The 72,089-nt window shown below is 32.8% G+C and overlaps 3 protein-coding genes across 4 annotated transcripts in view; 2 read left to right on the top strand and 1 right to left on the bottom strand.

Moving 5' to 3' along the window:
* Window positions 1-16,252, top strand: part of LOC134699998 (protein Mpv17-like) — a 29,127-nt gene extending 12,875 nt beyond the window's left edge. Inside the window, exons 2-7 of the mRNA XM_063561399.1 lie at window positions 3,261-3,370; window positions 4,250-4,339; window positions 7,126-7,221; window positions 7,549-7,581; window positions 10,286-10,338; window positions 13,085-16,252. Coding sequence (XP_063417469.1) covers window positions 3,261-3,370; window positions 4,250-4,339; window positions 7,126-7,221; window positions 7,549-7,581; window positions 10,286-10,338; window positions 13,085-13,277 — 575 coding nt within the window. The 3' untranslated portion in view covers window positions 13,278-16,252. The remainder of the gene's footprint in view (window positions 1-3,260; window positions 3,371-4,249; window positions 4,340-7,125; window positions 7,222-7,548; window positions 7,582-10,285; window positions 10,339-13,084) is intronic.
* A 20,169-nt stretch (window positions 16,253-36,421) lies between these two features.
* LOC134699977 (elongation factor 1-alpha) lies at window positions 36,422-68,133 on the bottom strand. Of its 2 annotated transcripts, XM_063561381.1 has the most exons (7): window positions 41,526-41,701; window positions 40,548-40,728; window positions 39,790-39,958; window positions 39,230-39,408; window positions 38,719-38,998; window positions 37,949-38,205; window positions 36,422-37,012 (listed from the first exon to the last, which is right to left on the bottom strand). In XM_063561381.1, exons 2-7 carry the CDS (start codon window positions 40,689-40,691, stop codon window positions 36,653-36,655), a joined length of 1,389 nt encoding a protein of 462 aa, XP_063417451.1. In that variant the 5' UTR covers window positions 40,692-40,728; window positions 41,526-41,701; the 3' UTR covers window positions 36,422-36,652. The 2 variants fall into 2 exon arrangements, with proteins under 2 accessions (XP_063417451.1, XP_063417450.1); XM_063561380.1 differs by lacking the exons at window positions 40,548-40,728; window positions 41,526-41,701 and adding an exon at window positions 67,970-68,133.
* Window positions 41,766-50,791, top strand: LOC134699978 (small ribosomal subunit protein uS14m-like). Its single transcript, XM_063561382.1, has 3 exons — window positions 41,766-41,992; window positions 48,274-48,528; window positions 50,356-50,791. The coding sequence occupies exons 1-3, from the start codon at window positions 41,921-41,923 to the stop codon at window positions 50,536-50,538; spliced, it is 510 nt and encodes a 169-aa protein (XP_063417452.1). The 5' UTR covers window positions 41,766-41,920; the 3' UTR covers window positions 50,539-50,791.
* Window positions 68,134-72,089: the final 3,956 nt, after the last annotated feature.

The following is a 72,089-nucleotide window of genomic DNA, read 5'->3' as shown; positions in this document are numbered from 1 at the left end:
TCCATTAAACTAAACGCTTTAACATGTTTAAATGTCTTTGTTTAACTAATCCATTTTACTCTCAATATCATATATAATTGATACATGTAGCATTTTTGTAGCACTGAATATTATTTATTTCATTAAATAGTTCTGGAGTGGATCCAGGGTTTTTGAAAGTGGGGGCGTACGGTAGAATACTTTTTATGCCTGTATTATATACTATACATGGTATATGGTACTTAAATTTATTTTCTTTTAAGATTAAATTTCTAATTAATTTTCTAATCCTAACAGTCCTGACAGTGTAAATTGATATCATAACTATGATACAAATTGAACCTGTTTGCATGGTTGAATATATAGGTTTCTTAAATTGAAACTATATAAAATTATTGATTCAAAGCTAGGTATTAAATATAAAAGATGTACTTTAAGTTATAAGGCTGAGTACACCTGAGTCAGCAATAGTTGTTGGCTTTGTGATATTGCCATGATATTTTCCTAAGTGTTATTACACATTTTATTGATTTGGTTAGACATCCAAAACTTGTATGCTGATGCATGAATTATACAATTCACCAGTAGAGCTTACGTAACCTGATATATAATGTCAATGAGTGTATAAAGTACAAAGCAATATGCATTTTAGATTAAGATGTCAGACAAACATGATCAAGGGACACCATGAATTCATCTCTTCAATGATCATACATGTACATGTATACATGTCATGCCAACAATTTAATAGATGAGTTTGCATTCTTAATACTTTTCCTAATTAGGTCTGTAATCTCTAGAATTACCAGTTCCCACATTTGATATTTAGTCCAGGCCCCAGGGGCGGATCCAGTCATTTTAAAAAGGAGGAGTTCCTAACCCGGGACAAAAGCAGGGGGGTTCCAACTACATGTCCCCATTCAAATGCATTGATCGGCCAAAAAAAGGGGGGGTCCAACCCCCGAACCCTCAACCTGGATCCGCGCCTGCATTCACATGTCAATGGAAACGTAATTTTATAAATATTGAAAATAAAACTTTGGATTCTATAACCACTGTAATATTTAAAATTATTATATATATATATATCCTCTTATATATTCAATGGATATATATATATATATGCAGTCATAGGTTTGAACGTAGTTTTCAATTTAGACTCGTATATATATATATATATATATAATTATTTTCTGTGACTGTATCTTACATTAATTTGTAGGATCCTTTACTATAGATAATTTAGCTGATCTGTAACAATAACATCTTCATGCCTTATATATCATGTACTGTAGTACGCCGCTAGATTAAAACTGACGTGGAAAGGTAACATATGGCCACCGAAAGCTCTTTTTTTTTAGAGCCCAGGTGGTCGTGTGGTCTAGCGGGACGGCTGCAGTGCAGGCGATTTGGTGTCACGATATCACAGTAGCATGGGTTCGAATCCCGGCGAGGGAAGAACCAAAAATTTGCGAAAGCAAATTTACAGATCTAACATTGTTGGGTTGATGTTTAGACGAGTTGTATATATAACCCTCGCTGGGATTCGAACATATATATATATACAACTCGTCTAAACATCAACCCAACAATGTTAGATCTGTAAATTTGCTTTCGCAAATTTTTGGTTCTTCCCTCGCCGGGATTGGAACATTTGCGAAAGCAAATTTACAGATCTAACATTGTTGGGTTGAGTTGTATATATATATATGTTCGAATCCCAGCGAGGGTTATATATACAACTCGTCTAAACATCAACCCAACAATGTTAGATCTGTAAATTTGCTTTCGCAAATTTTTGGTTCTTCCCTCGCCGGGATTCGAACCCATGCTACTGTGATATCGTGACACCAAATCGCCTGCACTGCAGCCGTCCCGCTAGACCACACGACCACCTGGGCTCTCAAAATATATATATATATATATATAATATTTTTTGACAAAAGAAAATAAATTGAATATAAATGCATTATTACGCATAGATGCCAACCATTACGATTTTCCCGTATTTTTCCCGATTTTGCGATCAACACTACGCTTTTACGGTCAAAGTCGAATAGTTACGGATTTCCAATCTTCGCTGTTCAATTGTGTAAAACATGGAACTTTATCATTGCTTTCCCGTCTTGGTCCAGTATTTAATAAACGCCAATGTAAGGCTTCCGATTTCTCAGGAGTTATGGACCTATTGTTGGGTAACTAACTGACTTTCAAAGAGGCAAACTTGCATTTTTTTAGTAACTTTCCCCCTTCCTCTACTTCTCCTTGACAAAATGAAAATGTACGAGTCGAGAACATCTGAACAATTAATGAATAGAATACATACTACAGATAACATGTTTAATGAAACATGTTAATTATTAAATGCACATCACTTTGCAATCACTTGTCAGTATTTTTTATTGGTAAATGCACGTTTTTGAGTGATTACTGAAAACATTTCAAAAATACGGAAAATTTGATGGTTTGTTACTGAATGGGTCAAAAGGGGGTTGGCATCTATGTATTACGTACACCTTCTGAAAACAATATTTTTATGGTAATTATCTTTTACAACTTTATATTAAACTTAATCTAGCTATAAGTAGAAAAACAATGACAATTTCTTCTGAAATCTTTGTGCACATTTATAAATAAAATTGTTCAACAATGGAATTCCTTAAATAGATATAAGAAGATGTGGTATGAGTGCCAATGAGACAACTCTCCATCCAAGTCACAATTTATAAAATGAAACTATTTTAATTCAAGGTACGGTCTTCAACATGGAGCCTAGGCTCACACCGAACAGTAAGCTTTAAAGGGACCTCAAATTACTAGTGTAAAACCATTCAACCCTCAGAAAACCAATGTCTATACTCTATATAAAAAACGAGAAACACTTACAAACCACATAAACAGACAACAACCACTGAACATCAGATTGCTGACTTAGGACAGGCGCAAACAATTGCAGCGGGATTAAACGTTTTAATGGTACCAAATCTTCTCCCATGCAAGACATGAAATGATAATTTATTGCAATTTCAGAAAAAGCGGCATAGAAATAACTTAATATTGCTATCAAATTTTAAGGTGATATGTACATGATGTATAAAATTATAAATTTTCACATTGCAATTTTTGCAATAAAAGCGAAAATTACAGATTTCACAGTACATAATAGCAATTGAACTACAAGATAACACCAGCAAGTAATCAGGGCTAAAGTCTGCCTCTAATTTGATTGTAATTCATGGTATTATGATATTATTGTAGAATGTTTTTATTTGTATTTTCAGGAACGTTAATGGCCACAGGTGATTGTATATGTCAGTTAGTTATAGAAAGGACACGTAATTATGATTTCCATCGAACAGGCAGATTTCTAGGATTTGGTCTATTTATAGGTGTAAGTATAACTAACATACTGACATATGGTAAATATAAAAAAGGAAGATGTGGTACATGTATGATATCCAATGAGACAACTTTCCACAAAACACCAAATGACACAGAAATTAACAGTTATAGGCCACAGCAGGATATTTATATTTTAAACAATGAGGCTTAATTAATGCAGTGAGACTCCACAAGGCATAAAATTTCTTGAAAAAAACACTGAAGCTTTTTTTCTACCCATGTGAATGTTAAATAACTGACTGCCAGTTGTGTTCAAAGGGAGATAATTATTGAACAAAATTAAAAAAAAATGCATAATAAATACAAGATTAAAGATATGTTCAAATGAGAATTGTAGGACATTTTAGTTAAAACAGTTCTGTTTTACCCATAGACACTCATTTTACATTTTAGACTAGATTTCTAGTATGTGAGATATTTAAAAATCAGGATGATTATAGACTAATTGGATGTCTGAAAATTACACACATATCAAAAAAGACAAATGTTTAAACACACCATGTTCATTAAGGAGACAGCAGTTCAACAATGATAAAAAATCAGAAACTATTCAAGGTCAACATACAATTTTTACCTATAGCCACGATAGTGAAAGGTCTATACAATATGTTCAGCTCTGGATAGACTTGATTGTAAAATGTTTGTGAATAAATTTATCAAAAATAGCTATCATAGATTTATCACTAAATTGCATACAAAACTGAAAGTTTCCCTAAAAAAGAGTCCAGAAAGACAACTTACTTTGTGATTTTTTTCCCAAATAAGTTGACTATTGCTATTTAGATTTTACTTGTGATGCTTTTATCAATTAAAAATTGTCATTATTTTTTTTCAGATTTAATGCAAATTGTATTTTTTCATTTTTCAGGGTCCAATTTTTAGAGTATGGTATAAAACTTTAGATAAAGTATTTAGAGGTACAAAATATGCTCCAGTGAAAATGGTTATTGCTGATCAGGTAAAGATATACACAATTCATGAACATTATTTAATAAAAGCACATATATACCTGTACTTATTGGATTACCTCCCCTGATAAATCAGATTATGTTTTATACAAAAATGCTATTAAAATTTACATTTTTGCAAACCTGCACTTTTTCCTTAATTTGAATTAAGAAATAATTGTTTCATACTGTGGATTCATTGTTAACATTGTGAAGAAAAATTATATCAATGGATGCCATTTTGATATTTTTGTCATTTGTATTGTATAAGGCACCCTCTTCTGTCAACATAAGACAAAAATAAAAAAATAAATTATATTTTATTTTATTTTCTATTTTGAACTTATTTTCTTTTGTTTTCCCTGAAGTAAGAAAAATAGCCTGGCAGAAGTCTATGATGGATGTGAATGTTTAAAATTTCTGTGATTTAGTATGTTTTGATGAACTGTTTCTCATCTATTAAACAGCATACTTATTTCAAAGGGAGATCATTTATATTATAAAAATTGAGTTTAGAAAAACTTCTTTGGAACTGATATTACATAATTTCTATAGAATGCCAAGAATTTTTGTTTGAAAAATACAAGAACCATGATTTTAAAGACTAATTTAGAATTGTTTAGATGTATTTGAATAATGATTACAATTGAAATTCTGATAGCAGTAAATGTTGTATGGGATTCAAACCACCTTTATCACTTTAAATCAATTTAATTTTATTAGTAGATACTTTTTATCACTTACCCATTACTCGCACCAATTTATTTTTCATAATATTACAACTTTGTTGACGTCTCTAGTATTCGAGAATCAAAGTTTGACATATATATTTATTCACTAGAACTTTTCTAGTTAACATGGTTAACAGTGAAAATCCATGATTTTAATAATTTTCCTTGGTTGTTTTTTTTAACCATTCTTCTGTTTATTTATAATGGGTTCAATATTTTAATCAGTTGATATTCATAATCAATCAATTTTAGCCCCTCTTACTATAATTTTAAGAGTTTTATTGATTTTTTTTTATTTTTAAGAATTATGAATAGTTTTATTGTGATATGAACATTTATGACACAGAAACCCAATAAAAAAATAAAATCTAATAAATTCAAAAGGTTAAAGGTTACCTAAAGTGTGGGTTTAAATTTACTGATAGAAATATACCAGGTTTCAAAATAAAAACACCACCACTGCTTATTTTCCAGCCATGCCATTCCAAGAGCATTTTCAGGCTACAATTTGGTTAGAGACGAGAGCTCTGTTATAATTCCAGGTATTGGTTGTGTTGAACATTCACCATTAGTAATTGTACATGTACATACAAATCATAGTCATGATAGTTTTGGGTTTTCGTTCATATCAGTCGCAATATATATGAGAAATAAGATAGAACTTTTCTGGTGAAATAAACAGATTACAAAATTGCAAAGTTAATAAATTTCAATATTTTTTGTCTTACGTTTGATTTTTTTGGAGCCTGCGACTTTTGTTGCAGAAATCTCAACATAGGGAGAGTGATCTGGCACGGGGAGGGGGTGGCTGTTAAAGTAAAGCTTTATATTTACGACTATCAACATAATATTAATGATTAGTATAAAAGGAGAGACATTTCAGCATGTGCACTCTTGTTTTTAAAATTTTCTAAGAACTTTGCTCAATTTACAATATCTCTTAAAATCACTAAAAATTTTAATTTTACCTTGGGAAATTAATGTGTAAACTCCCTTTAACTAAAGATTAACAATGTTTAGATCATTTTCCTGTTATATGAGGGTACTATTAGTACACATAAATCTAATGGATACATCTGACTTGTTTTCATTCATCAATGTTCATGATTAACTACTTTTGTATCTTCTTTTCAGCGATTTAAAAACATAATCTCTGATATGCAAATGCATGAAAAATGTCATTTACTTTTACCTTTTTGAATAGTTTCTAAACTTGCTTTGTTAGAATTTATTTATTTTCAAGGGAACAAAATTTTGGTGTCTTAAAGAAAAACTTGCATTTTTAATGAATATTTGATTTGCCAAAGTCTAAATTCAAGATTTGAGAAATTGAGAAAATGTTTGCCTCCTTGAACGGTTAACTTCCTAAAGCTATATCCAGGCAAACTATGAAAATTGGTATCTAATGAATTAGAATGAATTCACAGCTTGACATTTTCATCAAGATTTGCCACTACCTGTTTTATCAGAGCATGATCTTTCAAAGTATTTGTTTTTCATGTATTTACAACATGTACAACAATATGATAAAAAAAATTGTGAAAATCATGAAAAATCCTAACTGATCATTTACTTTATGTAAAAGTTTAGTCTGTGAAAAATTATTATGATATTACTAGGCAAAAATTCAATCCTTAGGCCAAAATAAAGTATGTGTGTTTACTGTACCTCTACCTACCCTAAAGTTTGTTTTTTTGTCATTTTTGATTAAGCACTGTTAAAGTAACAATGTTGCTCCCATAGACTCAATGTAAAAAAAAATATCTGCCTACCTACCCTGTTTTTTTCCAGCATGTGACAGTAAACATGCATACTGTTTTGTTTTGCCTTATCAAAAACAGATATTGGCAAAATATTTGGCAAGAGAAAAAAAAACTTTTACAGTTACATATTGGTGACTAACAAATTAAGCTCCGCCTATTTTTATATTTTTTTTATATACCATGACCATCATTGACCATAATGACATGCTTTTTTCTCATGCAAATATTTTAGGTTTTCTATAAAGATTTATCTTTTGTTAAGTTTTTGCAGTAAAATATTTAATTCTTTATTAATACTTACAGGGGTTGTTCGCTCCAGTGTTCTTGCCATTTTTTCTTGGAACTATGGGATTTTTGAGAGGGGAAACAGTGGATGAGTTCAAAAATCAAGTTAAAAAGGTAACAAATATTATTTATACTGTAATCTGCTTTGTAAAGTCTGCAATGGTGTTTTGTTCACACTGCATTTTTGCCACCAGTAAAACCTTTTTTTATATTATTGAAATGTTTAATTTAAAGCGTGCAATATTTTCAAGGAAAATTACCATCATCAAAAATTAGGAGTTGAAAATGCTTGTTTTCCATCTTTTCCTTTCTAATATTTGAGATCAGAAACCAGTTCCAACTGTTTCTATCTTTTGAATACTTTGAACATATAATCATAGTAAGAGTTTGAAATATTGTGCTTTTATTTTTGTAATCATTTCACCATTTTGTTTATTTCAGGATTTTATACCAGTAATGAAAGCAAATTATAAGGTGAGTTAATATTGTAAATACTTGATTTTAAGGTGGTACCCAACACATTCACTGAAATTTATTTGGCTCGTTTAATTTTCATAAAATTTTGACAAATGATTTACTTTGACCCTTTGACAAAAATATAAAAATTTCCATAAATTTGAACCAACCAATTTATCAGAAAAATTACACTGGTTTGACAAACACTAATTTGATCATTGAGAAGCTTAATATTCCTCCAACAATACAACATAATTAAAACGTTACGCTGATTTTACAGAGTTATCTCCCTGTAGTGTTATGTACCACCTTAAGGTTATATCAATGTCAATTAAAACAATAGTTGTAACCCATGATGTAGTGTGTTATCCATGTTTTTTAGTTTGTGATCCATGAATTACGGTAAACCAACTTATTTTTCCAGAAACTGTATTATCGCATTTGGGGCATTCAAGCCCACTTCACAGCGATAAAATTTCATAATTTGCAAAATTACTTGATTTCGTTAAATAAGAAAGAACAAATTTAACATATTTGTGTGCAAAAATTAGTTGGTTTACATTAGTGTGTGATCCATGATTTAGAATTTTTTTAATTAGGGCCCCGCCTAAGGCGGGTCGCCCTATAGTGATCAGTCTGTCCGTCCGTCTGTCCGTCCGTAACACTTGAGTGTCCGCTCTATATCTTGAGAACCGTTATGATTTCAAAGTTTATACTTGACATCCATTTTAACCAACACCAGAGGGTGTGTCATGATGTATGTACAACTTCCTAGGTCAAAGGTCAAGGTCAAAAACTTTGGTTTCAGTTGACAACCCTGTGTCCTGTGGTGAAGATCGTGTCCGCTCCATATCTAGATAACTGTTATGATTTCAAAGTTCATACTTGACATCCATTTTAACCACCACCAGAGGGTGTGTCATGATGTATGTACAACTTCCTAGGTCAAAGGTCAACATAAAAAAAACTTTGGTTTCAGTTGACAACCCCGTGTCCTGTTGTGAAGATTGTGTCCGCTCTATATCTTGAGAACCGTTATGATTTTAAATATTATACTCAGTGATATTGTTTGCCTTAAATAAGTGGAGAATAAAGGCTTTTTCCCCTGGAGAAGAATCCCAATTTGAAAAAAAAAAATGGCTTAAAATTATTCCCAAAAAGACAACTTTTTTCCCAAACAGTGCAGTCTCAGTAGTAATTGTGCATGAATACAAACTGAAAAACACTCATTTAAAAAAATTTCATACCCAAAATGACTATAAGTGCAGATTTGAGGGTCTATTTATGTATAATCACTTACAAAAAGGGTCTTATTTCAAAGCAGGGGTTGACTCTTGAAAGGGGGTCTGTAAATTGAAGTTTCAGTCAAATTTGTGGTTTATTTTAAATTTCCTAATTTGATAAAAATGACACATATTTTCCCAATAAAAAAGGGTAGAGGTAGTTTTGAAAAAAGCCAACAATATCACTGTATACTTGACCTCCATTTTAACCAACACCAGAGGGTGTGTCATGATGTATGTACCACTTCCTAGGTCAAAGGTCTGTCTGTCTGTTGGTCTGTCCATCGCTAACAAATTTGATCCACACTATATTTTGAGAGGACAGCTGTTATTATTTCATACTTTATACCGGACAAACATTTTCAACTTAACATATATATTAACCAACACCAGAGAATGTGTCATAATGTATGCATCCTAGGTCAAAGGTCAGTCTGTCGGTCTGTCCATCCGTTCGTTGTTCTTAACAAATTGTGTCCGCTCTACCTCTCGAGAACCGTAAATATTTCATACTTTATACTTGGTGGGTCATAATATATTGAAGGCATAATTCTAAAAATATGTGACAAATATCATTTGAGCAGCACCTTTAAACATTTTGTTCAAATATCAATCCATATATCCAGAAGTCACCTTAGAGTAGTCAACAATGAGTTCACATCATGCAGTCATATCACTATTATACTATGAAAGTAAGTTGAGAATATTTATCAGTTTTAACTTAAAATCTTAGATTAAAATCACACGTGAGACTATGTAATAACTTCAAATAATGCTTCATATCAGATTATCCATACAACTTATTTACCCCACGTTATCGACAGCCGGGCCCACAGAGATGGCTCCCATCTCAATGATATCTAGTTTCTCCTAAGTACATGAATAACATCCTTAACACTTAAGAAAAAGATAACATAAATTTAAGTTTATAGCTGACACAAACCAGGTGATATAAACAAATGAGTGGTAACATTTTAATTTCAATTACTGTAAATTATACTGTTTTACGTCAAATCAAATGAAAAAAATAAAATAAACTGTGAATATGTAATTCAGTTATGTCCCTTTGACCAACTTTTTTTCAGAAATGAGGTAACTATCCATCAAAGTTAAAACAAAGTGGATGTAAGCAATTATACCAATTTAAAAGAAAAAACATTTGTATAGTTGGCTATAATAAATAAAAAGGCCCCAACATGAAAATTAAGAAAAAATCAATTGAGAAAACTAATGGCCTTCAATTTATAAAAAAAAAACAATTAATGGAAACAAATATGACAGGCAGACATGAATGAAGGACAACCACTAAACTACAGGCTACTGACTTGGGACAGGCACACATAGAATGTGGCAGATTTAGACATTTGTTCCTTTGACCTATTGTTATATTTTTCAGATATAAAAGTTATGTCCCTTTGACCAATTGTTCTATTTTTCAGGTGTGGCCAGCAGTCCAGATTTGTAACTTTATGTTTGTGCCTTTACAACACAGGTAAGCATATGAAGGCCATAACAATTTAATTGTAAGGTTATTGTCCTCTTACATTTAAAATATTGGGCAGGTACAACCATTTTATTATTCTATTTACACTATTAATAGAAATAAGAGGATCTGTTATGAGTGCCAATGAGACAGAAGCCTTGGATCCACTGAACAGTAACCTTTAAAGGCCCCATAATGACTAGCATGAACAATTTAAACATAAAAACAGTCTAATCTATATAAAAAAAACTGAGAAACACTTATGAACCACAGCAACAAACGACAACCACTGAACCACAGGCTCTCGACTAAGGACAGATGCATACAAATGCAGAGGGTTTAAACGTTATAAAACTTCCCAAGGATTTTTAAAAAGATTAAAAAAAATTGAAATATAAATTAAATTGTAGATGTTAATCTAGTAAGACTACATATTACTGTTGCAAAAAAATCGCTTGTTTTGAGATATGTAATTGTTTGGCAGGAAATAAATTCTAAGGATTTCTCAAACAGAATTTATGGTGTGATTAAAAATTCTAATGTAAAATTCAAAAAATGTTTTCGGTTCAGATGGAATAACATGAATTACAAAAAAGAAAGTGAAAACCTGACTGATGTATAAGAATTACAAAAAAAAATAACCAAATTACAAAATTTACAAAATAAAAGTAGACTAAATTACAAAATTTACAAAATAAAAGTAGACTAAATTACAACCAGATGCTCCGCAGGGCGTAGCTTTATACGACCGCAGAGGTTGAACCCTGAACGGTTGGGGCAAGTATGGACACAACATTCAAGCTGGATTCAGCTCTAAATTTGGATTGTGATTTAATAGTTGACACAGCATAGGTTTCTGACACAGAATGAATGTGTTCTAATGAACTTAAAATTTTTGTTTTCTCTTAGAGCAATTCACTATGCTGTTGAATATTAATCCTCTCAAAAAAATGTTTGAAGAAAATATCTTTTTATTTATGAAATTTCAAATGAGAAAAATTGAACCCAATTTTTTAATCACATCCCCCTTTCCCTTATTCCAAAACTAATCTCAATTAAAATATTCTTATGGAGATTGCAACAATAACTACTCACTTAAATACATCATGAAATATTAAGATGTAAAAAAACTGCTTGTTATCACTGAATGGTAAAGATTATTTAAATTTATCAGTTGGTAGTAAAAAGTGAATATACATTGTATATTGTATATAACAAAGATTTAAGTTGATTCTGAACTAAGAAAGATAACTCCAATTAAAAAAAAATCTTGCAATAAGATATTTCTTGCTTACTATTCTGGACAAAGAAAGATAACTCTAATTAAAAAAAAAATGGCTATTTCACAATATTGTGAAATTAGATATTTCTTGCCATTGCACAATACTGTGCAATTGAAAAGACTTGCTATTGCACAATACTTAATATAATAATTTTAGATCCTGATTTGGACCAACTTGAAAACTGGGCCAATAATCAAAAATCTAAGTACATGTTTAGATTCAGCATATCAATGAGGCCCAAGAATTTAATTTTTGTTAAAATCAAACTTAGTTTAATTTTGGACCCTTTGGACCTTAATGTAGGCCAATTTGAAAACGGGACCAAAGATGAAGAATCTACATACACAGTTAGATTTGGCATATCAAAGAACCCCATTTATTCAATTTTTGATGAAATCAAATAAAGTTTAATTTTGGACCCAGATTTGGACCAACTTGAAAACTGGGCCAATAATCAAGAATCTAAGTACATTTTTAGATTCAACATATCAAAGAACCCAACCGATTCATTTTTTGTCAAAATCAAACTAAGTTTAATTTTGGACCCTTTGGACCTTAATGTAGACCAATTTGAAAACATGACCAAAAGTTAAGAATCTACATACACAGTTAGATTCGGCATATCAAAGAACCCCAATTATTCAATTTTGATGAAATCAAACAAAGTTTAATTTTGGACCCTTTGGGCCCCTTTTTCCTAAACTGTTGGGACCAAAACTCCCAAAATCAATACCAACCTTCCTTTTATGGTCATAAACCTTGTGTTTAAATTTCATAGATTTCTATTTACTTATACTAACGTTATGGTGTGAAAACCAAGAAAAATGCTTATTTGGGTCCCTTTTTGGCCCCTTATTCCTAAACTGTTGGGACCGACACTCCCAAAATCAATACCAATCTTCCTTTTGTGGTCATAAACATTGTGTTTAAATTTCATTGATTTCTATTTACTTAAACTAAAGTTATTGTGCAAAAACCAAGAATAATGCTTATTTCGGCCCTTTTTTGGCCCCTAATTCCTAAACTGTTGAAACCAAAACTCCCAAAATCAATCCCAACCTTTCTTTTGTGGTCATAAACCTTGTGTCAAAATTTCATAGATTTCTATTTACTTAAACTAAAGTTATAGTGCGAAAACCAAGAAAATGCTTATTTGGGCCCTTTTTGGCCCCTAATTCCTAAAATGTTGGGACCAAAACTCCCAAAATCAATACCAACCTTCATTTTGTGGTCATAAACCTTGTGTTTAAATTTCAAAGATTTCTATTCACTTTTACTAAAGTTAGAGTGCGAAAACTAAAAGTATTCGGACGACGACGACACCAACGTGATAGCAATATATGACGAAAAATTTTTCAAAATTTGCGGTCGTATAAAAATTACTAAAATTTCGATTGTTTGGAATAATGGTTGTTGACTTTAGTGTTTATTTGTTTTGTACAGCTTATAATTTCCCCATTATTTTATTTCAGAGTTTTAGCAGTGAATTTAGTATCAATATTTTGGAATACTTATTTAGCATGGTTTGCAGAAACCAAAAATAAAGACAATTTAAATTTGATTGAACAAGAACTTATACTACACGAAGCAGTTCACGAATCACATGACACACCAACAAGCAAGTCCACGTCGCCAACAACTGTAACTAAAAGTGTTGTAAGCTGAAACTCGAAGGATTTTTGCCAGTCCCCGTCCTCTTCAATAACTGTAACTGAAAGTGTTGTAAGCTGAAACTGGAAGGATTTTTGGAAGTTACCGTCATCTTGAAAAACTGTTAATGAAAGTTGTTAGCTGAAACTAGAAGCAATTCTTAAATTTTGTTAACTAAAAGAATAAGCCAGTCTACTTCAATAACTATGAATGAAAGTGTTGTTAGTTGAAAGAATTGGCCAGTCTGTAAAAATAAGAAAACACTAAATACCATAAGAAAAGGTCCACATCTATACTCTGACAGTGATTTCGTGATTTATGTTCAGTTTTGGATGGTGCATAAACTTAAGTGCAATTTATTGTTTTAAAGTCTAAGAGTATTATAAAACTTCTTTGATTCATGAATTATTTTGTTTGTGTAAAATAGGTGTCATTAATTTTTATTGTTGAATGTGACCATTTGTTGCATAAGCAAGACATAGCAACCTACATTCTATTGCCTGTGTCATCATCAGTTAGGCTCATAGTGAAAATGTATTTTTTTAATCAAAAACTTTATCAAACCTTCATGGAAATTTATAAAGTTTGGACGACAGCCCTCTTATGACCATAAATAAGATATTTAAAATACTTTTTATTTTTCCTTATAATTATTTAACAGGCATTTTTTTTTTTGTAATTATTTTTAGAAACAGTGTTGGGTTAAAGTTGTTTTTATAGAAACTTTGTCAAATCTTCAGAGACTTGACACATGGTGATTAACATGACGTACTTGTTTGGCTTTATAAATATTTTGATATGAGCGTCACTGATGAGTCTTATGCAGACGAAATGTGCGTCTGGCGTACTAAATTATAATCCTGGTACCTTTGATAAAGTTCTACTTAATCAAAATTTTGATTTTTTTCTTTTATCTTTTACAGTATTTTTAATTATGAATGAAGGACTTAGTTTTTGTGCAGGGAACATTGACATGCATCTGAGTAAACAGCTTAATTTTATTTATCCATATTGGATAAAAAGACTTAATCCTAGGTATCTAAAGGCCTCAAGGCTCTGATGAATGACAAAGTCTAACTCTCAAGCACATTTTTTGCTGTTGAAATTTTTTTTTTATAAATTTGCCAAATACTTTTATTTGAGGTCAACAAATGCTAAGAGAGGATCAGACTGAGACGGTTGTTGTTTTTAAGACGCACTGATTGTTTATAACTTGCCATATTTATCTGATTGTTGATTTAAATTGTTTGTGTCAAATATATTTTTAAGAAATCCATTAGACCCAAATAGTTATGTTACAGAAATCCAGGCCTATGCCATAAGGATTGTTATCAGTTTAAAACTTTTTTTTTTACAAAAAAACATGCTGCCGCTAGGGTTTTGTCTAAGAAAATCCAACTTCTAGCCACCATTTGTAGTATAGAAGAATTTGTACATTTTACCTGGTCCTTCTGTAAAGTCAGAAATTACTGCAATGTTTTTATAATTTTGAAAAATGCAAAAAAAATTATATGAATCAAATAGGATTTTCTGAAAATTGCAAAAAATTAAAATTGCATTTTAGTCTAAAATGACAAAATCGCAATACTAAATGCATGCAATAATTTCTGAATTTACATTATTCATTTAAGGGTTTTATAGCTGAATGAAAAAGAAAAAATATTGCCGATGTGTTATATGTTACAGACAAACTTTTTATGAAGTGTCATATTATTATTTTGTAGGTTTTAACTAATTTGATTGGATCGGAAAGTGTCTCATGTTCAACTGTTTTTTTTCAAATATAGACTTAAAATGGCAGATAGAAAAATGATATTTTGCTCAGTTCTTTTTGAATATTTAAATATAGAAATCTCAAAGGTCAGGCATTCATAACAGCCATGAAAATGAGTTTCTGCTCTATTTCTGGCAGATTGACAATTATAATATAACAATTGTAGCCTATGTGTCACATGGATATGATTGATGAAGATATACCGACCTTTAGAAGTATATCTACCTCATACTTGATCCACATGTACAGTAGATATATTTCTTTCAGGTTGATATACCCTTTTCTCTAATTCTATCGAAATTTATCCCTTTCCGAACCCATTGTATAAAAAATTTTAATCAACGTGTGGTTGCTGGTGATCTCAAAAGATCATTGGATGATTTAAAGGGTCATGAACTTTTTAGCTAACTGGATGAATCAAAATTTGATAGCAGGTGTTAATGAAATTGACAACTTCGTGCAATTTGAAAGGCACTCGAAGGGGATTTTTGGTTAACAAAAAAAGAAAATGTTTTTTTAATCATTAGAGAAACAGATTCTTACATAATTACTTGTGGATTATCGGATTTATCCAATCTCGATAGTTAAATTATAAATTTTAAAGTCCTCGCCACGCGGCTCGGACTTTAAAATTGATAATTTAACTATCTCGATTGGATAAATCCGATAATCCACTGGTATCAATGTAAGAATCTATATGTATCAACCTCATACACAGGCTATAAATGTTTTAAAATATTTATTTAAAAATGACTTGTAAAATTTTGCAGCAATTAACCAAAAATATATATATATTGATATGGAAAGAACTCCCAGTTTTATTAGGGAAGTATTTATTGCATGCATTTATTATTGCGATTTTGTCATTTTAGACTAAAACGTGATTTTAATTTTTGTAATATTGAGAGAGAAAAAAAATCTGTCACATTTTTCGCAATTATAAAAACATCGCAATAATTTTACAGTACATGGAATGTTACATTTAATTATAATGTTGTTGTTTTCAATAAAACAGGAGATATTTATCATGGGAGATAACTCTAATATTTTTATCATGGGAGATAACTCTTAATATTTTTATCATGGGAGATAACTCTATATGTCTTCAACCTTGGTATCAGTGATATTAATTTTGTTGCTCATATTTTACATGTTCTTGTTGTTATGAAGATAGACCAATATTTGGCCTTTATTTCAATAAAACTACTTACTTGTATTAACTGTATCATTTTATCACAATACTACAAACAATTATGACATTATATTCAATATACAAATTTTAAGCGGCTTTCATACAAGTGAGAGGTTTAGCTAGCTTTACAACCAAGTTTGATCAACAATTTTCTACATAATGAAATGCCTGTACCACTTCAGGAATATAATGACAGTTGTTATCCATTCTTTTAATGTATAGAGCTTTTGATTTTGCCAATGTTTAAGGGACTTGTCGTTTTGATTTTGTCTTGGAGTTCTGTATTTTTGCTATTTTACTTTTCATTCATGTTAGTTAACCCAGTTTGTCTCACAAAAAGGATGTGGCTAGATCATCTGATTTAATCCTTGTTGGTTTCATATGTTCTCAGGAGGACAACATTTAATATGGAGTAAACCCTTGTTTTTCAATAATTGTCTTATACATTGTTAAGTATTCACTTAGTAAAAAAATAAGAAGAATTGTTATATTGGCCAATGAGACAACTCACCACCAGAGACCATATGGTGTAGAAGTTAACCAAGAGAGTTCATTGTACGACCTTCAACAATGAATCAAACCCATACTGTATAGTTATGAGTTTAACATTTTAGAAAAGGTCAATCTTCCTAAACCTAGAACATACTATTATAGTCAATAAAAAAAGAGTTAAATTAAGAATGTACTTAGGTGAGGTTTTGGAATTTGTGTCAGATATTCTAACTTCTCTGTGTTTTTCCATACGATATAAGGTAAAATATTTTGCCCCATAACACCCATTTATCTTTTCATATAAGACTTTATAGCTCATGAAAGGTCATTTACCAAAATTTTAAAAGATTCTTGATTTTCTTTCTTTTGAATTCACTCGGAGACCCAAATAATACCAATGGAAATATAAGGTAAAAGTCTTGAGTCAGCCTTTACCCGCCATATTTTAAATATCAAATATCTCAAAAAGGAGCTCCATGACCTATCAATATCTTTAGCTTATTTTTATCCTTAACCAATGCTCTACCGGCTTATATATATAGTATCAATTTTAGATTCTTGATTTATTTAATTTCATCTAAGAGGCCCCTCATGGGGGGGGGGGGTCCTAGTAATCACATAATCACCATTTTTTTGCCAATATAATCACATAATCATTAAATATTTGCTTATCTTTAGTAATCAAATAATCATAAACTAAAAATACAGTCTTAGGTAATCAAATAATCATGAAATATTTGGCTTAATAATCAAATAATCATTAAAAAAACGGCCAAGTAATCACATAATCAAAAACCCCATGAGGGCCCTCATCTAAGCAATGATTTTTTTGGTAAGATATAATACTTACTTAGTTTGTGTCATCATAGTTTCTATATGTTGTTACTCTGTTATTTATGGATGTGATGTCTGGATGGGGTTTACAGAACCGAAACAGAGAAAATTATAATGGGGCAATAGTACAGAAAAATGTATCATAAAAAAGAAGAAAAAAAAGGTAAAAGATTGAACAGAATAATGAATTGAAAAAAATGAGCAAAATTTATCAAGAATAGAGAAAAAAGGCAGAAAAACATTAAGAATACAGAAATGAAGAACACACAAAAAAAGATCTGATAAAAGCATGTTAAACCCACCACATGTTCAAGTCTAGACCTTCTCATTGAAGGTCTTATACAATATACACATGTTCAAGTCTGCACTTTTTCATTGATTGTCTGATGCAATATCCATATGTTCAAATCTTGACCTTTTCATTGGTTGTCTTATACAATATCCACATGTTCAAGTCTGGGTCTTTTCATTGGTTGTCTTATATAATATCCACATGTTCAAGTCTGGACCTTCTCATTGGTTGTCTGATGCAATATCCACATGTTCAAGTCTGAACCTTTTCATAACAATATCCACATGTTTAAGTCTGGGTCTTTTCATTGGTTGTCTTATACAATATCCACATGTTCAAGTCTGGACCTTCTCATTGGTTGTCTGATGCAATATCCACATGTTCAAGTCTGGATCTTTTCGTTGGTTGTCTGATGCAATATCCACATGTTCAAGTCTGAACCTTTTCATAACAATATCCACATGTTTAAGTCTGGGTCTTTTCATTGGTTGTCTTATACAATATACACATGTTCAAGTCTGGACCTTTTCGTTGGTTGTCTGATGCAATATCCACATGTTCAAGTCTGGATCTTTCAATGGTTGTCAAATTCAATATCCACATATTCAAGTATGGACCTTTTCGTTGGTTGTCTAGCTGATGCAATATCCACATGTTCAGGTGTGGACCTTTTCATTAGTTGTCTGATGTTATATCCACATGTTCAAGTCTGGATCTTTCAATGGTTGTCTAATTCAATATCCACATATTCAAGACTGGAAATTTTCATTGGTTGTCTAGCTGATGCAATATCCACATGTTCAAGTCTGGACCTTTTCATTGATTGTCTGTTCGTAAGCCACATGTTCAAGCCTAGACTTGTTCATTGATTGTCTGATGCAATATCCACATGTTCAAGTCTGGACCTTTTCATTGGTTGTCTGATGCAATATCCACATGTTCAAGTCTGCACTTTTTTATTGATTGTCTTATACTATATCCACATGCTCAAGTCAACACTTTTTCATTGATTGTCTTATACAATATCCACATGTTCAAGTCTGGACCTTTTCATTGGTTGTTAATACAATATCCACATGTTCAAGTCTGGACCTTTCCATTGATTGTCTGATGCGATATCCACATGTTTAAGTCTGCAATTTTTCATTTATTGTCTTATACAATATCCACATGCTCAAGTCTACACTTTTGCATTGGTTGTCTTATACAATATCCACATGCTCAAGTCTAGATCTTTTCATTGGTTGTCTGATGCAATATCCACATGTTAAAGTATGCACCTTTCCATTTGTTGTCTTATACAATATCCACATGTTCAAGTATGGACCTTTCAATTGGCTGTCTGATGTAATATCCACATGTTCAAGTCTGGATCTTTTTATTGGTTGTCTGATGCAATATCCACATGTTCAAGTCTGGACTTTTTCATTGGTTGTCTGATGCAATATCCACATGTTCAAGTCTGGACATTTTCATTGGTGTTTTTATGTTATATCCACATGTTCAAGTCTGTATTTTTTCATTGACTGTCTGATGCAATATTCACATGTTCAAATCTGGATCTTTTAATGATTGTCTAATTCAATACCCATATGTTCAAGTCTGGATCTTTTTATTGGTTGTCTGATGCAATATCCACATGTTCAAGTCTGGACATTTTCATTGGTGTTTTTATGTTATATCCCCATGTTCAAGTCTGTATTTTTTCATTGACTGTCTGATGCAATATCCACATGTTCAAGTCTGGATCTTTTAATGATTGTCTGATGCAATATCTACATGTTCAAGTCTGGACCTTCTCATTGGTTGTCTGATACAATATCCACATGTTCAAGTCTGGACCTTCTCATTGGTTGTCTGATGCAATATCCAGATGACCAAGTCTGGAAGATTTTAGCGAAAGAAATATAAGTATTCCTGAAAAATTATAACACCAGGGTTTTCAATATCACAAACTTAACATGTTCCAAATGGTGAAGTTGAAATCATCCCTTTGTAAATTTTACGGACGCGATCACGAGTTGGTTGACCGTTATTGAATAACCGTTTCACAGATGATATCGAATATGTTCCTTACAATCACATTCCCTTTTCATGAATGTGACCTACCGAGTTAGACTATTTACCGGGTTTGTTATAACCAGCGGAACACGACGTGTGCCACATGTGGACCAGGATCTGCTAACCTTTCCGGAGCACCTGAGATCACCCCCAGTTTTTGGTGGTGTTCGTATCCACATGTTCAAATCTGGACCTTTTTAATATCTTTATCATTAACGGAAAGTGTATGTAACAACGTATAAGATTTTAGCGAAAGAAATATAAGTATTCCTGAAAAATTATAACACCAGGGTTTTCAATATCACAAACTTAACATGTTCCAAATGGTGAAGTTGAAATCATCCCTTTGTAAATTTTACGGACGCGATCACGAGTTGGTTGACCGTTATTGAATAACCGTTTCACAGATGATATCAAATATGTTCCTTACAATCACATTCCCTTTTCATGAATGTGACCTACCGAGTTAGACTATTTACCGGGTTTGTTATAACCAGCGGAACACGACGTGTGCCACATGTGGACCAGGATCTGCTAACCCTTCCGGAGCACCTGAGATCACCCCCAGTTTTTGGTGGTGTTCGTATCCACATGTTCAAATCTGGACCTTTTTAATATCTTTATCATTAACGGAAAGTGTATGTAACAACGTATAAGATTTTAGCGAAAGAAATATAAGTATTCCTGAAAAATTATAACACCAGGGTTTTCAATATCACAAACTTAACATGTTCCAAATGGTGAAGTTGAAATCATCCCTTTGTAAATTTTACGGACGCGATCACGAGTTGGTTGACCGTTATTGAATAACCGTTTCACAGATGATATCGAATATGTTCCTTACAATCACATTCCCTTTTCATGAATGTGACCTACCGAATTATACTATTTACCGGGTTTGTTATAACCAGCGGAACACGACGGGTGCCACATGTGGACCAGGATCTGCTAACCCTTCCGGAGCACCTGAGATCATCCCCAGTTTTTGGTGGTTTTCGTGTTGCTTAGTCTTTGGTTTTCTATGTTGTGTATTGTGTACTATTATTTATCTGTCTTTATTTTTCATTTCGAGCCATGGCATTGTCAGTTTATTTTCGATCTATGAGTTTGACTCTACCTCTGGCATCTTTGGCCCTTTTTTTTACTAAATTTTATAATCGGTACAAGGACATCATTCGTAAATACAAATCCACAAGCAGACATCTTATACGTTACAGTATTGCACATTCAATCTTTTATAGTAGTATTCTTTACAAAGCACAAAAATGTCGGCGTTCACATCAAAAGCTAAGAATTTAAAACCTTCAATCAGAATTATTAAGAAGGGATATAGTAACGATAATCTTGTCAGGTCATTTAAGATGGCATATTTTGCTTTAATATTGATTCACTTATATGGTCTTTGCATCGGAAATAACACAAGTTTATTCTAAAACCGGTTGTTGACATGATGCGGGTTATATTCTTCGCGTAAATTTTATGATGGTATGATACTTAACCCCTAACGAAAGGGATTGTGCATGATTGTCATATGATGATGAAGAAATAATCCTGCAACCAGTTTTGTGAACTTTTATTGAGGTGTCAGTAACTGTTAATAGTCCTTCGTTAATGTATGTATCATTGTTATTTTGTTTAGTTGTAACAAAGGTGCTTTTGTTACCTTGTCTGACATCGGACTCGAAACTTCTTTTAGATTGAGTTTTACTGTGTGTATTGATGTGTGCTTTATTTTTCTACATTGAAAGGGGAGGGTTGAGATCTCAAAAATCATGTTTAACCCCGACGCATTTTATCGCATGTCCGAAGTCAGGAGCCTCTGGCCTTTGTAAGACCAAATCTTAAATGATTTTTGATTTAAGTTCATTTTATATACATCGGAGTTTAGTTTTACATCATTTATCACGGAACTAGTACACATATTTGTTTAGGGGTCATCTTACGTTTCCGGTGCGGGATTGTCTCGCTGTATTGAAGACCCATTGGTGGATTTCAGCTGTTTTCTACTTTTTGGTCGGGTTGTTGTCTCTTTGACACATTCCCCATTTAGGCGAGTGATATGAGAGCCCAATTTACATTTTTAATGCACCTACCTAACACACGGCTAAATTATATATCACTGGAAAGCTAAGAATGTGTATTTTCCAAATATCCCGGTCGTCAAAAGAAATTATGCTGCATTTTTTTTTAAATCGGGGTCAAAGGTTATGGGTGCAATTTCAATTAACGATTACTTCCAGAAGAAAACTCGAGTCAAAACAGATGCAATCAGATGCTCCGCAAGGCGCAGCTTTATACGACCGCAGAGGTTGAACCCTGAACGGTTGGGGCAAGTATGGACACAACATTCAAGCTGGATTCAGCTCTAAATTTGGATTGTGATTAAATAGTTGACAGAACATAGGTTTCTGACACAGGATGAATGTGGTCTAATGAACTTAAATTTTTTGATTTGCCTTTGAGCAATTCACTATGCTGTTGAATATTAATCCTCTCAAAAAAATGTTTGAAGAAATTTTCTCTTTATTTATGAAATCTGAAATGAGAAAAATTGACACCCCCAATTTTTTTTTTCACATCCCCCTTTCCCTTATTCCAAAACTGATTTCAATTCAAATTTCTAATGGCCCCTAACAATAACTACTGATTTAAATACATCATAATATATTTAAATGTAAAAAAAGTGCTTGTTATCACTGAATGGTAAAGATTGTTTTAATTTATCAGTTGGTAGTAAAAAGTGAATATACATTGTAGATTGTATAAAACAATGATTTAAGTTGATTCAACTACTATTCTGGACAAAGAAAGATAACTCCAATTGAAAATTTCTTGCTATTGCGCAATATTGTTCAAAAGGATATTTTTTTGCTATTGCGCAATACTGTGCAATTGAAAATACTTGCCATGGCACAATCATGTGGGCACAATACTGTGCAATTAAAGATTTCTTGCAATTGCGCAATACTGTGCAATTGAAAATTTCTTGCTATTGCTGAATACTGTGCAATTGAAAATTTCTTGCTATTGCACAATACTTAATATGATAATTTTGGATCCTGATTTGGACCAACTTGAAAACTGGGCTCATAATAAAAAAAATATAAGTACATGTTTAGATTCAGCATATCAAAGAAGCCCAAGAATTCAATTTTTGTTAAACTCAAACTTAGTTTAATTTTGGACCCTTTGGACTTTAATGTAGACCAATTTGAAAACGAGACCAAAAATTAAGAATCTACATACACAGTTAGATTTGGCAAATCAAAGAACCCCAATTATTCAAAAAAGTTTAATTTTGGACCCCGATTTGGACCAACTTGAAAACTGGGCCAATAATAAAAAATCCAAGTACATTTTTAGATTCAGCATATCAAAGAACCCCATGGATTCAATTTTTGTTAAAATCAAACTAAGTTTAATTTTGGACCCTTTGGACCTTAATGTAGACCAATTTGAAAGCGGGACAAAAAATTAAGAATCTACATGCACAGTTAGATTCAGCATATCAAAGAACCCCAATTATTCAATTTTTGATGAAATCAAACAAAGTTTAATTTTGGACCCAATTTGGAACAACTTGAAAACTGGGCCAATAATCAAAAATCTAAGTACATTATTTTTGGATTCAGCATATCAAAGAACCCTAAGGATTCAATTTTTGTTAAAATTAAACTAAGTTTAATTTTTGACCCTTTGAACCTAAATGTAGACCAATTTGAAAACGGGACCAAAAATTTAGAATCTACATACACAGTTAGATTCGGCATATCAAAGAACCCCAATTATTCAATTTTTGATGAAATCAAACAAAGTTTAATTTTGGATCCTTTGGACCCCTTATTCCTAAACTGTTGGGACCAAAACTCCCAAAATCAATCCCAACCTTCCTTTTATGGTCATAAACCGTTTGTTTAAATTTCATAGATTTCTATTTACTTATACTAAAGTTATGGTGCGAAAACCAAGAAAAATGCTTATTTGGGCACCTTTTTGGCCCCTAATTCCTAAACTGTTCGGACCTAAACTCCCAATATCAATCCCAACCTTTCTATTGTGGTCATAAACCTTGTGTTTAAATTTCATTGATTTCTATTTACTTAAACTAAAGTTATAGTGCGAAAACTAAGAAAATGCTTATTTGGGCCCTTTTTGGCCCCTAATGCCTAAAATGTTGGGAACCAAAACTCCCATAACCAATCCCAACCTTCCTTTTGTGGTCATAAACATTGAGTTAAAATTTCATAGATTTCTATTCACTTCCACTAAAGTTAGATTGCGAAAACTAAAAGTATTCGGACGACGACGACGACGCAGACGACGACGCCAACGTGATACCAATATACAACCAAAAATTTTTCAATATTTTCGGTCGTATAAAAACGAAACAATACAATAGGAATACTGTACATGTATTATTGTTGGGAAACTATATTTCTATCAAAGTATTAATTGATTTTGGTCGATTTTAACGGTAAATTATGTTACTAATAGTACTTAACGTTTTCTCTCGGAGTCTTTTAAAATCAACTATTTAGTCACACAAATGTGTTTGCAGTCGCCATTGCATTATTTGAATCTTATAATACCTCCATATCAACTGATTACACGTATTCACAAACATATAGCTGCAAATTTGATATAAATAATCCGAAACAAAATATTTGAAGCAAGGGGAAAATATAACATATAACGTATTTTTAATTTCATAGAAAAGTCCCATGGCCATGATGAACTGTACATAAAAAAGGAGGGAACGTATGGTCTTCTGTTAGTTTGAAAGCCTGCCAACCGAGTCAAGATCAGACAACCATAGGGCAGATTTTTTATTATTAGTGTAGTACATTATGTTGCATGAGTCTGGATCATACCGCAATTTCATTTTAATACATCACTAAATCAGATATGATTAGAGTACTAACTAAAATTACTGAAAAGAGTAAAATGCTACTAGTATATTTATATCAACAAATATACAATTTTGATATAAAACATCACAAGGAAAATATGATCACTCACCGTACGTCTAACTGTGTTTGATTTTACTTTGGGTGGCCGCCGTGTATCTTGAGATATCTAATTAATCAAACAGCACTTGACAAAGAAATTTGTACTTTTAGTTACGGTGTTGGTGGTGTTCGGCATCTTTGGCACTAAATTAATATACTTACTTTTTTATAACTTGTTCCACCACTTTAAACGAAGGACAAAGTTATCCTAATACTGAACCTTTTATTTGGTTTTCTTATGTTAATATCCCGTTATCGTATAATCAAATGATCGAAACGTCGGACCAATGGGATGTCGGAATATTGCGATATCGGATTATCATAGCTTCATTCTAGATGTAATATCGTTTTTCTTATCGGTCAACATATTCATGCAAAGACTACTTCCTTGGCATGGGCATATTATAAGTTCAGCAGAGCTTTTGCTCAAAGTGGACACAAAATTTACTACAGATTGATTTTGAAATTGAGAAATTGAATGGACATGAGGAATGTGTGTCAAAGAGACAACAACCCGATCAAAAAGCAGACAACGGCCGAAGACCACCAATGGGTCATCAATGCAGAGAGAAACTCCTACACCCGGATCGTTCTTCAGCTGGCCCCTAAATAAAAATGTATACTAGTTTGAAGTGATTATGGACGTCATACTAAACTCCAAATTATACAAAAAAAATAAAATCAAAAATAATAAAAGACTAACAAAGGCCAGTGGCTCCTGACTTGGGACAGGCGCAAAAATGCGGCGGGGTTAAACATGTTTTTTGAGATTTCAACTCTACCCCTATACCTATATCTTTGCGTGAACAGATCAAATCTTGTAAAAAGTTGGATGACACCATACCAGTAAAAACAATTGGCATCGGACCGATGTTGCCTTTTAGCCAACCAAAGTCATGAGGAGAACTTTTATTTTTTCTGTAGTCGACATTTTCTTGGATAAGGTTTGATAAACCTAAATGGGAAGGAGTAAAACAAATTTTATTTATAGATACTATACATTCTGCTAAAGCCATACATCTAAAAACTTTGTCAATAAGTATATCGTACTCTTTATCAACTGCCGTTTATGCGCCATCATCAAAAAGACAATACAGAAATGCGGTTTTAAAGCAGGTGGCATAATTTCATTTGAATGATCCAGTGAAATGTCTTTAGATAAAGGATATTCATCTGATTGGATTACAACTTTACCTATCTGCTTCCGTAAAATACTAGCAGCTGCATAAAGTATTTGCAACCAGTTTCGCAGTAACTGCTCAGATCTTTAAATTTGACAGACTTTATATCACAGTCATTTTAAACTGTTAATTTTCCGTCTGTACGGCATCAGACGACTTACTAGAGCTACTGTATACAATGTTGGACGTACCTTGGCCTCTTTGAGGCTATATACATGTAACTATAAATTGACCAAAACATATTTTAAGTTTTTGTTGAAGCCGATATGTTGTGTAGCTTTCTTGGCAGCAATCCTCGGGCAGAAATTAAGTCCGGTTAACTGATTAAGTAAAGTTGTTAACAAGAATACTTTATTGTGTACAGTCAAGTCATCTTTAATCGTCCAAATGTTAGAAAAGCTGTTTCATTTTCAGAATTAAATAGCTCTTTTTATAAATAGCAAATATTTACTCATTCTTTAGTGATGCAAGCTCGATGGTATAAAGCTTTAATAGTAAAATTCTCGTGAGTTATTTTGTTAATCAGATCATTGTAGGAGATATGTGTAGCAACACTCAATACAGCTTGAGTTTTCTCCTCAGACGATACCTTATGAAGTTGTGTAACTTGCTTATAGGCTTTATACATTCATAAAATATGCAAACAGACCAATCAGTTGTAGATCTACTGCCCTCGTTTATATATGAGAAAAAAATTCGCTCAGTAGAATTGGTACTTGTAGTACAAAGTCTTTGTACAGACAAAACAGAAGACGATAAGTTGTGCTTACTTTTGAAATATTTATAGCAACTCTTATAACATTTTGTACTTTCAAATGGAATGTTTTCATTTTTTTTATACTCATCGGCAAGTCTTCTGTAAACTTCATCTTATCGTTTTCCCACTGCGGCAATACAACTGTATCTTAATTTAAGTGTTAAACTACATAGTTTCTATGTATTAAATACCTGACAGACTATGCATCTGTGCCAGTCAATGGATAGTTTTTGTTTTTGAGCATAGGAAGGGTTTCATTTTAACTGGACTGTGAAAATTTAACTGGACCCCTGCTGTTGTTTCAATCTTAGGTGGCCAGTTAATGTGAAAATTCGACACGACACGGAAGATTTTCTAAAACTTTCCGATACGATTCCTTATTTAGAAAGTGGTGAATTTGACAGAACTCAAAAACAAGGTTTTGTTTGATTTGACCTTAATTTCGGACGATTTTAAATCTATTTAAGCTAAACTGAAGTTAAAGATAAAAATATAAACGTTTAAATATGATTTATCGTACTCTAATAGCACTATTAAGGTGGTATGGGAGTCTAAAATAAAAATGATAGAATTTGTTCATACTTTGACAAAATGTAGTATCTATTGATACATGATCAAAAATATTAAAAAAAATGATAGGTCACCGTGCATTTTCTCAAGCTACAGGTTGTGACAAAATGACAAATTGTGTATGGATTATACAGGTAAAAACACCATTTTGTGAATAAAAACTAAACAAAATGATAGAATTGTAAAATAAATTAGGAAAAGATTGCTTTCAGACAATGCTTTGAGAATATTAAAAGAAAAGATAGGGTCACCGTACGTTTTTTCCGGCTAAAAGACAAAATAGCAAAATTCCATGTAGAGTCCTTCAGAAAATGCACTGTTATAGAGTTACCTCCCCTTAAAATGCCAATTTGAAAAATATTCATAAACAACCAAAATTAATTTACACTTGGGCCACACCAATTTGATTCCTTGTTCGACGGACCCGCCCGCACCTATTGTTTTCAAAACAGATTTTTTTTATTTTTATTATATTCCCGCTTCCCGCATCCGGAAATTAAATCATGTCCATTTCCCGCACCGTTTTATTGTAAATATTATATAAAGATCGCAACATTTGTATTTTTAAAATCACAGTCTAGCCTTTATCGATTTTAAATCTATCAGCACTCAACAACACTGTAAATATCTGCGAGAATATTTGTTTCAGCATGAAACCAATTTATTTCAAGCGGGAGTGCTCCGATATAAATAGAAATACCAGTACAGAACAAAACGTTGGTTTCTCTCCCCCTAACTTATATTCCCTATAAAAAAAATGTTCGTTGTAAAAATAAAGTACAAAGAACTTCTAAAGGATTTGCCTTCAACTGCAATTATAATGTATGGTGACGGTCATACCCGCTGCAGGTTTGTGCACCTGTCCTGGTTGATTCAGAGACCTGTCGCTCAGCAGTTATCGGTTGTTGATGTGGTTCATTGGTATTTTCCCGTTTGGAAATATAATTTAGATCGTTGGTTTTCCTGTTCGAATTGTGTACAATACTAAGTTGTGGTCCCTTATAGCTTGCTGGTTGGTCTTGATCAAAGCACTGTGTAAAAGGCCGTACTTTGACCTATGTTTGTTATTATCAGGTTGGGACCAACCCTCCCTCAGACAAGGGCCTTGAAGGGGTCATTTTACCATGTTTACTGTTCAGTCTGTTGTAGAAAAGAAAATAGAAATACTAAGGATTTGTACAGTGCTACTATATAAAGCCTTAGACAACTTAGAATTTTTTACTCAAAAAGAGGAGAAATACATTATATTTTAAACAACTTTTCTAAAAGAGGGATGGGTCCACTTATTTTGAATAATATTAAACTGTTAAAGTAAATGTGTTAACATGGTTAAAGTCCAGGAATATTACAACATTCTTGGACATGTTTTGACCATTTAATACCAAATATTATAGTTCTTTGGGAAAATATAAGCCCTTTTGTACTTAAAGTGTTTTTACAAAAAAAAAATATTATAACTTTAATATTTTGACCCTTCAGAAAAGGGATATTCATAACATTAAGGGGTTGTTCTGAACCTGATTATGACTTGGATGGAAAATTGTCTCATTGTCAGTCACACATACATAGACCAGATTTAGTTATTCAATTATTTCTTGTTGAACTGGGAAAAAATACATAAATTAAAGAAATGTCAAGGTACAAGTGATAAATCAAGTTTTAATATAGTCAAAACCTACTATTTTATGTTTACAAAAAAAATTATAATCGCTCGCCTTTACTTTTTAAGCTTCGCCTCAAAAATTTGCAAATTAAATATTTTTTTATTAAAATTTTCAAATCGCTCGCTCGCCCCAATTTTTGGAGTCCAAAAATCCGTAGAATAAGAAATTAAATTGGTGTGGCCTTGTAAACATATTTATATTTTTAAGTTATATTCTTATAAATTGGTTCTTTTAAAGGAAAATTCACATTAAATTCTGCATTCCTGCATCAAATTTTGCTAACTTGATAGAAAATATGGACCTTAGATTCTCTGTTTTTTACAATCCGAGATGGCGAAAGACACCCATACCACCTTGAGTACACGGAAATCGACTAACATATTCAGTCAAAAACCGATAACGTAGTAGACAAGAAATTCCGGAAACTAGTAATTTTACCCAAAATCATAGTCATCATAAAATTACAGAAATTCGTGATTTTGAGAAATGTTGAGATAAAGTCTTGGTCTTGAATGAAAAAAAACGATAACTGACGAGTAATTTGTTGTATTCTCAAACGGGTAGAGTGCAAACCATTTTTTATAAAAATTAAATTATAGATCCGAAAAGGTCAGGATTATGGAAATTTCGTATAAAATGTCAAATATTTTGAAGGAATGCAAAAGTATGCGGACTTACAGTTGTAAATGTTGTATTTCAATATTTTAAGAATCTAATTCACTTAATTATTCTGCCTAAAAGAAGAGATACGCCTACTTTCCTTTGCTTGAAAAACATGTCGTAATTTTATAATTTTCAAGTAATTTCTGAAATAAACGCCAATTTTACAACCAGATGCTCCGCAGGGCGCAGCTTTATACGACCGCAAAGGTTGAACCCTGAACGGTTGGGGCAAGTATGGACACAACATTCAACCTGGATTCAGCTCTAAATTTGGATTGTGATTAAATAGTTGACACAGCATAGGTTTCAGACACAGAATGAATGTGGTCTAATGAACTTATATAAAAAAAAATTTTGCCTTTGAGCAATTTACTATGCTGTTGAATATTAATCCTCTCAAAAAAATGTTTGAAGAAATTTTATTTTTATTTATGAAATTTCAAATGAGAAAAATTTAACCCCCCCCCCCCCATTTTTTTTCACATCCCACTTTCCTTTATTCCAAAACCGATCTCAACTCAAATTTCTAATGGAGTTTGCAACAATAATTACTCATTTAAATACATCATAAAATATTAAAATGTAAAAAAAAAGTGCTTGTTATCACTGAATGGTAAAGATTGTTTTAATTTATCAGTTGGTAGTAAAAGTGAATATACATTGTATATTGTATAAAACAATGATTTAAGTTGATTCAACTACTATTCTGGACAAAGAAAGATAACTCCAATTGAAATTTCTTGCTATTGCACAATATTGTGCAATTAGATATGTTTTGCTATTGCGCAATACTGTGCAATTGAAAATACTTGCTATTGCACAATACTGTGCAATTGAAGATTTCTTGCTATTGCACAATACTGTGCAATTGAAGATTTCTTGCTATTGCTGAGTACTGTGAAATTGAAAATTTCTTGCTATTGCACAATACTTAATATAATAATTTTGGATTCTGATTTGGACCAACTTGAAAACTGGGCCCATAATCAAAAATCTAAGTACATGTTTAGATTCACCATATCAAAGAAGTTCAAGAATTCAATTTTTGTTTAAATCAAACTAAGTTTAATTTTGGACCCTTTGGACTTTAATGTAGACCAATTTGAAAACAGGACCAAAAATTAAAAATCTACATACACAGTTCCATTTGGCATATCAAAGAACCCCATTTATTCAATTTTTGATGAAACCAAACAAAAATAAAAGTTTAATTTTGGACCCTGATTTGGACCAACTTGAAAATTGGGCCAATGATCAAAAATCTAAGTACATTTTTAGATTCAACATATCAAAATCAAACTAAGTTTAATTTTGGACCCTTTGGACCTTAATGTAGACCAATTTAAAAACGGGACCAAAAATTAAGAATCTAGATACACAGTTAGATTCGGCATATGACCCCAATTATTCAATTTTTGATGAAATCAAACAAAGTTTAATTTTGGACCCTTTGGGCCCCTTATTCCTAAACTGTTTGGACCAAAACTCTCAAAATCAATACCAACCTTCCTTTTATGGTCATAAACCTTGTTTAAATTTCATAGATTTCTATTCATTTATACTAAAGTTATGGTGCGAAAACCAAGAAAAATGCTTATTTGGGCCCCTTTTTTACCCTTAATTTCTTAACTGTTGGGACCTCAACTCCCAAAATCAATCCAAACCTTCCTTTTGTGGTCATAAACCTTGTGTCAAAATTTCATAGATTTCTATTTACTTAAACTAAAGTTATTGTGCGAAAACCAAGAAAATGCTTATTTGGGCCCTTTTTGGCCCCTAATTCCTAAAATATTGGGATCAAATCTTCCAAAATCAATCCCAACCTTCCTTTTGTGGTCATAAACCTTGTGTAAAAAATTCATAGATTTCTATTCCCTTTTACGTTAGAGTGCGAAAACTAAAAGTATTCGGACGACGACCACGCCAACGTGATAGCAATATCGACGAAAAAAATTTCAGTTTTAGTGGTCGTATAAAAACTGCACCGTACGATTTTGTGACGACCGAGCAAAAATCAAAGTTAAATCATTGTTCTTTCATTTAAAAAAGAAATTAGCCGTATGTTAGGTGGGTGCATTAAAGTCTTTAACTAGACTTCTTTTTCAAATATTACACTCGCCTAATTTCTATTCTCAATTTTAGTACTTAAATATGAAACAATATATTTAAAAAAAAAACAGTCTTGAAAATGTCCTTAAAGAATGAAAAATGGTGTGATAGTTTCGTCCCTCCCGTTACCATGTAAAAAAAATTGGGTAATTGAGAAAAGGTTTCGATACAATTTTCCTCTTGTTTTTCATAGCCAAATTATATGTATTAGGTGGGTTTCAAGCGAAAAACTTCAAAATATTTTTAGTCTGTGAAATGCAAGATAAACTGCATCTACATATTGGTTTTCAAAGGTTATAAAAATAATCACAAGTAATGCAAGTCTGAGATAGCTTAGTAATTCAAAATGTTCGTCATTTTTTTCTCTCTTTCTATCAAATAAACCCAACATCACTATATGTTATTTTTAGTTTTTAAAAATGTTTCTATTAAAAAAAAATCTATATATATCTGTTACTGTAAAAAATATTGGGATATACATACTTTTTGTAGCACAAAAATGATGCATGTATACTGAGCCAAAAAAGTTTAGCAACAAAAATGTGAAAATTTTATTTTATTACAAAATCATAACAATATATAATTTTGATAATAAAAAACTGGAATTATGATATGTCAGAAGCAACATGAATGTTAATCACTCACATTCATTAGGATTTTCTTTGTATGGAGTGCGGGAGGGTCAAAATGCGTAAATGAGTATAGTGTTTCTCAAAATCAATTTCTCAACCATGCCCTAAGTGCCCCAATGAAGGATTGACAGGCACATCAGCAGCTTCCCTTAGTCAATGCACTACTTTTTTAGCCGGAAAAAACTTGTCACGTGTTGATTTAAAGCGGAGGAAGCGCTCCTCCCTGGACGATAGTTTTTTTTTTGTCTACGAGATATCGACCTATCCTGTGCAGTTGTAATTTGTCGATATCTGTTTGTTAGTCTCTAAACTGTTGCCTTTTGCACATTAAATCAAGCCATGATGTCAGCAACCCTCATTCTGGCATCAACCATTTCAAGACCTTTCTGACTGTCATTTTCGGGGAAGCCTGGTTGACGCCCCAAGCAATTTTTTCAAAGGTGTTTGTGTTTTTCTTACCAATGGTGTGTTTCTGAACGTTAGTGAAAAAGAAATTTTTAATATCGTTTTAAAAGTACAGGTACAGAAGGTAAAACACCATTTATACGTGCAAAGCTGAAATGGTGCGAAATCAATCAACAGGAAAAAAGTACGACTGTTTTAAATTACAGGTAAAACTAAGGATAATATCAATGATGTTTAGATATTTTTTTCCAAAAAAAAAAAAAAAAAATATATAAAAAATAGAGGCTCTAAAGAGCCTGTGTCGCTCACCTTGGTCTATGTGAATATTAAACAAAGGAAGCAGATTGAAAATTGACTACAAAGGTCAATAACTCCTACAGGGGTCAATTGACCATTTCGTTCATGTTGACTTATTTGTAGATCTTACTTTGCTGAACATTATTGCTGTTTACAGTTTACCTATATCTATAATAATATTCAAGATAATAAACAAAAACTGCAAAATTTCCTTAAAATTACCAATTCAGGGGCCGCAACCCAAAAACAGGTTGTCCAATTCATCTGAAAATTTCAGGGCAGATAGATCTTGACCTGATTAACAATTTTACTTCATGTCAGATTTTCTCTAAATTATTTGGTTTTTGAGTTATAAGCCAAAAACTGCATTTTATCCCCATGTTCTATTTTTAGACGTGGCGACCATCTTGGTTTGATGGCCAGGTCACCGGACACATTTTTTAAACAAGAAACCCCAAAGATGATTGTGGCCAAGTTTGGATCAATTTGGCACAGCAGTTTCAGAGAAGATTTTAGTAAAAGATATATAAAATTTACGAAAAATGGTTAAAAATTGACTTTAAAGGGCAATAACTCCTAAAGAGGTCAACTGACCATTTTGGTCATGTTGACTTATTTGTAAATCTGACCTTGCTGAACATTATTGCTGTTTACAGTTTACCTATATCTATAATAATATTCAATATAATAACCAAGAACAGCAAAATTTCCTTAAAATTACCAATTCAGGGGCCGCAACCCAAAAACAGTTTGTCCAATTCATCTGAAAATTTCAGGGCAGATAGATCTTCACCTGCTTAACAAATTTTACCCATGTCAGATTTGCTCTAAATGGTTTGGTTTTTGAGTTACAAGCCAAAAACTGCATTTTACCCCTATGTTCTATTTATAGCCATGGCGGTCATTTTGGTTAGTTGGCGGGGTCACCGGACACAATTTTTAAACTAGATACCCCAATGATGATTGTGGCCAAGTTTCAAATAATTTGGTCCAGCAGTTTCAGAGAAGATTTTTCTAAAAGATTACTAAGATTTACGAAAAATGGTTCAAAAATTGACTATAAAGGGCAATAACTCCTAAAGTGGTCAACTGATCAGTTTGGTCATGTTGACTTATTTGTAGATCTTACTTTGCTGAACATTATTGCTTTTTACAGTTTATCTCTATCTGAAATAATATTCAAGATAATAACCAAAAACAACAAAATTTCCTTAAAATTACCAATTCAGGGGCAGCAACCTAACAACGGAATGTCAGATTCATCTGAAAATTTCAGGGCAGATAGATCTTAACTTGATTAACAATATTACCCCATGTCAGATTTGCCCTAAATGCTTTGGTTTTTGAGTTATAAGCCAAAAACTGCATTTTACCCCTATGTTCTATTTATAGCCATGGCGGCCATCTTGGTTAGTTGGCGGGGTCACCGGACACAATTTTTAAACTAGATACCCCAATGATGATTGTGGCCAAGTTTGGTTAAATTTGGCTTAGTAGTTTCAGAGAAGATTTTTGTAAAAGTTAACGCAGGACGACGACGACGGACGCCAAGTGATGAGAAAAGCTCACTTGGCCCTTTGGGCCAGGTGAGCTAAAAAGTGTTGCTAAACTTTTTTGGCTCAGTATATGTTAGAAACAAGTGCTTGAAATGGGAAGATAATATGATAGAAGGTCCTGGACAACATGTATTCACGTTTCCACAATAAAGTGTAACGACAGATAATATGTATTTCTATGGGCACTTATTGTACCCCTTTGATAACGGCTTTATTCCTTTACTTCTATGTATCGGTTTATGACTGGACTATTTAGAGACATCGTCATTGTTACATTTGTTGTACGTACACGTTCAACAAAACCTACCGTAATCTTAATGACATTTTTAGTGAATGAATTTAGTTCTCTACATACACCATCGACATTTATCCAAAGGAACTTACTTTATATAAATTGTAACAATAACAGCATTTGTCCTATTAAAGATCGACATTTCAATTTCTGAATGGAAACGAAAATATCAATGGACGACCATTTCGCTTTAAAATAGGGGACATTTTGGACTCTTGTGAAAATAATAAAAAACCTGCATCCACTTTGGAGTTAATTTACAAGACGATTTTTTATATTTCTTTTTTTTTTAGAACCGTGATGTACCTTTGGCTCATCAGTGTAACGGTGTTTATTTATATCATTATTGATTTTCGTACTGTTGTAACATTTGCATTTTCACCTCCGTTATAGAATAGGCAATCAAGACATACTAAATTTACTGTCCACTCCAAAACACAAATGTTATTCAACCCCCAAATTTCCTTTTGAAGTATAAATCCTTGCAGTAAATTTTCATAAAAACCTCATTTTAGTGTAATAATTTTAGTCCTGAACAGTGCCATTTAAACAAGACCTCTACAGGAACACTGAAAAAAAAATCCATGCCAACAAAATAAAATATGCCGTCAAATGCAAACAAGTTTTTAAAAATCTTTTGAAGCAATTTAGTCGTGTAAAGCGACATGTATGGTTTTATTTATCAAGGTACGAGGATGCTAATCCGGAACCACCAGTCTTTGAGCAACAAGTGCAATATTTTTTTCAAATGTCGTTACCATGATGCAGATAGTTAACTAGCTTTTCTTTCTATTTTTCACTTTGATCTAGTGTAAGGATAGTTAGCTTGTGCATTTCTCACCTTGATCAGCATTATGTGCAGAAGTTAAATGCACTGTAGAGATTGTCTGCAAAATGCTCTACATGTGCAGTCCTGTCCACCTCCACAATCAAGACATGAATAAAGAAACAAGATCAGGTTTAAATTCCCAATATGAGATGAAAGAAGCTTCAACATCATACCACCTTCCAATGAAAGTTTTAAAATTACCAACGAGAATCATTTCAACTAATGGCTGGATTTAATTACAAAACAAAAGTGATATACAGCAACCTATGATGACCACTGAATAACAGGCTCCATCCTCAGTACACACACACAGAATGAAACAATTTTACTTCATTAGAACATTTACAAACACCAATAAGTCTCATTGGCACATTCCATTTTCATTTTTTTGCTAGCAACTGGCCAGGCCAAAATAGTATTTGCTCACTCTTTTTCATGATGCCTGCTCCTAAGAAGAATTGTCAGGTCTTTTCGTTCTAGACCAGACTAGGGATCGAACTGCCTTTCATAGGAAAGCAAACAAATCATAGGTATAATATAAACACAAAAAGATGATGGACATGTTTTTTTAATTATTTTTTTATTTTTAACATAAATAAAATTATGCCATTGCCTATAGCATTTACAAGTTTTTCCGCCTGATTTCTTTACGATGAATTTTACTTCTAAGCAACCAAATTGTCCAATACATAATTTGCTGTGGTCTTAAATTTTGACAAAAAATTAGTTTGTTTTTTATTTCGGTCTTCAATTCCATATCAACATCATCCCACGCCTCACATCATTTCTTGCCACCAACCTTTGCTGCAGATTTGGTAACCTTGCCACTGGCAGGTTCTGCCTTTGTGACCTCTTTGATGACTCCTACAGCAACGGTCTGTCTCATGTCTCGGACAGCAAAACGTCCTAATGGGGCATATGATTGGAAGGATTCAACACACATAGGCTTTGACGGTGTCATGTCAACGATACCAGCATCCCCAGATTTGATGAATTTTGGGAATTCTTCAAGTTTCTTTCCACTTCTTCTGTCGATCTTTTCTTTGATTTCGTTAAATTTACAGGCAATATGAGCTGTATGACAATCCAAGACTGGCGCATATCCATTCTTAATTTCTCCAGGGTGGTTCAGGATGATGACCTGTTAAATAAGAACAATTGTATTATTGTCATTTCTTAAAAAAATGTTGAAAAATGTGGTTAAATATAGACAAAGTATTTTTGGCAACGAATATCAGACTTGTCCCATCTAATTATGTTTTTGTCCAATATTTAATTGTGATGTGGTTTTTTTCCAAAACCATTAGTTTTTTTTATCCTTTAGATAAATTTAGCTTTCTTTCAGGAAGGCGTGACCAATAGGGTTTCAAATAACTTCATTTTTAACACCAGGATAAAACTAGAGCAAATATTGCCCAATTCATCCAAATCATATACCTATCATTAATGTTCAAACACCAACAAAATATGCATAATATTTGAGAGAAACCAATACCAGGTTCAAATTCAATATTTTATAAAAAAAAACATGGGAAATGTGTCCACAGAAAGATGATGCACCCACTTACATGTTATGTAATAAAGGGACACCAACCAAAGAACTGCAAAATGTTAATTTGATCACGAGTTTTGTTGTAATTAAAATCGTGTACAAGTATCATAACATTTGATCCAGGCAAACTGAAGTTACTCATTGCCCTATCCATTTTCATCAGACATAAAAAAATGTTGAATTTTCTGTGAAGATGTTAGACAGAGGTCCATAACCATGTTTCAATAGCATCAGAACATGATTTCTACTTTCTATCTGCCTTTATTTAAGCAAGTATGATAAATCAGCAAAGATGGAGACTTTACCAATCTGTAATAACACTTGCTGTAGTCATTGAAATTCTGAATACTATCTTGTTTAGGTTTATTTCATTTAGAGTGTTGTTTATACGTTAAGAAGTATAATAAATGGAGTTGATGGCCTCATTTGCATACATCATAAAGGGACAAACTCCATTATTCAAACAAACCTTGGGTATGTGTTAGGTGATAATTGGCATTGTGTACACTAGCTTGAAATGCTTACCTGTGCAACGAAACTTTTGGCTCCCTTGGGTGGGTCGTTTTTGCTGTCACCAGCGACCATTCCTCTACGAATTTCCTTGACAGAGACGTTCTTTACGTTGAAACCAACATTGTCTCCTGGTAAAGCTTCTGGGAGAGACTCGTGGTGCATTTCTACGGACTTAACTTCAGTACTGATGTTGGCTGGAGCAAAGGTAACTACCATACCTGGTTTGATGATTCCAGTTTCTACTCTACCTACTGGCACTGTTCCAATACCTAAAATTTATATAATAAAACATTAATTTCAATACCCTTATTGTATACTGTTAACATTCTATGATGATAGAAAGGGCTTCAAAAAAAACTTTTTAGAATTAAAATGGCGACGTATTTTATAGGATGAAACCAGTTTGATATAATACGAAATCATTTAAAATTTGTTACTAATGTGTTGCAACATAGCCTTTAAGAACTCTCAAGAATAAGGCAACTATGCCACAGAAATCCTGTCAACATTAAGCAAGTACTGAAACAACAAATGTAAAATGTTACTAGAAATGGCCCAATTTCTATATAGATTAGACCATTCTTTTTACACTTGTAATTTTTTTCCAGCTCTTTGGACCTTGCTGTTCGATGTTAGCCAAGGCTCAATGTTGAAGACCTTGACCTACAATGGTTCACTTTAATAAACTGGTAATTGGATGGAGAGGTCTCATTGGCACACATACCACATCTTCCTATATCTATTCAGACTTGACATGATTTCTAGTATTAATTAGACCATACCTCCAATTTTGTAAACATCCTGGAGTGGGAGACGGAGAGCTTTGTCTGTGGGTCTTGATGGTGGGAGGATAGAATCGAGAGCCTCGAATAAGGTCTTTCCACTGGCATTTCCTTCTTTCCTTTCAACGGACCATCCCTTGTACCAACCCATCTTCTCAGATGTCTCAATCATGTTGTCTCCATGCCATCCAGAAATTGGTACAAAAGCTACACATTTTGGATTGTATCCAATTTTCTTCAAGTAACTGCTGACTTCCTTCTGGATTTCCATGAATCGGGACTAAAAAAGAAATCAATAAATTAGCTTTACATAACAAAAATCAAATTTAAAATTTTACAGTACATTTCCCCAGAATTTATTTTCAAGTCATTTTTGGATTTAGAACATTTGTTAAGATGCCACAATAAATTCTAACCTGAACACGAGCAGTTTGACCATTAGAATCTAAATGAATGTGGTGTGCATCACCACCCAAGTTTTACTTAGAAATTGTAAAATATCAATACTTACTTCACTGTATGGTGGTTCAGTATTGTCCATCTTGTTGACTCCGACAATCATCTGTTTGACACCAAGAGTGAAAGCCAATAGGGCGTGTTCTCTGGTCTGACCGTTGGATGAGATACCAGCTTCAAATTCACCAGTACCAGATGCAACAATCAAAATGGCACAATCAGCTTGAGATGTACCTAAAATGAACAAAATGAAACTTAAAAACATGAATCTCAAATTTTGTTGTTGTATAAAGCAATACATGTATGCTTGTAATATAGTTAATGCATGTTGTAGAGTATAGTATATCCCAAACTACCTGACAGAACTACCGAACTATTTTTTTTTAGTTGGAATATATCTAGTAGAAAAGTTTAAATTTCTTTTAGTCAGACAAACGATATAACAGTTTAGCAGACTGATAATTAATATGAACCAATATAATTTCTTTTTCCACCCTTAGTACCATGAAGGTCAAATCCTACAACCAGTATACTAAAACCCTCAAGGAGTCATCTATCAAGAATCTGGTTTTCAGCCACTTTTGCTACATTTTCAGTTTCAAGATTTACACTCACCAGTGATCATGTTCTTGATGAAATCTCTATGTCCTGGGGCATCAATAATGGTAACATAGTATTTGGTGGTCTCAAACTTCCACAAAGCAATGTCAATGGTAATACCACGTTCACGCTCTGCCTTCAGTTTGTCCAAAACCCAGGCGTACTTGAAGGAGCCTTTTCCCATCTAAAAAAGATATCACAAGACATTAACACTAGCAGTATTGTCATACACAAATCTTTTGTTTTGAACATCAATTTGCACCCCTGTTTGTCAAGTATATTCCTGTGATTACAATGATCACATGCATCACCTGTCTTTTAAGTACATTTTTAAATGTATGACAATTCAGCAAAACTTTCTATCTTATTGATTCTTTTAAAAGAGCAATTTGACCTTTTAGTCTTCCTTAATAGGAAAGATATATTGAAACCCATCTCCTTAATATATATCTGGTTCACTTTATTGAGTACTTAAAAATCACACCAATTTGTGATCGGGTTCATGTTGAGTATTCTGTTTTTTATTTGTCTGTTGGTCTCTTCTTTTTTAGCCATGGCGGCATCACATTTAGTTTTTATCCTCGAATTTGATTAGAATGTCACTGTGGTATCCTTATTTCAAGGATTGCAGAAACACCCTTTTTTTTATGACCATGTACTGATGAAATACTTGTTAAACATTTCAGACATGCAGAAACAGTTATTAATGTCACTTAGTTGAATTAAATATACATGATATATACAAAATGAAAATAAGACTATTCTAAACTTGCCTCAGCTGCTTCCTTCTCGAATTTTTCAATGGTTCTTTTGTCGATTCCACCACATTTGTAAATCAAATGGCCAGTTGATGTTGACTTTCCAGAGTCGACGTGACCAATGACGACAATGTTGATATGAATCTTTTCCTTCCCCATGGTTGCTTAATGCTTAGTTAGGCTTCTGAATGTGGACCTAAAAAAAATACATTTCTTTACTTTTCGGGTTCCCTGTGTAGACTTTTTACACACAGTTTTAAAAGCTCAATAATTCAATAAAAATATATATTATATATGAAAACATTTTAGATAATTTTAAATAATGGAAAAGTCGGCCATTACACGTGTACTTTTAGTTTCAAAGAGTTGCAATAGAAATTAATACATATATTCAAAGAAAATCACGACTTGATTCGTTTATAAATCTTTGACTGAATCGTACTTGTTGCAGATACAGACATATTCCTTTTACGCCCCCCCTTTTTTTGTTGGACATCCAAGTCAATTATAAGGGAGAGTACATAAAAAATACACGAAACTCATGCACGCATTTCGGTATACTTTTCTTCCGGTAACCTATTCATCCGTATCCCACGTGTGAATAATCGCCATATTAGTCATTTGTTACTCGCAACGCAATATGGGCAAACTTTCTGAATCAGAGATGACAACGGAATCAAGTCTTGACAACTTCATTTTTAAATTAGAAATTTCCAATGAATATCATCATCATAAAACAGAATGAATTGTTTTACGCTAAAGTATAAAGTTCCTTTGTCAAAATGTCGGCGCTGAATGTCTCGGTTTTGTCGACGTGGTACAAAAAGCCGGTCTTGAAAATATATCACAAGAACATAATTTTTCGTAAAAATAATGACTGTACATCATTAAAATACCTTGATACAGTCAAATTGTACACTTAATACATCAGATGACTTAAATTAATGTAAAATTTTAATGGATTAGAAATAGCTAAATTTTCATCATACTCACTGTTATTTGGCCACAGCGTAAAAGAGATCGAGGCTGGGTTGTCACGTGGTATATATATGTGACCTAAAAATGACGTCATAAAATTAATTTATGTCAGCAAAACGCTTTTCTAGGCGACGAACTGTATTTTAAACGTAAGCACTTTTTAGAACTGAAAAGGTTGGGCAATTTCCGGTACTCCAACTCGCATGCCCTTAAATGGCATAAATTTTAAAACAAAATGATAACACCAAAATAGAAATATACTTAAATGATTTGACTTACACAAAATTTGAAGAATTATTTCGATATTGAAAACTTAAAACACTAAGTTTGTATAAAGTAGTCTCATTTTTGTGGATAAAATTAAGATAGTTTTTTGACATATATTATCATTGAGTTGTCTTCGAACCAAGATGGCAGCCTCCATAGTCAACAGAGTTGCAATTTCATTACGAAATACATTTGCTCTTAATCACAGTAAAACAGTAATTTATATTTTTTTCATTAAGCAAACAAATTGACATTGAAATTTTGTTTTCTTGACAGTTATTTTGGTTACTCTCTCATAAACTTGATACATTATATACTAATATACATTTCTACATGGCCAAGGGGTTGTGTCATGTGAAGGGCAAATTTATATCTTGATCATTTTTTGTGTATACCACGGGGGGGCCACTTCAAATTTTTTTTGGTAGGGGTGAGCAGCTGAGACATCAAGTACCCCATCCTTTTCATATATTTTGTTAACCAAAAATATATACCTTGTCATATATTAGTTAACAAAAAACAGACCTATAGATATATTTCAATATTTTTCCCGCTCATCAGCACGTTCTTGTTACGAAGCAAAATAGTCGCAATAATATCACCTTCTTTTCCAATAAATTTCTCAATTTAAACACTTTTTTCTTACTGCATTATCTTTCATTATGCTTTCAATTCCAAAATACAATACATTTAAAAGACGTTTGGTCAGATCAAAGATGGTATTACATCTTATGGTCAGATAAATGTAATATCACCCCAGAGTGTTACATCTTCACTAATTTTAACATGTTTGAATATTAATTAAAAACTGATAAAAAGTTTCATTGCTGTTCCCTCGTAAAGGACGCTGTCACAATGGAATTTCTTAAAATAATTGTTATCATGTTTTATGTATACAAACCCTTGATTGTTAATTAGGTGCAAATGTCAAAATAGTTGGATTTATTGCATCTATCACTGGCAATAGTGGAAATACCACATCAGAATAAATAGAGTTTAATTGGTTTGACAAATAACTGATGCATTTACGACTGGTTTAACCGATCAAGAATAAATACGGACATCTGATTAGTTTCAGATACTTATGATATAATCGAGCAAGTGATAATATCAACCTATTGATATATTTAATCTGAATTTCTCACCCTTTTCATATATCAAAGAGCATGAAAAAGTGACCTATTCCAGCGGCTCATCCCTACCACTAATTATATAGCAAGTGCCCCCCCCCCCCGAGGTGTATACAGTCATTAAAAATAATCATTAATAACTTTATACTTTAGCGTAAAACAATTCATTCTGTTTTATGATGATGATATTCATTGGAAATTGTGTATATTTTTGTCGAAATATTCATCTGGTTGACGTCATAGAAAAAAAATATAATAGCCTTTCAAGATGTCATCAGAGAACATTAGTCATTAAAAAATGGAAGACACAATGGTAATCTAGTGAGGTTGGGAGAAGATTTTTTAATCATCACCCAGATGCATCAAAAAGAATCAAACTCGACTTCCCATCAAAAAAACACTTCAATATACTAAACAGTCTCAGATCAGGATACTCCAAACTAAAGGGGTATCAACATTTCATTAACACACATGTAGAAGACAACAAATGTACTTGCGGAGAAATAGAATCTGTAGAACATTTTTTATTATCTTGTGACAATTACAGTTTGGATAGAGAAAAACTCCGCCAGTCAATATATTTCAAAACAGGAACACTTAATCTAGATCTAGAAGAATTACTTAACACCGAAGCCAGTGCAGACATACAATATGCAGTTTCCGAGTTTATAGACGATACTCCAAGATTTGATCATTTGTTTTTATAAATCAGTATCAACAGCGCCTACCTAAATTAAAGTGAAAGTACAAAGAGAAAATACAAACGTGATTAATGTATTCAAACGCGCAAGTGACCAAAGTACATATGAGAAAATCAGTGTCAAGATGACGCATACTAAAGACTATAGACTCTTGATGTATGGGCAAGAATATTCACTAACAGACATAACGTGTGACATTGCAAGTAATAATAATAAAAAAGATTCCCTTTATTCATTCAAAAAATGCTTTACTACTAAATTTCTTCTAGCAAGACATGATCACATCTAAAATAAAGAGACTTTTTCACGTTTTTGGGCAAACAAAAAAAGTATGAGTTTACTTAGTCCAAATAAGTATGAAGTCTTGGAAGGCTATTTTAAATGTTTGCTTTGAGGCCTTCCTGGTTGACGTCAAAGAAAAAAAATATAATAGCCTTTCAAGATGTCATAATTATTTGGACTAGACTCTTAAGAGTTGACTGTACCCCTACCTACCCTAATTTTTATCCCCTACCCTAAAGTGTTTTTTTTTCAATTTTTGATAAAGAACTATGAAAGTCACAATGTTGCTTCCATAGACTCAATGTAAAAAAAAAAAAATCACTACCTAGTCCTACCTACCCTATTTTTGTACTACCTAGTCCTACCTACCTTATTTTTGTACTACCTAGTCCTACCTACCCTATTTTTGTACTACCTAGTCCTACCTACCCTATTTTTGTACTACCTAGTCCTACCTACCCTATTTTTGTACTACCTAGTCCTACCTACCCTATTTTTGTACTACCTAGTCCTACCTACCCTATTTTTGTACTACCTAGTCCTACCTACCCTATTTTTGTACTACCTAGTCCTACCTACCCTATTTTTGTACTACCTAGTCCTACCTACCCTATTTTTGTACTACCTAGTCCTACCTACCCTATTTTTGTACTACCTAGTCCTACCTACCCTATTTTTGTACTACCTAGTCCTACCTACCCTATTTTTGTACTACCTAGTCCTACCTACCCTATTTTTGTACTACCTAGTCCTACCTACCCTATCACTACCTAGTCCTACCTACCCTATCACTACCTAGTCCTACCTTCCCTATCACTACCTACAGGGATGATTCCAGTTGTTTTCAAATGGGTCCCTTGACCATCAAAATTGGGAATTTTCATCCAATTGGGAATTTTTTCCGCATACAATCTATGATGAAATAATATTATTTTCCTGGAAAAACGGAAATTGTATCAAGTTTCACCTGTTCCATAATGTGTGGATATCCTATTTCATCATGAATGACTCTATCAACATGTATTTTCTAAAATGCTCAGACAGTTGGACTTTGATTTGAGAGCCAGGCAACAATTTTGATTTATATTTTTTATAAACATATTATAGAACCGGTTCTGTTGGGCGATGTGCTTTTACGAGATCGGCGCCCATTAAATTTATCAAAATTTACAAGTTTTACTCCCTGCCGAGGTCTGCTTTTAAACGACCCATTTTGACAAAAAGCATCTATCAGTCTATTATCGATATGCTCTTACGAGATCAAATACTCCCATAGCATTTTCTTCAATTTAATTGAAGGAAATGCTATGGGAGTATTTGATCTAGTAAAAGCATATTTCATTTGAAGGTCTGCTTTTACGAGAACAAAGTTATTGAGAATTTGAAACGTCTCAGATAACCACATATAAAGGCAGCAACCATTTGATTTTCGGGGGGGGGCTATGTTTTTTTTTCTGTACAAATTTTTTTTTTCGCTATCGGCGAAAAACAATCTATTTTTTTTCCTTTCAATTTTAGCATTACATATAGTGGCAGCTGAGGGTGAAACAAACAATTTTTTTTTCTCAGGGTCCAAAACAAATTATTTCTTTCACCAAAAAAAACCATTGCCCCCCCCCAGAAAATCAAATGGTTGCTGCCTAATAACAATTATGATAACATACCTTATCTCAGCAATCTTCCATTTACCATCATTTTTATTCGGATCTTAAAACACGTTGAAGACAAATGGGGAAAATTGTAACTGCCTGAATCGGTGACGAAAGCATTTCCGGAAAAAACGATTTTTAAATAATTCTGAATTGGGAATTTGTTTTCACACATTTTTTTGGGGCTGCTGGACGAATTGAGGGCCGCTAAGCGGCCCTAAACTATATAGTAGAATCATCCCTGACCTAGTCCTACCTACCCTATTTTTGTACTACCTAGTCCTACCTACCCTATCACTACCTAGTCCTACCTACCCTATTTTTGTACTACCTAGTCCTACCTACCCTATTTTTGTACTACCTAGTCCTACCTACCCTATTTTTGTACTACCTAGTCCTACCTACCCTATTTTTGTACTACCTAGTCCTACCTACCCTATTTTTGTACTACCTAGTCCTACCTACCCTATCACTACCTAGTCCTACCTACCCTATTTTTGTTCAGCACTTTACAGTAAACATACATGTTATACTTTTTTGTTTGGCTTTATTCTTATGGGAGTATGTAACATTGACACCAATATTATTTCAATGGTCAATTACTCATTTAATTCAAAGAGTATATAATGTTTGCTAAGGCAGGTGGGAGATGATGTTGGAGTTTGCATTACAAATACTGTCTTGTTGATTGAAAGGAAAAAATGCCCCAAACACATTGTTTTGGGTCAATGTTTATACACTTGTAAAGTTTGTGCATATTTAATTTTGTTTCAAAAAATATAATATATCTTGCCTCTGTCTTTGCCTATTTTAGTGCTGTTAGGATCAGTGTATTTTTTCTGAATTAATTATTTTAGTAAACATCCAAAAAAAATTAATTAAAACTTCATTTGATGCATGTATCATTGACAAGTTGCTAGCCATAGATTAAACACAGTCATTTATTTCCATTAAAATATAAAATTTGCTTTGGTTTGTGGATTATGATTGAATTTTGTACCAGGTACTATATGTGTGTTTGATTGAAAGATATTTGAAGTAAAGAACATTTTGAATTTTTGTGTCAACTGAAATAGTTGCATACATTTAGAAATCTCCATTATTTCTATTACATTCATTTTTTTGGAAAGACGGCTTCAAGCCGTCAATCCCCTATGGGGTTGACCAGAGTGACACTCCCTCACATCATTCATTTTGATTTTATACATGTTATAGTGTGGAAAACCCCCAAACAAATCTTACTTAGATTGAAGAGAAGGAGACCCAGAAATGAATAGTTTGACTTTAAACACTTTTTTACACATTTCCCTTCTGTTTCTCACAAAATTATCGTATCTTGAACTCTCCTTTACACTATTAACACTTATTTTACAATCCGGAAAAATTAGTATGACGAGATATTCTAAATATATCCAACCTACATTGCATTTTATAGTGACGTCATTCTTGGAAGAAGCAGGGATATCCTTCACCAGTTCACTGGTTTAATATTTCAATCATTCTTAGAGATCGTGCACTAATTAAAAATTTGTATTTGTTAAATCTAAACATAATATTGTTTACTGTAGATGATTTAAACATCAACATACAATACTTTAATTTGTAGGTCAACAACTTTCAAAATCAACAAAGATCGTGGGGTTACATGAGACAGGGGAAAGAAACGATTTTATTACTTTTTTCGAGTCCTACTAATCAGAGACAAGAAGCGTCAAAAAGCGACAAGAAGCGTCAAGAAGACTATTTAGCGACAAGAAAAAAATATTCTTCTTGTCGCTTCTTGTCGCTAATTAGTGAGACCACTTTTTCTGTAAAAATTCTGAGAATCTTCCTCCAATTCAGCACCACCTCAATTGATGAGTAATTCTCCACTAAAATAAAAGTTAATGTATTTAAACACTTCAAATGTAACATTTCATTGGATTAGTAGTCTTCTATTAAAACTAAATTTTCGTGTACCTACATAATCATTGTAATGGTAAAAAAAAAAAATAATAAAAATTTGCATTTTGTAGTTTAAACATATTTATTATTTACAAATATTTCAAAATTAAGATTTGGAAACAAGCTTCACACAGTTTACATCTCTCATATTGTTTTTTTTATTAGTACCTGATTCCCTGTGATGAGAGTTATAACTCCGAACTTCATAAAATTCATTGGAAATTTAAAACTGAATAGATTTTTCAGTCCACACTTTCTAAAGAAAAAACCTAAAAATTCAAGAGAACTGTCACAAAAAATGGAAAATGGCCCGAGCCTGCAGTTCAGTAGTACACAATCAAGATTTCAGAAAATATTGTAGTTGTTGTGAAATGACAGAATTCAGTTGAGTTTTATAATTAGCTATCAACTTTAATCAAATGTTTAGATTAAGAAGATGCAAAGACAAAGAATTATTAAAAAAAAAAAATATTAGTATTGTGTTCCTTGAGTTCTTATATTTTACTAGACTACTTAAAGTCTCACGACAATGATGACCGGAAGAAGGGAGTAGATTTCTGCATTCTGTGCAAATGCAGGAATTAAAAAAAGCGACAAAAAAAAGTTTGAACGATTTTAAGTTCATTAGTACAATGAAAATTTCCCGATTTTTTTTTTTTTTATTGATTTTACTAATGTTATAGGGGACCTCGTCCCCATAATAAAACCTCTTTACAATAAAAATTCATGTTTCATCTGTACCAATTGATTCAACCAGTCCACTATATTAATTGTTGATTTTTTATTGTAGGTTCCTTTATTATCAAAACCACTGACAGAATCATTTTCATCACCATGGAAACTGTGCACACAGATCAGAACATGTGCAGACACACCAAAGGAGTTTGATCCATTTGCAGAACCAAAATTTAATCATCAAAAAAGGCTTTTAAAATGGGCCGCAAACAGAGACTTTAACAATCGTAAATTAATTAAACAATATGGACCACAACGATTGAGACTTGTGACTATGAAAAAGAGCAGAGTTTTACCTCACCCTTTCAAGGTAAAGGTCATATATTAAAGATATCCTTTCAAGGTAAAGGTCATATATTAAAGATATCCTTTCAAGGTAAAGGTCATATATTAAAGATATCCTTTCAAGGTAAAGGTCATATATTAAAGATAATCTGGAATTTTATAAAATAAAATAGAGTGTAAGAAAAATTAGAACAGTGGGTTCGGGGTAGGGTTAGTGTCATTGAATTTGTGTGTTATCAGATTTAATCTAGACACAGCCATTTTTTTAACTATACTCCTACCCCCCTCAAAAAAAAAGAAGAAGAATTCCACATCTTAATACTTTATCTTCATAACAGTGGTCCCTGAAGTTCATAACAGGTTTCTAAAAATAGCATTTATTTCCCTATGTATTCATTGAAGCATCTTCTCCCTACTCTTCACTGTTCCAATTTGAAAAATATCAAAATAATTTTTCTACATAAGGCCAATAAAAAATATAGGTATTTACATAATTGAAACAAATAGGATATGGTAGGTTGGTATTTCCAATTTTTTCTTCCAAATTTATTATTGCTAGAAGATTTATTAAAGATTTTTGTAGGTGAGTTCAAGAACTTTAATTTTATTTTTGCAATTGTGTCCAACGGCATGAAGAAAATAAATAGCAATATTTTTATTTATTATTTACGTTTTCATGGCTCAAAATAGAATTAATTTGTTAATCATCATATAAAATTGCAATGAAATGATAATAAATGTTATCGCTATTTTGTGCATTTTTCCTTTGATCTTTTTTGTGATAATTTTCATATCATGCTACTCGCTTGAGATGGAAAAAGAAACTAAGCAGGCACATGGCATTTTGAACGAAAATGACATGAAATTGACAACGTCGTCATAGGTAAAATAGCGATAAACAGATTATCATTGATCATCTCAACTCGTTTGCATTTTGAACGAAATTGACAACGTCGTCATAGGTAAAATAGCGATAAACAGATTATCATTGATCATCTCAACTCGATTGCCTTTTGAACGAAATTGACAACGTCGTCATAGGTAAAATAGCGATAAACAGATTATCATTGATCATCTCAACTCGTTTGCATTTTGAACGAAATTGACAACGTCGTCATAGGTAAAATAGCGATAAACAGATTATCATTGATCATCTCAACTCGATTGCCTTTTGAACGAAATTGACAACGTCGTCATAGGTAAAATAGCGATAAACAGATTATCATTGATCATCTCAACTCGATTGCCTTTCTTGCTTTTGCCGTCCCGGCTCAAGCGAGATTATCAATCTCGTTTAATCTATAAGACTCAGTTGATATTATCCCAGAGTTCTTTTCAGACCACTCTGATCACCCACATTTTTGTGAACTTTTTAGGCCTAACACAATTTTAAAATACTATTGGAGACAACAGATTTTCGTCACCATGGTAAAAAAAAATAGTTTTGAGAATTCTACAATTTTGATGTCTCTTCCAAGTTTCAAAGTGATGAGTACTTGTCCAGGCCAATTTTCATGAGACCATGACTTATGGACTCTTCTTAGTCAGAACCCTACAATTAATTAAGGCAAAAAAAATAGATTGTGTGGTTGAAACTTCCAGTTGCATCTAAACTAAAAGTAAGGTTAGGTAGGTAGGGATTTTTTGACATTTTATTTTATTTTTTGACTTCGAGTCTCTGACTTTAATAGTGCTTTAAATAATGAAAAATTACAAAAAATCTTTAGAATAAGCTAATACATGTATAACAACTAAAAAGTATGGTAGGTACGACTAGGTACTGTAACCACACAGACACATATATTGCATTTTGGCCTAATCTGTAGACTGACCAATGTTTTTCTCATTCCAGGAGTTAGTTGCAGCAGAATTACATGAGTTACCAAGGAGAAGTTCTGTTACTCACACCTTCCCACGATGCATTTTGACAGGAAAGTCACGAGGTAGATTACGCAGATGGAGACTTAGTCGGATACAGTGGAGAATATTAGCAGACTATAATAATTTATCAGGTGTAACACGTGCTCAGTGGTGATTGAATAATGACAGTGGCTTATACATCATAAGCAGACTATATAGATTTGTCTAGTGTGAAAATAGAGTCAGTGTACAAGATATCAGAAAAAAGAACAATTTCATGATTTGTAAACATTTGTTTGTATTTTTAAGCTTGAGCGATAAACATGATGAAAAAGATGTGAAATATTATTGATGATTGGTAATAAATTGTTTGTTTGATGTTAATTCCGTGAAACAGAGAAAAAAAATTGTCGTTAGTTAAATTGAAAGTATGATGTTATTTCTATGAAACTGAAAACATTTTTGTGGTTAGTTGTATTACAGTAATTGAAGAGTAAGACTAACAATGAGGAGAGATTTGTGCCTTTGGACTAAATGCATATGGTGACGTTGTGAGGTTACCAGATTAAATTACTGGAAGTTTTTAACTCAGAACTTCAGGACATGATGGTCTTTTTGCTGACACTTGGTTTCTGTCCTTTTCAGTCTTCTGTTGTAAAACTGTTAAAAAATCTTCTATGAATTCATTCAAACAAATTGTGTTTTGGTTATAGATAATTTGTCTTTTGAGTTTAAACTCTACTTTTAGTGACCTTGACTTTCTTATGGATGCTAATGTTTTGTCTGGCCTGCAATTAAAGTTGTTCAATACGAGACATACAGCTTACACTGCAGTGTCAGCATCATCAACTATTTGTATAAAGCTTCTTATTTTAGAAGTTATACTGTGAATTCAGAAATTATTGCATGCATTTATTATTGCGATTTTGTCATTTTAGACTTAAATGCAATTTTAATTTTTACGATTTTGAGAAAAGTCCTGTTAAATTCATATAAAATATTTCAAAATGCGAGTTTAAATTATTGCGTTTACAACTCATGATCAGTCGCATTTTTCGCAATAATAAAAACCTCGCATTAATTTCTGAATTTACAGTACTTCATTCATTGTCATTCCTAGTAGGAAGATACATTATGATATAAAGTGTCCGTCTGTCATAATTATGTTCATTGTCCTTGACCTCATTTTCATTGGTTAGTAGGTGCTTGAAAAATATTTGTAGTATTTTGTTGACTTGAAATACTGACTTATTATGAGTTATTACTAATAGGTCTAGGATGACCATATTTGGTGTATAAGATCCTTAAAAGGTCTACGAGAAAGAGAACATCTGAAATTAGTTCATGGATGAGTTGTTAGTGGTGAGATTTGTATCTCATATACTATAATCAATAGGTCATCAATACTTGGTGTATGGAATGATTGTAAGGTGTACATATTGAAAAAGTAAAATCACCTAAATACCAAACTGCGATGAAAATTCAAAACGAAAGTCAATAATTAAATGGAAAATTCCACAGGCACTCAGAATTTGTTTCCCTATATACCTTTAAAACAAGTGAATAGCAACTATCACTTTCCTGAGATCTTACAGACATTTTTTATGTAGAAAATGGTGGAGTGAACCTGGTTTTATAGCTAGCCAAATCCCTCGTTTATATGACAAATGTATCAAATTTCATTACATTGACAACGATATGTGGAACAAAACAAACACATAAGGGCAAAAATGTCCAAAATAGGGGTACAGTGTTCAACATTGTGTTTTCATGAATTTGTCAGTTGATTAGATACTATTTAAAAGCAATAAAACCAATTCCATGACTATATTTGGTATATATGAAATGAATTTAAGGTGTACATACAACAATTATCTGACCTTGACCTCATTTTCAAGGTTTCGTGAGTTAATCAGAAACTATAAGAAGGTCAGTAGGTCAACCATATCTGGTGTATAAAATAAATATAAGGTTAACATGTCTGTCGGGGTTCATTTGACCTTGAGTCTATAAGTCCCCTACCCAAGAAGTCGAATGGGACTTTATATTTGCACTCCGTCAGTTTTCACACTTTTTCTTCATGCTTAAAGATATTGATTTGATATTGTATCATCATGACGAGATACAGATCAAGTTCGAATTTTGTTCCGGTCTGATAATTTTTTCCAGAGTTATTGTCCTTTGACTTAGAAATAATCAGTTATTCGCATTTTTTCACAATTTTCTTTAAAGAAGGTATTGGTATATAGTTTTATCAAGACAAGTTACAGTAAAAGATTTAATTTTGTTCCATTCTAATGATTTTGGGATAAAGGATACATTATTATTGCACCTATGCATAAATCACAAATCCACAATTAACATCTAATAAATAAACTCATCACAGATACCATGACTTAATTTAGAATATACGCCAGACGCACGTTTCGTCTACAAAAGATTCATCAGTGACGCTCGAATCCAAAAAGGTTAAAAAGGTCAAATAAAGTACGAAGTGGTTGGTAATATAACTGACAACCATGAGAGGACAGCATCTGACAATAGAAGAGAAATCTATGTGGGAAGAAAATTCAAAATAGTCTCAAAAATCCATGCTCTAGTTGACGGCTGTGAAATGAGCTCTAGCTAAACTAAGTTACTTCTACAAAACTCTTCTCTGAGTGAAACTACTGAGCCAAATGAAATCAATATAGGGTATTAAGTCTAGAAGTTTTATCTTATTTTTTTTATGGTAACTGTTATAAATAGAGGAAATCTTAAAAGATCTTAAAAGAGTAAAATTGTTCAAAATGTTGAGTCTGGCCTTTGTTAGTCTTGTATTATTTTTATACGACCGCAAATTTTGAAAAAATTTTCGTCGTATATTGCTATCACGTTGGCGTCGTCGTCGTCGTCGTCGTCGTCCGAATACTTTTAGTTTTCGCACTCTAACTTTAGTAAAAGTGAATAGAAATCTATGAAATTTTAACACAAGGTTTATGACCATAAAAGGAAGGTTGGTATTGAAAATTTTTGGGAGTTTTGGTCCCAACATTTTAGGAATTAGGGGCCAAAAAGGGCCCAAATAAGTATTTTCTTGGTTTTCGCACTATAACTTTAGTTTAAGTGAATAGAAATCTATGAAATTTTGACACAAGGTTGATGACCACAAAAGAAAGGTTGGGATTGATTTTGGTTGTTTTGGTTTTAACAGTTAAGGAATTAGGGGCCAGAAAAGGGCCCAAATAAGCATTATTCTGGATTTTCGCACAATAACTTTAGTTTAAGTAAATAGAAATCATTGAAATTTAAATATAATGTTTATGACCACAAAAGGAAGATTGGTAGTGATTTTGGGATTTTAGATCCAAACAGTTTAGGAATTAGGGGCCAAAAAGGGACCCAAATAAGCATTTTTCTTGGTTTTCGCACCATAACGTTAGTATAAGTAAATAGAAATCTATGAAATTTAAACACAAGGTTAATGACCATAAAAGGAAAGTTGGTATTGATTTTGGGAGTTTTGGTCACAACAGTTTAGGAAAAAGGGGCCCAAAGGGTCCAAAATTAAACTTTGTTTGATTTCATTAAAATTGAATAATTGGGGTTCTTTGATATGCCGAATCTAACTGTGTATGTAGATTCTTAACTTTTGGTCCCGTTTTCAAATTGGTCTACATTAAGGTCCAAAGGGTCCAAAATTAAACTTAGTTTGATTTTAACAAAAATTGAATCCTTGGGGTTCTTTGATATGCTGAATCTAAAAATGAACTTAGATTTTTTATTATTGGCCCAGTTTTCAAGTTGGCCCAAATCGGGGTCCAAAATTAAACTTTTTTGATTTCATCAAAAATTGAATAAATGGGTTTCTTTGATATGCCAAATCTAACTGTGTATGTAGATTCTTCATTTTTGGTCCCGTTTTCAAATTGGCCTACATTAAGGTCCAAAGAGTCCAAAATTAAACTAAGTTTGATTTTAACAAAAATTAAATTCTTGGGCCTCTTTGATATGCTGAATCTAAACATGTACTTAGATTTTTGATTATGGGCCCAGTTTTCAAGTTGGTCCAAATCAGGATCTAAAATTATTATATTAAGTATTGTGGAATAGCAAGTCTTTTCAATTGCACAGTATTGTGCAATGGCAAGAAATATCTAATTTCACAATATTGTGAAATAGCAAATTTTTTTTAATTAGAGTTATCTTTCTTTGTCCAAAATAGTAAGCAAGAAATATCTTATTGCAAGATTTTTTTTAATTGGAGTTATCTTTCTTTGTCCAGAATCAACTTAAATCTTTGTTATATACAATATACAATGTATACTCACTTTTTACTACCAACTGATAAATTTAAATAATCTTTACCATTCAGTGATAACAAGCAGTTTTTTTTACATTTTATTTACAGTTTATTTTATGATGTATTTAAATGAGTAGTTATTGTTGCAAACTCCATTAGCATATTTTAATTGAGATTAGTTTTGGAATAAGGGAAAGGGGGATGTGATTAAAAAATTGGGTTCAATTTTTCTCATTTGAAATTTCATAAATAAAAAGAAAATTTCTTCAAAAATTATTTTGAGAGGATTAATATTGAACAGCATAGTGAATTGCTCTAAGAGAAAACAAAAATTTTAAGTTCATTAGAACACATTCATTCTGTGTCAGAAACCTATGCTGTGTCAACTATTTAATCACAATCCAAATTTAGAGCTGAATCCAGCTTGAATGTTGTGTCCATACTTGCCCCAACCGTTCAGGGTTCAACCTCTGCGGTCGTATAATAAAGCTACGCCCTGCGAAGCATCTGGTTAATTTTAGTTTCTTGCGTACAATTTGGAGTTTAGTATGGCGTTCATTATCACTGAACTTGTATATATATTTGTTTAGGGGCCAGGCAGCTGAAGGACGCCTCCGGTGCGGGAATTTCTCGCTGCATTGAAGACCTGTTGGCGACCTTCTGCTGTTGTCTGTTCTATTGTCGGGTTGTTGTCTCTTTGATACATTTTCCATTTTCCATTTTATTTTACCAATTGCCCAGTACACTTCAAAACTGTCAGACGATTTCCCGTAGGAGTTGATGCAATCAAATCACAGATTCTTGACAAGTTGTTTCTATCCATTTCCGTAAATATACGTTGATAGTGGGTCTTCCAATGGATAGAAACAAGTGCCTGTGAATCAAATGACAAATTTTTACCACTTTTTTCATTTTGTCTTTTTTCTTGAAAAATTTAAACTACACAAATGACCCGAACGACAAATTCTACAAATAAGGCGCATACGAATGCATGAAATCGTCAGTTGACTCCTGATTAATAGATTTATTGCTCTTTGATACATTATTTTTTTTGCGTTTTTCTCATGTATATCAAAACTTATTTATCATTGGTAATAGATAGAAGTTTCTTCAATAAACAAATATTAATCAGCAAGACGAGATGTCTACGTATAAGACCATTGAAACTTGAAACTTTTTATTTCACTAAAGGCTTCACATGATGCATAATAGTACAATAAATTTAACAAACTATAGTAATGCACGAACTAAGATATATACATATGAAGTAGGTGTATGCAGATGAAAGAGTAATATCCATATATTATTACAATTTAAATACAGACATAACAATTTTGCAAAATTTTGCCAACCCAACAAGTACATACTTATGTTGACTACTCATTAAATTTGACAGGCTTACAGTATTTTTGGCTGAATTGTCTGACGACTTCTTATTGGAGTTATTGCCCTTTAATGAGGATTTTACCACTTTTTTACGTTAACCTTATATGATGGAAATTATAATCGAAAGAGAGAAACTTAAGGTGGTACCTAACACTACAGGAAGATAACTCTGTAAAGTTAGCTAAACAGTTGGAAAAGCTTCTCAATGATCAAAATTGGTGTTTGTCAAACTGCTATATAACCAGTGTCATTTTTCTGATATAACAGTTGGTTCAAAATTTTTGAAATTTTTATAGTTTTGTTAAAGGGTCAAAGAAAATACTTTGACAAAATTTTATGAAAATTAAACGACCCAAATTAATTTTAGTGAAAGTGTTGGGTACCACCTTAAATAATCAACATATATGCATAATTATCAGCAAGACAAGGCCTACTCACGAGTTAAAGTATGCCAATATATTAGTAGACGGTTACTCTTTATAGGAGTTATTGTACTAAAATTAGGTATTTTTTCAACTTTTTATGTTTGAGGCAAAACAGTAAGATAGAGAGAATCTAAACGGACTTCAATTATCAGAAATACTAGTATATATAAAAAAAGAAGAAGATTTTTATCATTAATTCTATTCTCATGTATACTGTTGGAGAGTGTCCTTGGTTGAATATGCATATAGAACAAGGTGTGCGACATAGGCTATCAACCTCTAGTTTATAGATTTCACATATAGACCTGTAAAGAACATATCTATAATTTCCATCAATTGGCCATTTCCATAAAATTTTCATAATCAGGGGATCACAATATACATACACACACCATCTATTTTATGAATAATTGATATGCTCTAGATATTTAGAATAGATCTGAAGCTTGAAATTTCCAGAGAAAGTAATTTCTATTAATATGAGCAACACGACGAGTGCCACATGTGGAACAGGATGTGCTTGCCCTTCCAGAGCACCTGGACCACCCAAGATGTTGGTGTGGTTCGTGTCGCTCATATAGTCTTTTAGTTTTCTATGCTGTGTCTTGTGTACTTTTATTTTTCTGTTTGTCTATTTCTTTTTTAGCCATATCCGCAATCTCGGTGTGTAAATTAAATTGCTCATCCGATAAGTGGAGTGCTCCGATTAAACGGAGGTGAATACCTGTACAGAACAGAACATGGTCTTCAGTATCTTTTGTCCCTCTTTTAGAAACTACATGAGAGTCACGAATATATTGTTCAACATTGATGAACCATGTTAGCAACTGACTAGCTTCAAAAGACTAAATATAGCTGACCTATAGATTTAAGCTGAGACTAATATAACACAGTATATAGTAGTCTCAGATTTAAGTGTAAGGAAAACGGACTAAAACATAAAACATCACTTTAACCAATGAACCGTGAAAATGAGGTCAAAGTCAGATGATGTCTGATGTCAGCTAAAGTGACATGTACAGTCCCATTATTCTATATTCTTGATATGTTTGCACCTCATTACTCTAAAAACACAACATATATTTACGCACCCAATTATTCTATACATCTTCATTTTAAAATCTTCGCTATTTTTCATTTTTTTTGTCCCTTTATTCAAAATATTTGCCCGTTCTTCTCTCTTATAGATATTGACCAAGCAAGTCGGTATATATACGATTTAATCTGCACGGCTCTGGTGACCTGAAGTAACCCGAACGACGAAGGAGTTATAATATAAATGTCATTCTTATAGAAACTGAAATATGGTACTTTTCGTTTATTCGTGTGGGCATGGTTCATAAGTTTTTTCTAATTTTTAGCCAAATTTTCGAAACACAAATTGGTTATCGATTTAAGGGGTGTATGGCGGGCTGGCGTTAGCGCGGTGGCAAAGCATTGTCCGGTCATTAACATGAAAAAAGCTTGTATGTGTCACAAACCGATGCCAAGTCAAATGTGCAATCACAATTCAAAATCAGAGCCTTTTTAAGCTTAAATGTTGTGTCCATACTCGGTCAACTATTCAGAGTTCGACCTCTACAAGAAAATCCTGTTTCTGTCACTTGACAGCCTGTTGTTGTTATAAAGATTAGACCGTTGCTGTTCTGTTGTTGTTACTAGTATATATAGATTAGACCGTTGCTGTTCTGTTGTTGTTACTAGTATATATAGATTAGACCGTTGCTGTTCTGTTGTTGTTACTAGTATATATAGATTAGACCGTTGCTGTTCTGTTGTTGTTACTAGTATATATAGATTAGACCGTTGCTGTTCTGTTGTTGTTACTAGTATATATAGATTAGACCGTTGCTGTTCTGTTGTTGTTACTAGTATATATAGATTAGACCGTTGCTGTTCTGTTGTTGTTACTAGTATATAAAGATTAGACCGTTGCTGTTCTGTTGTTGTTACTAGTATATAAAGATTAGACCGTTGCTGTTCTGTTGTTGTTACTAGTATATATAGATTAGACCGTTGCTGTTCTGTTGTTGTTACTAGTATATATAGATTAGACCGTTGCTGTTCTGTTGTTGTTACTAGTATATATAGATTAGACCGTTGCTGTTCTGTTGTTGTTACTAGTATATATAGATTAGACCGTTGCTGTTCTGTTGTTGTTACTAGTATATATAGATTAGACCGTTGCTGTTCTGTTGTTGTTACTAGTATATATAGATTAGACCGTTGCTGTTCTGTTGTTGTTACTAGTATATATAGATTAGACCGTTGCTGTTCTGTTGTTGTTACTAGTATATATAGATTAGACCGTTGCTGTTCTGTTGTTGTTACTAGTATATATAGATTAGACCGTTGCTGTTCTGTTGTTGTTACTAGTATATATAGATTAGACCGTTGCTGTTCTGTTGTTGTTACTAGTATATATAGATTAGACCGTTGCTGTTCTGTTGTTGTTACTAGTATATATAGATTAGACCGTTGCTGTTCTGTTGTTGTTACTAGTATATATAGATTAGACCGTTGCTGTTCTGTTGTTGTTACTAGTATATATAGATTAGACCGTTGCTGTTCTGTTGTTGTTACTAGTATATATAGATTAGACCGTTGGTGTTCTGTTTTAAAATTGTGTTACACTAGTCATTTTAGGGCTCTGATAACATTGCTGTTCCGAATGTGAGCCAAGGGTCCGTGTTGAAGGCCATACTTTGACCTATACTTGTTTTCGTTATACATATTGCGACTTGGATGTAGAGTTGTCTCATTGCCACACATAGCACATATTCTAATTTATATGGTATGTACATGTATTTGGCTTATGTTGCCGGAAAAGCGTTCTGTGGCCGACATAGTTAATTTCTATATTATTCGGTTTCAGCTAGAAAATTGCCTCATTGGCAATCATATACTATATCTACATACTTTATGTCTCATTTATGGGCATTATGTTTTTCGGTCTGTGCGTCCGTTCTTCATCCGTCCGTCAGTCACGTTTCAGATTTTTTTTGTTCAAGGTAGTTTTGATGAAGTTAAAGTCGAATCAACTTGAAACTTAGTATCCTTGTTCCCTATGATATGATCTGTCTAATTTTAATGCGATAACTTATAATATTTTTTTCAAAATTACATGAGCAACACAAATGGTGGCATTTTTTTATCATGCAGATGCTTGCCCTTCCGATGAACATGTGATGCCTCCCAATTTGTTATCCCACCCCTAGCAGAAAGGCAGCCTTGTTCTTCCGTGAGTCCCAAATTTGTTTTCCGTTCTCTAACTTGTAAATTAGTTTGCCTCATCCAAATGTTTAGAAACTTATACATACGGCCTATTATACAACCAAACACAAATTAAATTTGCATTTTGGTGGCGTCACTTTTACCATTTTAGAGTTATCATGCCTCTTTACAAACGGGAAAAATGCTGATATTTATGTGTCGTTTTCTTTGAAACTCCTGTTTGCCTCAAGCAAATGTTATGAAACTTATGTTCAATGCTCATTACAACAAAACTGTAATCGAACTCAAATTTAGGTAGCATCACTCCTACAGTTTTTGAGTTATGTCCTTTTGTACCGTTTTATGCAAACGGGGCCATCATCTGTGGCCCATTGACGCATTCCCCATTTATTTTTTATTTTTTTTGTGAGGCGGAAAAAGGGGGGGGGGGGGTGTAATTAGTCTATAGTTTTCGTTGTTGTGTTCATACACGGTTTTTGTCTTTTGGATGTTAATTTTATGCCATTCCATTGTCAGATTTTTTTTCGACTTTATATTTGAGTTCGAATATCCCTTTGGTATATTTCGTTCCTTTAAACAAACAGTTGGAAGGAGATTTGACTCGTCGAATTGGTACTTAGCATAAAATTGAGAATGGAAATGGGCCGGAATGTGTCAAAGAGACAACAACGCTCACAAAGAGCGGAAAACAGCCGAAGGTCACCGAAGGTCCCCAATACAGGAAGAAAATCCCGCACGCCGAAAGCGTGCTTCAGCTGGACCATACACAAAAATGTGCACTATATACTAGTAGCTTAATGGTAATTGACGTCATACTAAACCTCCGAAATATATAAAGGAAACAAAAAGTAAAATCACACAAGACTATATTATAACTAAGGACAGTGGCTCCTGACTTTGGACATGCGCAAACATGTGGCGGCTTTAAACATATTTTTTTGTGATCTCAACCCTGCCTCTATATATAGCTCTAGCCAATGTAGAAAAAATATAGCCAATAGACATATATAGACAACCTATATTTGTTAATTTCGGTATCATTTGTTCTTGTGGAGAGTTGCCTCAGTGGCAATCATACCACATCTTCTTTTCCACATATATAATTTTATTTGATAATTTCAATAAATAAATATTGGACGGGATTTGGTACTAAGCATAAACATATATAATTTTATTTGCAACGTAAGTTTCTCGATTCATGACACATAACAGTGTCGGTAGGCCTTTTTTGTGTTTCTTTGAAGTAAAATGTTCTTCCTCGAAATGTACGATACACATTCGGGAATTTGTTCAATAAATAAATATAGTATAGAGGCAAGTTATATCACGTGTTCACTTTAGCTTTTGTTGGCTTTCTTTGCAGATTTGGTTTGTTTCCCTTCGGAAGCTTCAACCTTTGTGACCTCTTTGATGACGCCTACGGCGACGGTCTGTCTCATATCTCGGACAGCAAAACGTCCTAATGGGGCATATGTTTGGAAGGATTCAACACACATAGGCTTTGATGGGAGCATGTTAACAATGGCGGCATCTCCAGATTTGACCATTTTTGGATTTATTTCAAGAACTTTACCACTTCTTCTGTCTATCTTTTCTTTCAACTCTGAAAACTTGCAGGCTACATGAGCGGTATGACAATCCAAGACGGGTTGATAACCAGCATGTATTTCACCAGGGTGATTTAAAACAATAACCTGTTAAAATAAATTTGAGGAGCCTGTAATTCAGTGGTTGTCGTTTGTTTATGTGTTGCCTTTTTTGTTTTTTTGTCCTTTTTTGTACATAAATGAGGCCGTTATTTTTCTCGTTTGAATTATTTTACATTGTCATTTCGGGGACTTTTATATCTGACTATGCGGTATGGGCTTTGTTCATTGTAGAAGGCCGCACGGTGGCCTGGCCTATACTTGTTAACTTCTGTGTCATTTTGGTATCTTGCGGAGAGTTGTCTCATTACAGGTCAATCATACCACATCTTTTCTTTTTTTTTTAAATTGACGTAAAACAACTTAGGTCGGACATTTTTTTTATTTTCCCATATTTTTTTTTTTATTAAAAAGTAATCTTGATTACTTAATGACAGCTGATATCTGACAGAGTGACATGTCCCCTGTAAAACCATTCCGTACACCAACTATAAATGACCTATTGCTTATAAAGTATTAGAAAAACAGACCAAAGCACGAAAGCTTATCATTGACCAATGAAACGTGAAAACGAGATCAAAGTCAGATGAAACTGTCAGACTGACAAGGACAGATATAGAAAGATGTGGTGTGAGTGCCAATATAACAACTCTCCATCCAAATAACAATGTATAATGAACGGTCTTTAACACGGAGCCTTGGCTCACACCTAACAACAAGCTATATAGGACCCCAAAATTACTAGTGTAAAACCGTTAAAACGGGAAAAACCAATGGTCTAATCTATATAAAAAAACACGGCCATTTTCCTATATTATTTAAAACTATTCTTTTTTTATTATTATTTTTTGCATATTATTCCCTATTCTAAATGTGACCTTAGCATGACACAACCCTCATTGTTGCAACATAAGACCAAGGTAATGTTGCTCCTAATTAACGTACACTCTAAACATGATTATGTAGACCAACTATATTGTTGCCCTGAGACTTGTAGAAGCTAACAAAGTTGCCTTAACACTTTTTATTCTGCACTTTAGCTATTTATTCTCTGAAACCAATCCAGCCCTTGATATATTTTCACTTGATTTTGTTCAATGTTAAAACAAACTAGACGGAATAAGTCCGCGGAAATAGGATTTGGTATACTAGTAGTCTACACGGGGGAATTTTACCCCTCCCCTTTTAATTTCTCCCAAAAATAAATAATATGCACATAGAGAAGATTGAATTTATATGGGTGTACACTTTTGAGGTCCCTATAATGGGGATGTCCTAATAATCACATAATCACATTTTTTTGCAAATATAATCACATAATCATTAATTATTTGTTTAAACAAATAATCAAATAATCAAAAATACAGTCCTAGATTATCAACTAATCACGAAATAGTTGGTCTTAAAATCAAATAATCATTTAAAAAACAGCTAAGTAATCACATAATCAAAGACTCCATTACGAGGCTCACTTTTCCAAAAGTACTGAAACAGTTTTAAGTCAGAAATTAGTTGATTAAAAAGCATAAACTTGGCTTTTTGCATTTAACAGACAAAACATTAGGTTGGATGCTTACCTGTGCAATGAAACTTTTGGCTCCCTTGGGTGGGTCATTTTTGCTGTCACCACATACCATTCCTCTACGAATTTCCTTGATAGAGACGTTCTTTACGTTGAAACCAACATTGTCTCCTGGTAAAGCTTCTGGGAGAGACTCGTGGTGCATTTCTACTGATTTTACTTCAGTACTGATGTTAGCTGGAGCAAATGTAACAATCATACCTGGTTTGATGATTCCAGTTTCTACTCTACCTACTGGCACTGTTCCAATACCTTGTAAATTATAGTATTAATACATAACTCTATTGGCCAAGCAAATATACTTTAACATGCATTTAACCCCGCCACATTATTTATGTATGTGCCTGTCCCAAGTCAGGAGCCTGTAATTCAGTGGTTGTCGTTTGTTTATGTGTTGCATATTTTTTTTTCGTTCATTTTTTTTACATAAATAAGGCCGTTAGTTTTCTCGTTTGAATTGTTTTACATTGACTTATGGGGGCCTATTATAGCTGACTATGCGGTATGGGGTTTGCTCATTGTTGAAGGCCGTACGGTGACCTATAGTTGTTAATTTTTGTGTAATTTTGGTCTTTTGTGGATAGTTGTCTCATTGGCAATTATACCACATTTTCTTTTTTATATTTGTAATCTGAATTTAGTGATCAATGCACACCCTCCCATCCACATTAGGGAGGGGGTAAGCTAGAACTGTTTCCCTCTTAGATTACCTGCCCCCCCCCCTCAGTGCTCCCTAAGTGATACAAGTTAAACTGAACTTTGTAAAGCTGTACCTCAGTCGTCTGTATTTTGTATTTTATTTGTATCCTGTCGTTTTTTTCAAATGTCATCCCAGCCACCTAGCTTTCCTCCCCCTCAAAAACCAAATGGTAGTTCCCTAAGACGAGAAACACCTACCTCCTATTTTATACACATCCTGAAGTGGGAGTCGAAGTGCTAGCTGTGATGGTCTCTCTGGAGGTAAGATAGCATCAAGAGCATTAAGCAAGGTCTTTCCACTGACATTTCCTGTTTTCCTTTCAATGTCCCACCCTTTGTACCACGGCATCTTATCGGAGTCGTCAACCATGTTATCTCCATTCCAACCGGAAATAGGAACAACAGCCACGGCTTTCGGATTGTATCCCACTTTCTTCAAATAACCGCCGATTTCTTTTTTTATTTCATTAAAACGAGGCTGAAAAAAATAATTTGAGAGATGATTGTAATAATACATGCATATAAAGATTTTTGTCATTGTGAACATCAATTGACGATTTGATAGTCGCAAATCGAGTTTAATATCTGCGTATTAGCACCCATCAAATCTTCGAAGTACTCGTTACAACATTTTTATTCCTAAGTATCTGACAAAAACGTCCGTTTAAACAACTATGTAACGAAGGTATTGTATGCAATCATTTCTATTTTGAGGTCTGTGCGCACGTTCGTCCATCCGTTCGTCCGTTTGTCCGTCCGTCTGCACCGCTTCAGGTTAAAGCTTTTGGAAAAAGTTTTTGATCAGGGTACTTTTTGTTGAAGTTTAAGTCCAGTCAACTTGAAACTTAGTTCTCATGTTCCCTACGATTTGATCTTTCTAATTGTAATGCAAAATTGGAGTTTCAAATTTCACATTCCACGGAACATAGAAAATGATAGTGCAAGTAAGGCATCTTTGTACTATAGACACATTCTTGTTTTATTTATCATTATCGACTTGTCTTGAGAAAAGGGGAACAATCCTCAGAGATTGAATAAGGGGTAACAATCATAAAAAGGTGTAAGGTCATGGATTTTTAAGCATTCTTCAGAACTTGATAAAAGGTCCATTAAAATTAGGATTCTTTCAAAATTTTACAAAGTTTGCAAAATCATGAACTATTTTACAGTAAAATGTTTTGACGAACGATTGGGCGGAGAAGGTGAATACAATATGGTGCAATTAGTTGATTAATTACTTCACTGTTTGGTGGCTCTGTATTGTCCATCTTGTTGACATCGACAATCATCATGCCACCATTAATTCTATTAAACTGAACATGTGCATTATGACCCTGAGAATTTAACGAATGCTGTGTGTGCGTCACTGCCTAAGTTTAAAATTTAGAGGTAAATTGTGAAATATAAATACTTACTTCACTGTATGGTGGTTCGGTGTTGTCCATCTTGTTGACTCCAACAATCATCTGTTTGACACCAAGCGTGTAAGCCAGTAAGGCGTGTTCTCTGGTCTGACCGTTGGCTGAGATACCAGATTCAAATTCACCAGTACTAGCAGCAACAATCAACACAGCACAATCAGCTTGAGATGTACCTGATCAAAAGATAGAGTCAATTTAAAATACAAAAGAGACCACTTAAGGGAGGGCAATAATGTGGCCTCTTATAAACAGGTGGTCTTTTAAACAGGTTCAATATATATGAAATGGACTATCATAATAGTATAAAAAAGAAGATGTGTTATGATTGAATGAATGAATGAATGAATGAATATTTTATTTGCGAAAGCATAAATAATATGCTATGGCAATACATAAACAAGTATATACAATGTGACAAAACAACAGATAGCAGAGAACAATACATAATATAATAAAGGTACAATTAATTCACAATACATGATCTAATTTTCCAAGCATATTTCAGATAGTTACACAGTTTAGTTGTGATTGACTTTGATTTTGCTTGAAGTAAATGAAAAAGTTTAAAATTATTTGGCCAAGAACAACTATCCACAAAAGACCAAAATGACACAAACATTAACAACTATAGATAATCGTACGGCCTTCAACAATGAGCGAAGCCCATACCGCATAGTCAGCTATAAAAGCAGCTTATATATAGCACAGGTTTTGGCTTAATATAATACATGTGGTCTCTTTAGCAGGTTTGAATGTACCTCCAACGATCAATTTGAGATGAGAGATGATAATCTGGATGGGATTCCTCGTTCCTCGTTTCTTTGTTCGTATGACTTTTTATTCCATTTTCATCTATGTTTCAATTATTTGACCTTATTCTCTTTTCTTTATATTTCAATCCACATTAGTCTCTCTTTTTTTTTACCAATTTTCCTCTTTATTGTATATATGTTTTGTATTTATTCTGAACGCTTAACCCATTTATCTTTAAGCTGTAAAACCCAGTGGCGGATCCAGAGGGGGGGGGGGGGGGGGGGTTCCGGGGGTGCGCACCCCCCTTTATTTTTGCCGATCAATGCATTTGTATCGGGACATATGTTTTGCACCCCCTTTGCCCTGGGTTAGCACCTCCCTTTCGAAAATTCCTGCATCCGCCCCTGAAACCTACCAACCCAGACCACCCTCCCCCAGAAATCTTCACCCATCACAGTTTAAGATTATTTAGACTAACTTAATAGATACATTTTTAATCCATTAGACGGTTTTTCTTTTTCTTTTTCTTTTATATCAGAACTATACTCGACCATCAAGAAATAATATCTTTTAGTCCCTCAAATTATTAATAAGGCGATAATATTTCTTTACATAACTGGAGTGATTTTTGTTACATTCCCCCCCCCCGCTTTTTAATGCGAGTTCTGCTAACGGTAATTTACTTTGAAAAATTTAATACAAAAAATAAACCAAAAATTAAGCGAAATACCAACAATTTTTACGAAAAGACATCTTTCAAGTTAAAAATCGAATCCTGGTTGACGAAATCCTTTCTTAAAACTCACCAGTGATCATGTTTTTAATGAAATCTCTGTGTCAAGGAGCACGAGATTTCCTTTTTTAAACTCACCAGTGATCATGTTTTTGATGAAATCTCTATGTCCGGGAGCATCAATAACTGTGACATAGTATTTGGTGGTCTCAAACTTCCACAAAGCAATGTCAATTGTAATACCACGTTCACGCTCTGCCTTCAGTTTGTCCAAAACCCAGGCATACTTGAAGGAACCCTTCCCCACCTAAACAAATAATAAAACCTTTTTTATTTTAAAGATGACATCTGTTGGGAATGATCAATCTGCAAAAAAAATAACTATGATGATAGTTTTATTTTGTTGGACAGTTTCCTCAAAATCTTGTCACAGGAAAAACAATCAGCATCACAGCATTATCAAAGTGGTTGATTTAATACATCAACAATAATTTTACTGTAAAATTCCAATTTCCGTGAATTTTTTACATTTACTCGTGTAAATAGATGTGTTATGGAAAATGAAACTTTTAGTATGTGCATTTTAAAGTGATATATTCTTAAATGGATCTCATCGCCAATTTTACCCGTGTAATATAAGCCCTACTGATGATTAACATTATTGTGCCCGTGTATATAAGCCATAAACTGTTTAAAACCCTATGGTAAACATTGCTTAAATTATCAATGGGAAGTCAAATTGAATATTTCTTTGTTTAAAACATTAGCTGTAGTTGATTTAAGTACAATTATGGACAAAGGAAGACAACTCTAATTTTTAAAGATGACTTTAACAATGACATCATTTATATTTTTAGAACAGATATTTTATATTCCTACACCTTACAAAAGTTATGTAATTTTCTTGACAAGTATAGTATGATGTATATGCACTATATTTTGTGTATTATATCAAAAGTATGATCAGCCTTGGAAGATTTAGATATCAAGTCGGTAACATAGGGTTCTGATTGCATTTCCTGCAATCTTCCTCCAAAAAATAGTTAAAAAAACCTAATTTTTAGTTGATTTTCCATCTGACAAATGACGCGATAAGGTAGTTTTCATATATTTTCGTTAACTAAGTCTGAATAGTAGAAAAGACAGGCGAAAGATACCAAACATTAAAATTCTTAACTCATAAAAAATTAAAGACTGAGCAACACAACCAAACTGAAAATTGAGGTGATCTCAGGTGCTCCAGAATGGTATTCTGACTGCAAGCAAATTGTCAGTTACAAATAATATCAAGTGATTGAATAGGGCGTACTACGTTTACGGTATAAGCTTAAATTGATATAGGATCATATAGGTGCAACCTACTGAATATTGCGATCGGGAACCAGTCTAACGCAAGATAAAACCGGAAGTAAGCTTAAGTGTCCCGGAAGAGTTGTATCACTTACCTCAGCTGCTTCCTTCTCGAATTTCTCGATGGTTCTTTTGTCGATTCCACCACATTTGTAAATCAAATGACCAGTTGATGTTGACTTTCCAGAGTCGACGTGACCAATGACGACAATGTTGATATGTGTCTTCGCCTTACTTGCCGACATGATTGATTGGTAATCTATTTATAATGAGATGATATTGTCAACATTACAATCAAACAAGTTAGTTTCTATTTTTTTTTTTGGAAAAGGGGGGGGGGGGAGGAGTAATTTATTTTAAGTAATTATATATAAGACCGAACAACAAACGACTCTAGGTATTCGGTTGCTAACTGAAAGGTATAAATAATATTTGTATATATATATTTTGATACTTTACTCTTGAAGAGCACATACAAACAGACTCAAAATGATTAATAACAAAATCAAATAATCAAACAATACAAATAAGAAGATGTGGTATGATTGCCATTGAGGCACAAATCAATCAATAAATAGCACACTGTAAAAAGTAAACAATTATAGATCAAAGTAATGCCTTCAACACGGAGCCTTGGCTCACAACGAACAGCAAGCTATATAAAGGGCCACAAAATAACTAGTGTAAAACAGGAAAACCAACGGTCTAATAAAAATGTCTCAAATTCAGCAATAGTTAAATAAAATAATAAGATCTTGAACACATATTTTCACGGTGCAATACATGTAAAACTATTAATTATTCCTTTTAAATAGAAAAAAACCCAAACTTTTTCATTATTCAAACTTAGAAGTTGAAAAAAAGGAACTCTTTCATTGTTCATACCTATAAAAGTTGAAAACTGAATTCCGAAAACTGAATAAAGAATAATGAACCTACTTCTGCGTGGTGGTACATTTTCTTAACTATATATCCCGCATTATATAATGATCAATTTCCTTCTTGAAGCGTATTTTGTTTAAAAAAAAAAAAGAATGAAATTTCATTTATTCCATTTGTTCGTGTGCCTAAAATCCGCAAAATCCCTCCTACGAATGATCAGTTCTTTATTTCAAACAGAATGAAATATAATGATAAAATAAACATAAAAACATTCGATTATTTTTTGAGAAAATAAACCAGACAGTCTTACATATCGTAACGTTTCAAACTGAATTCATTGGCCTATAACGATAGATTTTTATTCTTTATTCAAAACAAAACACAAAACGAACAAAAAAAAACCAAAAAATGTCAAAAAACTAATTAAAAACATCTTTTTTTTGTAACCCATACAATCTTACCTTTCGTTTCAAACGATGGAGACAAACTGTTGGACCTTATCAAATCATCCGGGACCTGATTGAACTTTTAATAGCCTGCGCGCATCCTGAAACGCATAAGACCTTGACACGTCCGTATCAAGGACATTATTATCGCCCTGCATCCTTGATTATTTTTTATCCCTTGCATCATGTCATCGAACTTTTTTTAAAGATTATAAGTTATTAATAAAATATCTCTTTAAATAATCTGTTTTGTCAACACAAGTAATAACATCTCGGTTGGCTTACTTTAGAATGAAATAAACATTATTTTTTTATTGTCGAGCGACCTTGGAAAAAGAAAAGAAATTAAAGTAACTGTAAAGTCAATGAAAATGTATACTTTGATATTGAGTGCAACGGGCTTTGAACCTAGTTTCATAGTCTATGCTTTTACATTAACTACTTTTTAAAATATAAATATAACCAATTTAACACATATTCAGAAGTAAAGTCATCTTAAAATTGATATACTTATAGTTGTTGTTTTGCCAACTTCTTGTTCAACAGATGTACGTATATAACAAGGTGTAAATAAAAAAAAAAATAGCCAAAAAAATTTTGTGCTATGTAAAATTTTAACACTAAATATCTGCAATATTTGTGCAATTTGTCATATACACCTGGATAAAGTTTTAAATGCAACACACACGGGTGGAACTTATTGTTTCAAAACAACAAGATGTTCAAAAGACTGTTATAGATTGATAGTATAAATAATTCAATTCAATTCAAATTCTTATTGCAATAACACTATATATATCTTATATAGCATGTCACGCCACAACATAACAAAATGAAAACATTCACTAACAAAAAAAAACATCATTACCAGGGGCGGATCCAGCCGTCTAAAAAAGGGGTGGTGGTTCCCAACTCAGGATAAAAAGGGGGGCAACTATATGTCCCCATTCAAATGCATTGATCGTCCAAATTGAGGGATTCCAACCCCCGGAACCCCGTCCCCTGGATCCGCCACTGCTGAATACATAATAATTAAAGTAAATATAAAGATAAATATTTCAAGAGTCCGCTGTCCTCAGTTCTATAGAATGTTTTAAAAAGGACCAAAACGTTGTGCACGATGTTCCTACAACTTAACGTTACACTGAAAATTTACCTAAATGTGTGAATTTGGGTTGAGTATACATAGAATTTTATCTATTATTATATCATTTAAATTTCTAAAGTGCATTTTTTTATATATAAAAAAAATCAACGGTTAATATCACATCTATAAAAAGAAATGAAACTAAAAAAACAGAAAAAAATGTAGGGTCCGTGTGCATGGTTACGAGATTGAAGCCATTGAAAATTTGGCGGGAAATAATTCTCTTTAGACTTTTCGCACATTTAACATTAGTACCCTTTTTATTATAATACAATAGGGGTTATGGGAGACATTTTTCTTATGGCATTACATGGATAAAGCCAGAGGATTCCGAGTATGTGGCAAAATATTCAAAAACAAGAGGAGCGAACATCACCTTAACGGTTTCGGCACTTAAAGTTAACCAGCGAGGGACGTTAACCATCGAGGGTAGTTATGAATATTCATCTTTACCGGATGATTGACAGCGATGTAAATAAAAACATGAGAGTCATTACCGGAGTCAGTTGCATTTAATTGTTAGAAATACTGTTTTCTGCTGAAAATTAAAAAAAAAATGAATTGAATGGAATGGAATTGAGCTATGTACAATACAGTAAATATTAGCAATTAGAATTAGACGGTAGACACTAAGCATATTTTGCCTATTGATTCTTTTTGCATGCCTATACTATAATGCACTAATCGTTTCGATACTGTTTAATGTTTGAATAAGACCTTTTTGTGAACCATTTATGCACTATTAATATAAAGATCAGATTCATACAGGATCATACAGTTCAAGCTAACTATTTTATGTACGAAAGCTAATACTTATGTAACGGTGATTATGAGATAATCTCCCTTTGCTAGAATATGGGATGACGCAAACTGAACTATATCACTGTGCAAGAACGGAATAGAAAAGTGAATATAGAAATCAAACTATATTGGGATGATTTGGTAAACGTTTAATCCAACTTACTGGATATTTTATGGAAGATTTTGCCATTTGTATAGAGGAATTATACCTTCTAAAATGAACTTAGGAGAATAATAAACTAATTATACAATTTTCAGTTAAAATAAAGATGTAAACCGCCTGGAAAAGTCGCCCACTGATCTCTTAAGTGATGCTTATATTGAAAGCTCCTCTTGATAAAGCTGTGGCTGATGAATCGTGGTATGCAAACATAAAGTTTGTTAGTGAAAAACTTGATTTACATTAGCAATTAGTAAAAAACTCAGTAAAAATAAATTCAAAATTTTACTTAGAAAATGTATCAAAACTGATTTTTTAACATATTGGAGCCATCAAAAAGACTTAATTAAAAAAGATAATCACAGTAAATTGAGCAACTACTTTAAATTTAAACATAATTTCACTTTTGAAGATTACTTCAATATTGAGAACAGAGATAATTAGAGTTATACTAACTAGATTTAGAATAAGTAATCATTGTCTCCACATAGAGAGAGGCCGTTACGAACGAAAAATTGATGACCATGGAAAAAATATTACACTGCCAAGATCAGAGAGAACATGCCAGTTTTGTTCAATGAACTCGGTTGAAGACGAAGAACATTTTTTATTTAAATGTACCCTTTATAATAAGGAAAGAAAAATCTTTCTGGATGAACTCTTTGCAAAATACCCATATTTATCCAAAATATCTAATAGTAATCTGCTTATTTGGTTTATGTCAAACGATAGCCTTCATTTTAACTCTAAATTATGTGAATTGCTATCCTCATTTTACA

This window comes from Mytilus trossulus, unplaced genomic scaffold (genome assembly GCF_036588685.1).
Source record: "Mytilus trossulus isolate FHL-02 unplaced genomic scaffold, PNRI_Mtr1.1.1.hap1 h1tg000103l__unscaffolded, whole genome shotgun sequence".
NCBI classification, from domain to species: Eukaryota; Metazoa; Mollusca; class Bivalvia; order Mytilida; family Mytilidae; genus Mytilus; species Mytilus trossulus.
Note: the sequence above shows the minus strand (reverse complement) of the source record. Positions and strands in the feature narration are given on the sequence as shown.

Bases quoted from the DNA above. Each gene is read 5' to 3' on its own strand.
- LOC134699978 (XM_063561382.1), top strand. From the start codon at position 41,921: ATGGCAGCCTCCATAGTCAACAGAGTTGCAATTTCATTACGAAATACA. The intron at 41,993-48,273 runs GTAATTTATATT...TTTTTATTGTAG, and splicing joins CTCTTAATCACAGTAAAACA to GTTCCTTTATTATCAAAACC. The intron at 48,529-50,355 runs GTAAAGGTCATA...TTCTCATTCCAG, and splicing joins TTTTACCTCACCCTTTCAAG to GAGTTAGTTGCAGCAGAATT.
- LOC134699977 (XM_063561380.1), bottom strand. From the start codon at position 68,119: ATGTCGGCAAGTAAGGCGAAGACACATATCAACATTGTCGTCATTGGT. The intron at 38,206-38,718 runs GTATGGTCTAAT...TATAAATTTTAG, and splicing joins GGATGTTTACAAAATTGGAG to GTATTGGAACAGTGCCAGTA. The intron at 37,013-37,948 runs GTAAGCATTTCA...CTTATTTAACAG, and splicing joins CCAAAAGTTTCGTTGCACAG to GTCATCATCCTGAACCACCC.